At 43.2% G+C, this 72,089-nt stretch overlaps 1 protein-coding gene across 1 annotated transcript; it reads right to left on the reverse strand.

The window, feature by feature from the left end:
* Positions 1-24,939: 24,939 nt before the first annotated feature.
* On the reverse strand, positions 24,940-29,703 carry LOC120999275 (myc target protein 1 homolog). The gene is made up of 2 exons (XM_040430146.1): positions 29,583-29,703; positions 24,940-25,539 (listed from the first exon to the last, which is right to left on the reverse strand). The coding sequence occupies exons 1-2, from the start codon at positions 29,701-29,703 to the stop codon at positions 25,010-25,012; spliced, it is 651 nt and encodes a 216-aa protein (XP_040286080.1). The 3' UTR covers positions 24,940-25,009.
* Between the last annotated feature and the right edge of the window lie 42,386 nt (positions 29,704-72,089).

Consider the following 72,089-nt stretch of genomic DNA (forward strand, 5'->3'; position numbering starts at 1 on the left):
CTATGGGGCCTGCGGCCATCGGCCCCATAGAAATGAATGGGAGTGGGGGCTGCGCATGCTCGGTACACTCCCATTCACTTCTGTGGGGAGCTGGTTGGTGGTGGCCAGACCGGAGTCCTCCAGCCACCACCTTGCGGGGCTCCGTTCTTGATATAGGTGCAAGTTCCAGCGGTGGGACCCATACCAATAAGGCAATGGGGGCATATCCTATAGATTGTCCATGATGAGACCCCTTTAACATATCTGAATAGAAATAGGGTGAAGCATTACGACGAAAAGGTTATATGGAGCACAGACGATATGAAAATTAGAGACAGGTGAAGTTAAAACTTGGAAGCAAGACAGGCTAGGCTTAGAGATGCCTTCTTCATTGAACACCTACATCAACAAAGAGTTTGTGGTGGACATGAAGATATGTAATGGTTCTGAAGGTCTTAAAATCTTGAATGGGGTTGTCTCACCTCAGACATTGCTGGCATATTGCTCTGAGACCCTCATCCATCTCTAGAACAGAGCCCCCAAAGTGAACGAGGGTGCATTGCGCATGTGCACCACCCTTCATTCATTTCTGTGACAGTTCTTAAAATAACCGAGTGCTGGCTTGGTTATTTCTAGCAGTCCCATAGAACTGAATGGGGGAACGCAGTGCACTCTCCATTCATTTCTATGAGACTTCTGAAATGGGACTCACTCTGCTATTTTTGGAACTCCCTCAGAAATTAATGGAGTGTGGCTGCTCATGCATGGTGCACTCTCATTCACTTTGGGGGCTCCTAGATGACATTGATGACATATCCAAGCGAGAGGTGACACAACCCCTTTAATAATTCAAGATATTTCTTTCACCTTGTTGCAGTAAAAGAATACAGCTACTTGTCTCATTGAATACTTTCTTCAATCCAATCCAAATCATAATCAACTTAATGCAGTACACCCCTTAACGCAGAACGCCGTGCATGTACGGCGGGGGATGCATTGCCAGAATGCATTCCGCCGTACATGCACGGCGGGATGATCGGATGGGCACCGATCACTGCAGGGGTCCGGCAGTTCCTGGTAGCTGCTGTGGCGGGGACCCGATGCGTGACAAGGCAGCCCGATGCAATGCAGAGGCTGCCCAATGCCCTGCACGGCATGGGGACCTGCCTTCTACGGGTGCCCAGGAGATCCAGCCTCAGGCTGGGTCTCCTAGGCAACCTGTTTGTGTACTACTCACTGTAGTACACGAACAGGAAATGCATTAAAATACAGATGTATTGTAATTCATTGCAGAGGGGATCAGAACCCCAAAAGTGGGACAGAAGTGGGACAGAAATGAAGTTTAAAAAAAAAAGTGTTTTGAATAAAAAAATTAAGTTTCAAGTTAAAAAAACAAAAAACACCCCTTTCTCCTGATTTTATAATAAAAAAAAATATATGAAAAACCAGACATATTAGGTATCGCCGCGTCCGTAACGACCGGCTCTATAAATATATTACATGATCCACCCCGTCTGATAGACATCATAAAAAATAAAAACTGTGTAAAAAAAAATGCAATTTTTGTCACCTTATAGAAACATAGAATGTGTCGGCAGATAAGAACCATTTGGCCCATCTAGTCTGCCCAATATACTAAATACTATGGATAGCCCCTGGCTTTATCTTATATGAAGGATGGCCTTATGCCTATCCCATGCATGCTTAAACTCCTCCACTGTATTTGCAGCTGCCAGTTCTGCATCCACTACTCTCTCAGTAAAGTAATACTTCCTGATATTACTTTTAAACCTTTGCCCCTCTAATTTAAAACTATGTCCTCTTGTAGCAGTTTTTCTTCTTTTAAATATTCTTTCCTCTTTTACCTTGTTGATTATATCACTAAAAGTGCAACACCAAGAAATCAAAAAGGCATATGCCCCCAAAAATAGTACCAATCTAATAGTCACCTCATCCTGCAAAAAATGAGCCCCTACATAGGACAATCGCCCAAAAAATAAAAAAAAACTATGGCTCTCAGTCTATGGAGACACTAAAACATGATTTTTTTGTTTCAAAAATGCTTTTATTGCGTTAAATATAAAAATATAAATAAGTATTCCTTTTAAGATATCACCGTGTCCGTAAAAACCTTCTCTATAAAAATACCACATGACCTAACCCCTCAGATGAACACCGTAAAAAAAAAAGGTGTCAAAAAAGCAATTTTTTGGTCACCTTACATCACAAAAAGTGTAATAGCAAGCAATCAAAATTGTACCAATCAAACCGTCATCTCATCCCGCAAAAAATGATACCCTACCTAAGAGAATCGCCCAAAAAATAAAAAACTATGGCTCTCAGACTATGGTGACACTAAAACATGATTATTTTTTTTGTTTAAAAAATGATATTAGTGTATAAAACTTGAAATAAATTTAAAAAAAAGTATACATATTACGTATCTCCGCGTCCGTATAAACCTTCTCTATAAAAATATCACATTATTTAACCCCTCAGGTGAACACAGTAAAAAAATAGTGTAAAAAAGCCATTTTGTCACCTTAAATCACAAAAAGTGTAATAGCTAGCAATCAAAAAGTCATATGCACCCCAAAATTGTACCAAACAAACCGTCATCTCATACTGAAAAAATGAGCCCTGACATTCGCCAAAAAAAATAAAAGTTACTTTCAGAATATGGAGACACTAAAAAAAAATTTTGTTCAAAAATGCTTTATTATGATGTAAAACTGAAACAAACAACAACAAAAAAGTCATAGTCATAGTCATATTTGGTATTGTCGCATCCGTAACAACATGTTCTATAAAAATAGCTCATGACCTGACCTGTCAGATGAATGTTGTAAATAACAAAAAATAAAAACAGTGGCAAAACTGCTATTTTTTTGTTACCTTGCCTCACAAAAAGTGTAATATAGAGCACCTGTACCCTGAAATAGTACCAACAAAACTGCCAGATTATCCCATAGTTTCCAAAATGGGGTCACTTTTTTGTAGTTTCTACTCTAGGGGTGCATCAGGGGGTCTTCAAATGTGACATAGCAAGTTAAAATTATCCCAGTGAAATCTGCCCTCCAAAAACCATGTGGCGTTCCTTTCATTCTGCGCCCTGCCGTATGGCCATACAGCATACAGCAGTTTTTGACCACATATGGGGTGTTTCTGTAAACTACAGAATCAGGGCAATAAATATTGAGTTTTGTTTGGATGTTAACCCTTGCTTTGTAACTGGAAAAAAAAAGGATTAAAATGGAAAATCTGGCAAAATAGTGAAATTCTGAAATTTCATCTCCATTTTCCATTAATTCTTGTGGAACACCTAAAGTGTTAACAAAGTTTGTAAAATCAATTTTGAATACATACCTTGATGGGTGTAGTTTCTAAAATGGGGTCACTTTTTTGTAGTTTCTACTCTAGGGGTGCATCAGGGTGGATTCAAATGGGACATGGTGTCAAAAAAGCAGTCCATCAAAATCTGCCTTCTAAAAACCATATGGCTTTCCTTTCCTTCTGCGCCATGCCGTGTGCCCGTACAGCAGTTTTTGACCACATATGGGCTGTTTCTGTAAGCTACAGAATCAGGGCAATAAATATTGAGTTTTGTTTGGCTGTTAACCTTTGCTTTGTTAGCAGGAAAAAATTATTAAAATGGAAAATCTGCCAAAAAAGTGAAATTCTAAAATTTCATCTCCATTTTCCATAAATTCTTGTGGAACATCTAAAGGGTTAACAAAGTTTGTAAAATCTGTTTTGAATACCTTGTGGGGTGTAGTTTCTAAAATGGGGTCATTTTTGGGTGGTTTCTTTTATGTAGGCCTCACAAAGTGACTTCAGAGACCTGAACTGGTCCTTAAAAAGTGGGTTTTGAAAATTTTCAGAAAAAAATCAAGATTTGCTTCTAAATTTATAAGCCTTCTAACGTCCCCAAAAAATAAAATGGCATTCACAAAATGATCCAAACATGAAGTAGACATATGGAGAATGTAAAGTAATAACAATTTTTGGAGGTATCACTATCTGTTTTAAAAGCAGAGAAATTTAAATTTGTAAAGTTGCGAATTTTTCCAAATTTTTGGTACATTTGGTATTTTTTATTAATTAAAAGAATTATTTTGATTCAAATTTAACACTGTCATGAAGTACAATATCAGAATGGCTTGGATAAGTAAAAGCGTTTTATAGTTATCACCACATAAAGTGACACATGTCAGATTTGCAAAAATCAGTCTAGTCCTCAAGGTGAAAAATGACCCGGTCCTTAAGGGGTTAAAAGTATTATTATTATTTTTTATTTACAGTCTGATCAGTTTCTTGTAAAATGGGAGTTCAGCTTTTGCTCTTTTACTGTCTCCATAGTCCCATTTAACGAGTACTGTCATTGTACAGTATGTTTGTAATGGAAACAAACCAAATCTTTCTTCATATCTTGCTCAGTGTTTTCTGATGCTTCCTCTTGGTGCTGTGATTCCAGGTGTGAGGATACAATCCGAGTCCTTCTTTTTTATCTATTAATACCCGCACACATAAATGAACCATGGACACCTATGACCATTGTCCTGGTTTACTGGTTTTATTCTTTTAGACCACTTTTACCAGGAACACTGTATACCAGGAACATTCCACAAGAACTGGTATTTTGGAGTTGCCCATCTACCCATCATATTTTATTCCATGAATGTCATGAATGGATTGAGTCAGCCCAAGTGGAAGGCACTGCTTGTGAAGAGCTCACTGCCCGTAGAAGGGAGTCCAGAGATTGACCCCTCTCTATGATGTCCATATTCCCTAATAGGGTATAAGACCAGTGGTTGTGTGGTATATGCTTTAACAGGCAAATGTGATTTTCATTTTAGTTTCAGGAAGGAATGTTTCCTGTTTTGAATTCGAATAAGGAAATGGTTACTTGGCATTCCTTGTGGGATACTTCTTGATGACTGAATGATAATTTATGCTGTACATTTAATAAAGAAAAATCTGAAATAGATATAGCAGTCTGTATTATTTGTGTTGTATAGCTACTTGTGGATATATAGATATGATAACCTGTACTTAATTGCATTCCAGAAGAAGAATTGCTTCACTCGGTCAAGTTATTTGTAAAAGCCCATTTTCTCAAACAAAATGAAAATGGACTTAATATTACAGCACACCTAATATGGAGAAGCTTCACATATTACCTGAAAAAGTTATGGCATGGCATTTAATAATTCTCCATTTTCTTACATACTTATAACACATGCGGTTCTTATTCAAGTTTTTGTACATGCTCCATTCGGTCCCCTAGTGGTGGCAGATGTCATTTTTAGAGATGAGCAAATTTCATTCGTTTGGTGGTTAAGTCAGAATTGCGTTATGAATTCCGTTGCCATGGACCATAACGCAATACTATGACGGAATGCATAATGGAATGCCTTTATAGGCATTCCGTTATTCATTCTGTCATAATAGAAGTCTATAGGCTGCAAAACAGATCCATCCCATTTCCGTTATGCAGGAGAGGACTCCCCTGCATAACGGAAACGGGATAGATCTATTTTGCAGCCCCCAGACGAAGGCACGCCAAAACGCGCATCGTGGTAGCACCATCCTGGTTGTGGGCACAGCGCTTTGGGTAAGTTCCATGCAACAGGTCCCAGGTTTTTCCATGCAAAAGGGGAGCATGTCATTTCATTCCCTGATATTATATTATTGTTATTTTGTATTTTGACTGGTGTCAACTATTATGGGTACCTGATATTTATTACTGCTATATCATTTATGTATGGGACATACCCGTATAAAATCTCTTACATAAGAGCTTATGACATATTAATATAGCTACCTTGTCCTCTGCCAGGATGGTGTGTTTCTCTCTGCTACCTTTCCTTTTAAAATGACATTGTCTTTTATACTTTGTGACTAATAAAATATGATACTCTTTATTCGTACTTTGTGAGTTCCATTATTTGTTTAGGTTTTGTTCATGCTCTAGGGGCTTGTACTTAGATTTTTCCATAGTTCCCCCCCCCCCCATTTAGCCACAATACATATTGATGTACCACTAGTAAAGTCTTGGCATGTGGGCCACTTTTGGTCTTTTTTAAGTATTTACTTATGACGGAATGAATAGCGGAATGCCTCTAAAGGAATTATGTTATGCATTCCGTCATAGAATTGTACTATGGCCCGTGATAACTGAATCCATAATGCAATTCTGCTTTTACCACCAAACAAAGTGTGAACAAATTTCAAAATATCAAACAAAAGGATTTTTTTGTGTGTTATTTCTAGTACCACTTAAGCAGCAGTCCCAGTAAAAGGGAGTAGGTCCAATCTCCCTACAGTATATTATAAAAGTCTATACATACAAGCTTGGGTCCGCTCTGAAAATTCACATGTAGAGAATGGATCAAAAGCACTGGTCTTTCAGCAGTTGTTTATCTCAGTCTTTGGCTCCAACCCCCACGATCTATGAACCGACCAGCATCCAGAGCTGATGTTATTCCGTCAAATTAAACATGAACATAGGGCAGACCCGCAAGACAGGATATTCGGAATAATTTATTGTACATTCAAATTTCTTCTTTCAGCCCAACCCGGGTTTCGCTCCTGCTTCATCTGGAGCGTCATAGTTTCATTTTCGTATGGGCGGTAATTATTGCTTCATCACACTAATCACGTGATTTACCAAAGCTTCCCACCCTAAATTAATCGGGTATTCCTTTCTTATAAGGGGTTCTCAGTTTGGTACTTACATTCCATTTTACTCACATAAAATATTAAAACAGCTTCATTTTATCTATAAAAAATTTAAATGATACACATTTCCTTATAATTTGCGTTCCATAAAATTATATAAAACATCTTTGCATTCCAGCAGTTATCCTGTATAACCTTCTTATCTGCTGCTACTCATGTAAATTCCCTAACTCACTCTATGCATGGGTATCGCTAATATCATAAAAAGAGGTAAAAAGGGGTATAAACTCCTTATGTTTTATTCTCCTACATATAAAACCAAAATCCAATCACCACCCTAATAATTACTATTCAGACCAAATAGACTATGCTTTGTATTAAGAGGGTACTGTATTCCTTCTAAGGGAGCGGTCTCTGCCTCCAGTGTTGCAGAAGCTTTCACCGCACCTAACCTATCAATAAGGTACCGTATTGCTTCTAATTGAGTGGTCCCTGTCTTCGGTATTGCAGAAGCTTTCACCACACCTAACCTGTCACAAGACTCCTTCCTTAGCCTGAAATGCTGCGATCCTGGGGACTTCATTCCTTCTCTCTCCACTCCCTTTATAGCTCTTTCTTGTACCTTGATTGATTTATGGTCTACAATTGGTATAGCAGCGATTTTTATAAATAAAAGCACAAAATAGGTCCGGACCACTAAAGCAAATATATGATGTGCTATATATTGGATGAATGGATATTCAGGACACTCTAAGCAATTAGTAAATAGTTAGTAGTACTTATCTTCTAAATAATTATTAAAATAAAAACAATGTAGCTCTGTAGCAGTAAGTCCATAAGTTCATAGATTAGTATATTCCTTCCATATTATTGTACTACACATTGAAAAACACATAAAAATATTTTTTTTATAAAAAATAGCATAAAAAATAAATATAAAGTGTGCAGAGACGTCTTGTTCAATTGGTATAATAGTTGTATAGATATTCAGATATCCAAGTGTGAAGCTCATATATTTGGTGTTAGGGAAAAGAAGGCAAGTCTCTCATTCAACACTTAATTGACAAGTTTTTATGTAGAATAAATTACGTATGTGTACATATATACATCTGAGTGACATATCTATGCAGCCCTGGGATATTTAGTGCCTGTCACCTTTATTATTGATGGTACTTTTTGAATATATACGGCGGAGGGTGCGCCGCAGACAGAGCACCCATATATTTATCTGAGAGGGTGAGCCACTATTGTAGTTTTTTACAGTTTTATAACCTTGCTTACCTATCTCAGAATTTTATTAAATCACTGAACATTGAAGGCACCATGCAGTTTCACATATTGTTAAAAATGGCCTTCACAGACAAATATATAAGCCCCAAACCTTTGTGGTCCTGTTAAAAAAAAATATGACTACTGCCATTGTTGGTATTCCTTAAGACAGGTTTCTTCATTCAGCTGTTGACCCTTTGAACAACCCAAACAGCCTGTGATGTAGGTTCTGAATGTTCACTATGGGAAAGGCTAAAAAGTTTAAAGGAATTTTCCAAGTGAATTCAGTAGGTGAATGTGAGTGTCACAGTGCAGAAAAAAAATATGGAGGTGCTGAGGTATTGTAACTAGTCTTGAGCAAATTCGCTAAAAAACTTTGTTAATAATGCTGTTTTCGTACAGCATTAAAATATATGGGCTCCATGTAGGCAATGTTGCTCAATATCTCAGTGAATGACTTCGGTATTCCTATCTGCATATATAAAAACATTTTAAAATAGGTATTTGAAGTCGGCTTCAGTACTGGCGGGTACCTCGGTACCAAAGCCAACTTCTGATTCCTATTTTAAAATGTGTTTAAATACATAAATAGGAATATCGAAGTCATTCACAGAAGTCTCGCTCGACTTGGGTCGAGACAAAGTTTGCCTACACGGAGCCCATGCATTTTAATACTGTACAGAAACAGCATTATCAATGAATTTTTTTAACAAATCGACTTTGGATCTATGATCCGAAGCTAGATTCGCTCAAGCCTAATTGTAACCTTTTTATTCTAAAAAGAGTTTAGAATGTGTAGTTGTGCTTCACAGATCAGGAAGTGATAGAACATGCTAGCTGTGGCGGAAATAACCTCGCCACTGGGTTTTGGAGGGGCCTGTTTGCCAGCCTTTTGCCTCAGGATTATGGCCCAACCTGTGGAACTGTTTTGGGCAGGAAAGCCATGCTTGCGGTCGGTCATATGTGACTTCCATGGAATTCGGGAACCCCTGTTCGGATCTGGGTGATTTCTGGATATGTTGTTTGCCAAGATCAGTGCTATCCAGGGATGTATAATTTATGGGGATATGTGGGGCTTTGCAGTATTTTCTGTGTTTTGGGGAAAAATGTGTGTTTTCTGCCTGTGAGTGATTAGGTTAGCCCATTGTGTTTTGTAATTGTATACAGGCAGAGCCCATTGTGTTTGTTAATTGTATCACAGGAAGAGGGGGGGGGTGTACAATTGCTGGGAGTGTTTCCATACTGTAAATGCATGTGATTGGCGGATGTTAAAACTGTCTCAGTCTTCCACAAGGTCCCCAGCGGAGTGTCCCTTGCTGGAAGACCTGCATAAAAGACTGACATGTAGCCGCATTAAAGAGTTTCTGTATTACCCTCAACATAGAGCCTTGTCTCATGTGTGTGGGGAAAAGGCTGCATCTACACTGGGGAATTCTTTATGCTGTATGCTTCCCTTTTTATAATCCCTGAGCTCTTATAAGAGCTTGTTCCTGCATCGCTCTCTGAAGGAAGAGAGGTTCACCCACTGGAACCTGGAAGCCTTGTCGTAGGTCCAGGGTGGGTAGAAGATGGCGAGATCACAACCAAGCTGCTGCGGTTCGTGGGTTCGGCAGTGCTTATGGTGTCAAGTGGTGCTTGGAGCCTTCGGGAAGCACTAGGAGTATCCATCACGGAGGTACCCAGTCGGGTACCAGGAGATTTATTACAGTGGTGGCAACAGTGGGATGGCATCCTAGTGCGAGGAGAAGCAGTTCAGAGACACCGTTCGTGGAGTTACAAAATTGAGGGCAACGCTTGTCCCTGTACAGCATCCCGACACGAAGAGGAGGAACTGATCGATCAGGATACAGTCCAGAAAGGCATCTGGTATGAGGCCCTGGAGGGTGTACAGCGTCAGCACGGTGAGAGACTCCACAGCAAGGACCAGCGATGGCAGATGCGAATGGCCCTACGGATGACCCTCCTGGAAGAGCAGCCCCTGGAGGAGTGGGTGAAGGAGCTTGAGCTCCGGGTGCAACAGGAGCTGTGGCTGGAGAATGCCTACCAGGCGTTCTGGTGGTATACCGCTTGGCATACACCCTGGACGGCGGAGCACAACAACCTGGAAGGGTATGATTACGATGGCCCTGGCCTTTTGTGGGAGGTTTTCACAGAACCAGAGTTTGGGAGCACTACATAGACCTGATTTTATGACATCTAGGGAGGGTATGCAAGATTGGGCTGACCCCAACGAGGGGACACCAGACTTGGAATATTTAATGACACTGGAGTGGGGGCTGGAGCAGGACTACCGGCATCTGCTCCACGTAAATGAGAATACCCTGCAGGAGAGTTGGATGGCAGTCCCAGACTAAAAGCTCTGCAGCGGGGAAGACCCGGCTGAGGTATCCCCCACTTCATTACCAGCTACAGAGGTAGGGGACCTGATAGACGGGTTCTGGGGGGAACTCCATATGGCAGGTGGAGATGGGACCGAGGTCTCTCCACTGGCCCTACAGGGATGCTGGGCGATCGGCCCAGATCCCCAATGGCAGCCGGAGTTTCAGGGAGTAGGTACAGTCGGTACTGCTCCCCAGCGGCAGTATGTTTTGCAGGGAGAGGAGAGCATCGTCTCCCTTCCCCAGCGGCAGTGTACCTTGCAGGGAGAGGAGAGCGTCTCCCTTCCCCATCATCAGTGTACCTTGCAGGGAGAGGAGACAACCGGTCTCTCTCCCCAACCACAGGGGGACAGCACCCCTAACTCCGATGATGCAGATGGGACTGCGGTCTCTGCACCAGACCCAAAGGGGTGCTGGACGGCCGGTACAGATCCCCAACCAACCCCGCAGGAATGCCAGGAGGAGGAGGTAAGTGATTCCTCCTCTCCACAGCAGATCCGCAACCAGGTCCTGGGGGTAGGATTCCCTGACCACATCCCAGCGGAAGAGCTGGAATCTGGGCAGATCGCAGTCAGCCTCTGCCCTCCCCTTTCCTCTTGTCCAAAGCCTGACTAACCATAGGCTACCCCAGCAGAAGCGCTGGCATCCGGGCAGAGCGACGCTGGCCTCTGCCCTACCTGTCCCTTTGTTACCGGGCAGGACTGCTCACCAGTTTGCCCAGCTGAAGCGCTGGCACCAGGGCAGAGTACCGCTGATCCCTGCCCACAAAGCAACCTCCACTCCCAGCCAGAGAGCAACACAGAGACCGGGAGTACCAGTTACCCACACAACCTTGGTGGACTCACTGGACAGAGATAGGCTACCAAATTCAACAGGTCCAGTATTTGGTTGTGGGTGGGCTGCCAGACTAACTCAGACTGGCGTGAGGTCAGGTACCTGGTTAGTCTTCCCTGGAGGGGGAGATTTGTGGCGGAAATAACCTTGCCACTGGCTTTTGGAGGGGCCTGTTTGCAAGCCTTTTGTCCCAGGATTATGGACCATATACTAAACTTTGAAGGAGAAGGTAGACCGGCCACACAGCCTAAATCTGTGGAACTGTTTTGGGCAAGAAAACCATGCTTGCGGTCGGTCAAATGTGGCTTCCATGGAATTCAGGAACCCCTGCTCGGATCTGGGTGATTTCTGGATATGTTGTTCGCCCAGATCAGAGCTATCCAGGGATGTATAATTTATGGGGATACGTGGGGCTTTGCAGTGTTTTCTGTGTTTTGGGGAAAAATTTGTGTTTTCTGCCTGTGAGTGGTTAAGTTAGCCCACTGTGTTTGGTAATTATACCACAGGCAGAGCCCATTGCATTTTTTTATTGTATCACAGACAGAGTCCATTGTGTTTGTTAATTGTATCACAGGCACAGGGGGGGTTGTGTACAGTTGCTGGGAGTGTTTCCATACTGTAATTGCATGTGATTGGCTAATGTAAAAACTGTCTCAGTCTTCCACAAGGTCCCCAGGGGAGTGTCCCTTACTGGATGACCTGCATAAAAGGCTGACATGTAGCCCTGTGCTGTTCCAGCCTTTATTCTTGTATTCATTCTACAATTGTTTGTGTTTGCATTATATTATTATTTACTATGTTGTGTAACGCTGCCACCCTGTGGTTATTCTTATAATACCATTTATAATGTGTTATGTAATTTCCATTGCATTGCTCTCCTCCCTCTTTTGTGACATCACATCCTCTGTAAGGTCCTTCGTACTTCCTCTTTGTCGCAGACCTTCAACCTGGTGAGAGCTATTCTTTTTGACCTCTAATATCCTCCCTGTATACCTTCATTTCCCTGCATTTGTTTTCAAGGCAAATCAATAAATGATCAAAGCTTCACCATTGTATTCTCCTCACTGGATCATCACATGCAACTGGTGCCTATATCTGGAGATATTAGTGAGTTCAGCTATCTACCATTGCTTGTACAGGGGCTATCACTCACAACCAATCAGGGGATAATCTCTAACGTACATCTGTGGCAGAATAGTCAAAAAGAAGCTTAATCTACAGTCTTGCATGTCTACACACAGTCTGCCAGCGAGCTTAGAGCTGTACGCCATCTTACACGCACGTGGCTGCATAAGCACAGTGCACAAGCTGGAATACCCTCTTAAAGAGACAGTACCGCTTAAATAGGAACAACATGTCCACAAGAGGCTTAGTGGATCTCTCAGTAACTGAACATACAGAAAGTCACCCTGCTCCCAAAAACTCAGATATGCAGGAAGCAGAGTCCATGTTAACTGAAGAACAAGCAGTACGATCTAAACGTGTTATCAAGCCAACACAAAAGATTAGAGAGAACTTTGAGACGACCAAAGAAGAGTTCAGTGACAATTTAAACGATTTATGGCAGAGAACTGAACACTATATAGCAGCTCTTTTATGATATAACAACGACCCAACAAAGTTAACCACAACGTTGAATCGCTTAACTAACTCCTATGTCCACTATCAACGACTCTCTGCTAAGTACATCACTTTCCTGAGCGACTCTGATTTTGACGAAGCCTCAGAGGAGCTGAGTGAGAGAAAGAATCTCCTTGAAGAGAAGGATGCCCTAGTACAAGATGCTAAGAGCAAGGCAGAACTCCGCATCGCACATTTACAGGAGGCGAGATCCCATCGATCAACTTCAAGTAAACATACCCTTTCATCTTCCAAAACCTCTCGTTCCGGAAGGTCAGCCTTGCATGACAAGCTTATAGAAGTCCGGGCAGAAGCAGAGGAAGCTAGCGTAAGAAGTTCCTTTGCTAAGAAGGAGGCGGAGATTACGAAGAAGAAAGCAGAAATGGAGGCTAAGATAGCAGAAATGGAGGCTGAGACAGAAGCCCAGCTAAAGATCCTCCAGACAGAAAGGGAAGAAGCAGCTACCTTAGCTAAACTAAAGGTCCTCGAGCAAGCATTAGGCCAAGGTACCGGCCCAGACTGTTTCGTTCCAGAAGAAGAGGAAGACCCAGCCGACCGCACTGCCAGGTATGTTCTAAGGCAACCATTGCCTACTCCTCCTGCTAAATCGCATGCACCAACGCCACTTCTAGCTCACCAACTGGGCGAACCTACAGAGTACCAGAAATCATCACAGCCCAGTAATAAGGTAATATCTAGCACCAAGCAGGCTGATCATCCAGAGACTAAACCGCAGCTTAATCCTTATGCCACATCATTCCATCCTGATCAATCTCAACCTTATCTGCCAGAGCCCCCACATGCTCTAGAGACACCACAATGCAATACCGCAATATGGAATGGGAGATCAGACATGTCAGACTTTGCCAGATACATGATGCGCAGGGAGCTGATTAACATCAGTCTCTCAAGGTTTGATGACCGTGCCGAAAACTACAGGGCCTGGAAATCGACCTTTAAAGCAGTAATCGGTGACATAAACCTCACCGCCATGGAGGAACTTGACTTGCTCATCAAATGGTTAGGCCCAGAATCTGCAGAACGCATAAAGACATTAAGAGTGGTTCATGCAGGCCACTCAGAGGAAGGTCTCGCTGCAGCATGGGGGAGACTTGAACAGACCTATGGCAGTCCAGAAGCTATAGAAAGTGCCTTATTCAGGAGACTTCAAGCCTTCCCAAGGATAACTGGCAAAGACAATCTTAAACTCCAGGATCTGAGCGACCTACTAAAAGAACTTGAATTGGCAAAAATGGACCCACGTCTGCCAGGACTGAGTTACCTTGATACCGCACATGGCGTCAATCCAATAGTGTCGAAACTACCACATGGCATGCAAGAGAAATGGGCAGACCAGGGCTCCAGATATAAGAGAGAACACAATGTGTCTTTTCCCTCTTTCTCTTATTTTACCAGATTCATCAGTGACCAAGCTCGGAAGAAGAATGACCCCAGCTTTGACTTCACTGAATCCACTCTACCTGCTTCATCCTCATGTTCAAGGTATGACAACACCACAAATAAACGTAGAGACTTAAGGGGGACAGTATCCGTTAGGAAAACCAATGTTCCACTCATGTCAACCTGCACTACTAGGAAGGAATACCCTGTCCTCAAAGAAAAGGACCCTAACCACATGTGCCCCATCCATAAAAGACCTCATCCTTTAAAGGAGTGTCGTGGGCTCAGGGCAAAGACCTTGCAAGAACGCAGAGAGATACTCAAAGAGCTTGGAGTGTGTTACAAGTGTTGTGCCTTATCTAATCATATGGCGAAAGACTGTAAGGTTATTATCAAGTGTGCAGAATGCAACAGTGACAAGCACGTTACAGCAATGCATCCTACCTTGCCTTCAGACAACGCACCATCTCAAGCTGCAACCAATGCCGTCGCACTTCATGGCGGGGAGCCACCGGCTCAAGAATTAGCTACAACTACTATTTCCTCTTCCTGTATGGCGATATGTGGCAAGGAGGCTGATTCTAAGTGCTGTGCAAAGGTGTGTTTGGTCAACGTCTACCCAGAAGGGCAATCTGAAAGAGCCATCAGAATGTACGCAATTATTGATGAACAAAGCAATAGGTCTCTGGCAAAACCTAAATTCTTTGAGATTTTCGGCATAGCAGGAGAAGCAACACCATATACACTCAACACTTGTTCTGGTCGTGTAGAGACTTATGGCAGAAGAGCCACTGGATACCTTATCTCCTCCATAAAAGGGAACGTTCATATACCCTTGCCAACGTTAATTGAATGCGACCAAATACCAGATGAAAGAGATGAAATCCTACTCCAGAAGCTGCATATCATCATTCCCACTTGAAACATCTAGCTAGTGAGATCCTCCCTATGGACATGAATGCTGACATCCTACTTCTGCTCGGGAGAGACATTCTGAGGGTCCACAAGGTACGTGAACAATGCAACGGTCCTGATAATGCCCCATATGCACAGAGACTCGATTTAGGCTGGGTAATCGTGGGCGATGTATGTATAAATAAAAGCCACAAACCATCTCAAGTGAACTCCTTCAGAACCTTTGTGCTCAACAGTGGTCGCACATCTCATTTTAAGCCATGTGTTCATCATTATGAGGTGAAGGAAAGGCTTTCTAACCTCTTAAAGACACCAGACATCATTCCTACCAGTTATGACAACTTAGGAAAAACTGTGTTTTGTACAACACCAGACTACGACAAACTGGCCTTGTCCATGGATGACAAAGAGTTTATTAAAATAATGGACGATGAATTCTTCAAAGATGCATCTAACCACTGGGTTGCACCTTTACCTTTCCGTGCTGTAAGAGCCAGACTCCCTGACAACCGGGAACAAGCACTCTCCAGATTCATCTCCTTGCAACGTACGTTAAAAAACAAACCAGAAATGAAAAGTCATTTTGTGGCCTTCATGGAAAAAATATTTTGCAATGATCATGCAGAGCTGGCTCCACCCTTACAAGAGCATGAAGAATGCTGGTACCTTCCATCCTTTGGGGTATATCACCCACGGAAGCCAAACCAAATTAGAGTGGTATTCGATTCAAGTGCCAAACATAACGGCGTATCTCTGAACGACGTCCTTCTCACCGGTCCAAACCTGACCAATAATCTGGTGGGAGTGCTCATGAGATTCAGAAAGGAGCCAGTTGCCATTACTGCTGACATTGAACAAATGTTCCATTGCTTTATCGTGCGGCAAGATCATAGAAACTACCTCAGGTTTCTTTGGCATAGAGACAATGACACCAGCAAAGAAATGGTTGAATGCCGCATGAAGGTGCACGTGTTTGGTAACAGTCCTTCACCTGCTGTTGCTACATATGGCCTACGTAGGGCTGCCTTAGATGGTGAGTCAGAATTTGGGGAACATGCCAGAAACTTTGTCGTCAGAGACTTCTATGTGGACGACGCACTCAAATCCTTCCCTACAGCGGAGGAGGCCATAGATCTGCTCAAAAGGACACAAGATTGCGCCACCAGACCGGCATCTGGAAGAGTCTCTGCAACTTCTTCTTGGTTGACAGGTCCAGAGTTTCTGCTGAACCAGAATGAAGAAACTCCTATCCAAGACGTCTTCAGTCTCCAGGACCCTCATGAAGATCCAGAGATTCGGCCTGAAGTTAGTACCTTCATCACCAAGTCTGAAAGGAGCGCTGGCTTGGGCTGTCATCGCTTTGAACGCTTCTCTAGATGGTCAAGACTCATTCACATCATTGCAAGGTTAGTCCACATTGTTCACTGTTTTCATGCTGAGAAGCATAACACTGACTGTCGCAGTTGGCACCTGTGCCATAAACCTCTAACGGCAGAAGACATTATTCTAAGTGAATTGCTTGTGATACGTAACGTACAGCAGAGTGCCTTTAAAATGGAACTGAAATGTATACATGACAAGCAAGATATACCAAAAGGCAGCCCCATTGTCAACTTGAAACCAGTAATTGATGATCGTGGCATGCTGAGAGTTGGTGGTCGCCTAAACAAGGCTAAGCTAGAGATTGCAGAAATGAATCCCCTCATTATTCCTGCCAAACACCACGTTACTACACTGTTGATACGGCATTATCACGAAAGAGTCCAGCATCAAGGCCTACATTTCACTGAGGGCGCTTTAAGAGCCGCAGGTCTTTGGATAGTGGGAGCAAAAAGACAGGTTGCTCATATTATTCACCATTGCATTAACTGTCGCAAGGCGAGAGGAAAATTACAACATCAACAAATGTCTGATTTGCCAGTTGATAGGACAAGCACCGAACCACCGTTCACTTATGTTGGTCTGGACGTCTTTGGGCCATGGACAGTCACTGCACATAAGACCAGAGGTGGTCATGCAGAAAGCAAACGATGGGCAGTGTTGTTTACATGCTTAAGTGTACGTGCTATACACATTGAAGCAATAGAATCCATGGACGCTTCTAGCTTCATCAATGCTTTAAGACGATTCCTCGCCATCAGAGGACCAGTAAAGCAAATAAGATCTGACTGTGGAACCAACTTCATAGGAGCCTGTCGAGAGTTGCAAATTGACTCTAAACCAGTTCAAGACTACTTAGCCAATAATGGTTGTACATGGATCTTTAACCCCCCGCATGCCTCTCATATGGGCGGTTCATGGGAAAGAATGATAGGCATCACCCGCAAAATATTGGACTGTATGCTGATGGACTCAAACTTCTCAAGGCTCACCCATGAGACTTTGACTACCTTCCTGGCTGAGGTATCCGCTATTGTCAACTCAAGACCTCTTGTACCTGTATCTATGGATCCAGAATCCCCTGCTATTCTCACTCCAGCAACTCTTCTCACTCAGAAGTTTGGATCTGTTCCTAATCCACCTGAAGAGTCTTCTTCTAGTAACATATATCTGAAACAGTGGAAGCACGTTCAACATCTGGCCAACTGTTTCTGGAGCAGGTGGAAAAAAGAGTACTTAACGCTTCTGCAAGCACGTAGAAAGTGGCAACAGGTCAAGCCAAACTTACAGATAGGAGATCTTGTACTCATGAAAGACCAGAACGTGGAAAGAAACTCTTGGCCCATGGGACTCATCTCAAAGGTCTTCATCAGTGAAGATGGCAAAGCTCGCAAGGTGGAAGTGACCATCGCAAAACAAGGCCATCCCAAATCCTTTATCAGGCCTGCATCTGAGATTGTTCTCCTCTTACCCGTAGAGGAATGATTTTTTACTTGAGGAACTTTATTCCTGGCAACCAGAAGACTCAAGGCGTTGGACTGTTCCAGTTCACCATTTCCAATATGTTCTCTTTGTTTGTTTTTTGTCTTTCAGGTTCCAACATTTCATGGACATTTTGTAGTTGCATATATAGTGAAATCCAAGGATTTCAGACGGGGAGTGTGCTGTTCCAGCCTTTATTCTTGTATTCATTCTACAATTGTTTGTGTTTGCATTATATTATTATTTACTATGTTGTGTAACGCTGCCACCCTGTGGTTATTCTTATAATACCATTTATAATGTGTTATGTAATTTCCATTGCATTGCTCTCCTCCCTCTTTTGTGACATCACATCCTCTGTAAGGTTCTTCGTACTTCCTCTTTGTCGCAGACCTTCAACCTGGTGAGAGCTATTCTTTTTGACCTCTAATATCCTCCCTGTATACCTTCATTTCCCTGCATTTGTTTTCAAGGCAAATCAATAAATGATCAAAGCTTCACCATTGTATTCTCCTCACTGGATCATCACATGCAACTGGTGCCTATATCTGGAGATATTAGTGAGTTCAGCTATCTACCATTGCTTGTACAGGGGCTATCACTCACAACCAATCAGGGGATAATCTCTAACGTACATCTGTGGCAGAATAAGCCCCATTAAAGAGTTTCTGAGCCTCGTCTCATGTGTGTGGGGGAAAAGGCTGCATCTACACTGGAGAATGCTATACGCTGTATACTCCCCTGGCTATAATCCCTGAGCTCTTTTAAGAACTTGTTCCTGCTTCACTCTCTGAAGGAAGAGAGGTTCACCCACTGGAACCTGGAAGCCTTGTTGTAGGTCCAGGGTGGGTAGAAGATGGCGAGATCCCAACCAAGCTGCGGCGGTTCGTGGGTTTGCAGTGCTTACGGTGTCAAGTGGAGTGCTTGGAGCCCTCGGGAAGCACTAGGAGCATTCATCAACGGAGGTACCCAGTCGGGGTGCCAGGAGATCCGTTACACTAGCCCTTTAATTAGACATGTGCAAATTGATTCAGCACAAATCAAATTTGTTATGAATTTATCAAAAGATATCTGAAACTTTTGGAACTAATCCCTCATGAATAGCTGGGCACCACTTTATACTTCAGAAGACAGAGAAGAAGGCATCTGGCACCAAAAGGGATAACTATTGCACCTTTTTTTTTATTCAAAAAAAAGTCCAACAGTACAGTGTGTTTTTAAACAGGCTTTTTCTTTCCACAACTACCTTACGTTCACCCATAGCTATATACACTCACCTAAAGAATTATTAGGAACACCATACTAATATGGTGTTGGACCCCCTTTTGCCTTCAGAACTGCCTTAATTCCACGTGGCATTGATTCAACAAGGTGCTGATAGCATTCTTTAGAAATGTTGGCCCATATTGATAGGATAGCATCTTGCAGTTGATGGAGATTTGAGGGATGCACATCCAGGGCACGAAGCTCCCATTCCACCACATCCCAAAGATGCTCTATTGGGTTGAGATCTGGTGACTGTGGGGGCCATTTTAGTACAGTGAACTCATTGTCATGTTCAAGAAACCAATTTGAAATGATTCGAGCTTTGTGACATGGTGCATTATCCTGCTGGAAGTAGCCATCAGAGGATGGATACATGTTCTCATTCTGTTTACGCCAAATTCGGACTCTACCATTTGAATGTCTCAACAGAAATCGAGACTCATCAGACCAGGCAACATTTTTCCAGTCTTCAACAGTCCAATTTTGGTGAGCTCGTTCAAATTGTAGCCTCTTTTTCCTATTTGTAGTGGAGATGAGTGGTACCCGGTGGGGTCTTCTGCTGTTGTAGCCCATCCGCCTCAAGGTTGTGCGTGTTGTGGCTTCACAAATGCTTTGTTGCATACCTCGGTTGTAACGAGTGGTTATTTCAGTCAACGTTGCTCTTCTATCAGCTTGAATCAGTCGGCCCATTCTCCTCTGACCTCTAGCATCCACAAGGCATTTTTGCCCACAGGACTGCCGCATACTGGATGTTTTTCCCTTTTCACACCATTCTTTGTAAACCCTAGAAATGGTTGTGCGTGAAAATCCCAGTAACTGAGCAGATTGTGAAATACTCAGACCGGCCCGTCTGGCACCAACAACCATGCCACGCTCAAAATTGCTTAAATCACCTTTCTTTCCCATTCTGACATTCAGTTTGGAGTTCAGGAGATTGTCTTCACCAGGACCACACCCCTAAATGCATTGAAGCAACTGCCATGTGATTGGTTGACTGGATAATTGCATTAATGAGAAATAGAACAGGTGTTCCTAATAATTCTTTAGGTGAGTGTATATTTCTGTCATTTTGACATTACTAAGGGTGTCTTGGCTTTAAAGATCTTGCCTATGGATCAGAAATCACCCTTTGTGGGTAGGTGGGAGGAGGACATCTATTCACAAACACTTTTATCTAAATGGCATACCTGTTGCACCACTGTTAGTAAAGGCAGCTGACAGGTGACTCTGGTGGAGACATCTCTCAAAGTTTTATAAGTTTGGTGCTAGAATGCCTCAACAATATTCAGTCTTACCAGTTTCTTTCAAGGGCTGCGATACAGTTGGATCAATGTACCCTATCTGGTGGGCCTGACCCATTGTGAACACCCTCTTATTATCCATTCGTTCCATCATCTCTGATATTTTTGGGTACCTCCTGTTATACTATAAGATACTCGCAGTTTATCTTTTAGGGGACAAACCCTTTGGCATAACAGTACTACAATTCATTGTTTCAGCTGCAGGTGTACATATTGCAGCTAAATGGCAAACCCCAAACATTTTAATTTCTGAAGTTAAGCACAGGATAGATAAAATCGCAATTTTTGCGAAATTTGTGGCAATTCAGGGTGATACTGTTTATAATTACCTAAAAGTGTGTCAACTGTAGCTGTCCTCCTCCCATATGACTTACTACACATTTCTTCAGGTTGGACCTCCTTTCTGGTCGAACTTTCCTTGTTCTGTCTTACCCTTATTGCTAAGCCCCAGCTTAATTTCCATTGTGCACAATTCACTATAAGGGTACAGTCATGATACAGTCATGTTGCGGCCATGCTGCGGTCAAGAACCGCGTGGCTAAATAACCCACAGCTGCCTTTTATTTAACTAATGAAGGCTGCACTTTATAGTTGGCCTTCATTGTCAATGACTGCAGCACGGCCACAACCCAACCATATTATAGATGCTCCATGTGGCCATACCCTAACTGTGGATTAGTTGATGTATTTTGATGTTATACTGCATTCATGTTTCCTTTTATTGATTGTTTAATCCTGTACTAAATTAATACTCATTAATGTCATTTTTTCCTTATTCGTGCCCCCCTGCTTGGGGCTGTATCCTATTCGCACATCATACATGATCCTGAATTCTTTATTTTGTTTGTTCATCAATAAAACATTTGAAACCAAAAGATCTTGAAGAAGTTTGTACTGTTTTGAATCAGATCTAATTTATAGGAAACCAATTTATTCAACCCGAAACAAATTTTGTGAAATTCACTCATCTCTACCTTCAATATATTTCCGTGTTTTCAAAATGAGTATATTGTTGTAAAAGGAAACTTGATTGATTTAGGAAAGTTTTCTGCATTTTTATTACAAATGACTAAATTAATTACAGCACTGCTTACAATATTTACACATTTCCTCTAGAAATTATAAGAACCACTTTGCAAAACATGGTAGAAGACATACTTGATTGTTACATTGTACTTCATAAGAAAATAGTAGAGCAATGCATTCTATATAAATGCGATATTAGATACAAAAAAAATAAATAGAATAAAAAAGTTTTTCATGCAAGATTTTTTTTAAGGATCAAAAGCTAAATTAAAATTTTAATATTGTATTGCATATTGTTTCCAGTAATACGGTTTTTCATAGCTACAGATGTCATACATAGATTATACTTCCAAAGCTAACTTAAGACTGCCCTATTCATATAGTGATAGCGTGCCATGTAGCAAGAAAGGCATGGCAAAGCCACACACAGTTTACCCTTAAATTTCCACAGTTTTGTAATGCATTTTTGGTCATATGGATTGTACAGGTGAGACACATTAAGCTGCAGAGCCAGATTGCAAAACCAAGGTAGATGATACTGCTATGTGTACTGGCAGCCTAGTGGGTATTGAAAATCAATGGTTCTATGGGGTAAAATTAACATGTCATTCTGGGCACTTACACTTTTATGGAGCATATGTGGCTGGTATTCTAGGAGAATATATGGCATGCACTTATAATGACATTTAAAAAAAAAAGTTGCGCTATGTAACTATTCCTAACCAAGTTGTAAGTCCATCCATTGTTTCAACCTTCTTCTACTCTTGGAAGTAAAGATGTTGTTCTTTCTTTTTGTAGGGAATGAGGGTATGTATGGTTGGTTCACTCTATTTTGCAAACCAACCACAATTGTTCTGTATGGACCACACCATAAGCCCATTTTTTTGGTGGTTGACAAATAGCCACAGGTTGTAACACATTAAGTCTCCATTCCATACTTTTGGTCTAGATGCCGAAAAGGGAACATCATATTTTGAATTTGTATTTCCCATTTAATTTTATAAGAAAATAATGATAGCCTAAGGGTACAGTCCCATGTTGTGACTGATATGTAGATGCACGGAAACACTATAAGCCTCAAGGGCTCATTACCTCACTTGACCCAGATCAATGTAAAGCACTAAAATTTAACTTTTATTAATATATTTATTTTTAAAAAACTGCTATGAATAATCTGCTGCACTGGCAGAGTTACCACCCTCAATCTCTAAAGAAAGGCATCCCAATGGGCCAATACATCAGAGCCAGGAGAAATTACACTGAGGATTCTAGCTTCAGTCGTGAGTGTGATAATCTTTACCACAGATTTAGAGCAAGGGGCTACCCCAAAAAGGTCCTACACAGGGCCTATGCACGTGTAGGACACATTATGCAGTGCACCTAAGGTTTTAACCTCCAAAATTATCAGATGTATTGGCACATATGATGCCCGGAATCATCAAGTATACCAAATCCTAAATTAATACTGGCATGTATTTCAGGCAGATAACGATCTGAGAGATGTTATCACTACACGACCCAGCATTACACATCGGAGGGGGAAAAACCTCTGACATATTAGTCCATAGCCTCTATCAATTAGAACCAAAAAAAACAACCTGATTAAAATCAAAGGTGGTGGGTGCCTTCCCTTGTGACCGATGTACTTTTTGTCCCTTCCTGAAAAAGACTAAGATTTTCACAAACCCCCTGGACAAGAAACAATATCAAATCAGAGAGTTTATAAACTGTATATTTCTTCCTTGATAATGTTGAGCACACCCTATATTTGGTTTCTGTGACAGAGCGTTAATTATGTATAACGAAACTCAGTTATTTGAAGTGCATGTGATATACCTCACAATACAATGTGCTTTGCTCTATGAATTAAAATCCACAAGGATCACCTTAGGGTCACCATAGGGCAGTGCATTGGGTAGTGCACCATCCTTCACTTATTTCAAAGTCCGGGCGCATCCCCATGCCGCGCAGAGCATGCGCAGCATTGCAGTTGGCTCCCGGTTCTAAGTCCGTGCGCATCCCGACACCGCATAGAGCATGCGCAGAACAGTGCTTGGCTCTTGGATTCTTCTAAGTCCATGCGCATCTCGATGCTGCGCCGAGCATGCGCTGTACAGTACTTGGCTCCCGGATGTCTCTAAGTCGGTGCGCAGCGCCCCTGCGCCCAGCACCTGACTCGGGCACCACCTCCGCTGCACTTTGATTAGCCATACGGCGATATGGGAGGGATTTCAAGCACGGTAAGTTGTGCCTATAACCCGACTCACCTTTTCACAGATGATGTTGGGGTACTTTCATTGGCTTATTTTCCTATTCATCAACAATAGTACCTCTTATATATCTCATTGGCGGCAAGCGCCTTCAATTCTGCCCGTTACCCCTGAGGAAGCCAGGTCACCAGCGAAACATGTAGGGGGGCAGACTTAGGTTTTAAAATCTCTTCCACTGCTGCAGCTTTAGCGTATAGGTTGTCGGATTGCAATTTCAGCTAGCACTATTGAGTCAGTTCCTCTGCCGCTATCTCATGGGTCAGTCAGATAGTCTAACAACAATGAGCAATTCTTAGTGTGTGTCAACTACCTAGATATATCAGTTAGCTAGCTAGCCGCCAATACAGGCAGCATTAGCGAATGCACTTTGAGGTGATAGCTAATCATCTAGGTAGCTAATCTGGAACCAGCGAGTAAAGCCTCAGCTCTTTACATGTGTCAGTGCAGTAACTGACCAACAGGCCAGGAGAGTGACCATTGCTGCAGTGTGTAGGACAGAGTGCACATCTCCACCACAAGCAGCATACGTTCATCAGATGCTGTTTGCAGTGAACAGGACGTTTTAAATACTTTTCTAGGCTCACGTTTTTTAAAAATAAATATATCAATAAAAGTTACATTTTAGTGCTTTACATTGATCTGGGTCATGTGAGGAAATGAGCCCTTGAGGCTTATAGTGGTTCCGTGTATAAGTATACCTCTACCCAAATCAGGTCCCTTGCGTTATTATTATGATATGTAGATGCAGTGCAGCTGAAAACCATGTGGGTGTGGAACATATATAAGTCCAGCAGTTTCCAAATAATAATGGCCCTTGCATCACTATTTCCAATCAACTATCAATTCAAAATGAATTTTTAAACAGGTGTTGACCACATGCCTCCCGCATCTCACGTTTTCCATGATTGAAAGGTATACAAAATACAATATTAAATGTAAAGCTTTTGCTGTGCAATGCAAATGGTTATCTGAAGAAAGCAAACCATTCCAACAAGCAGTTGCCAGCGGCATACTGTTGATTCAATGTCAATATTTACGTAGCTGTTCTACACTGCACAATTAAAAAGTGAGTCAAATGCCGACCCAACATTGATGACGTTTGTAGCAACCTAATTTTTCTTGTACAGTTTGTAGATGTTTTTTTTTTTGCCTTGAACTTTTAGTGTAATGAACTGTGTGAGTGTTTTTTACAACAATCCAACAATTTTCAAGGGTCAGGAAAAGCTTTAATGATACTTTCATAGGCTGGAGGTGGTGTGTGAGTTGCGAGACCAAGACGTAGGCTATTGCTAGACCAGTGAAAGTCAGGACGTCCAAAGTTGCCAGTGGTGTTAATTGTTGGCGATGTGCTGTTGGCACGAGGTAGAGTAACAAGTTGACTTTCAGCTTCAACCGCTAGAGGAGCAGATTGTAAAAATGGATGAAAAGTGGATGCTCTGAAGCTAGGTTTTCTTGTAAATGGATCAGGCTGCTCTTGTGAAGTCTGCCGTTGAAAAGTCAGGCTGGCTAGGCTGAGGTTGCTCCTACGTTCACAGCTACTGTTACGATAAAACCCAGATCTATTCGATGCCTGGTTTTGAGAAGAAGTTCTGGGACGGCGACTTGATGAGCTCGTCATTCTTGGGGAAATAGCTGCACTGGCACGCCGGCGGGACAAGCATGTGATTAGAACCCATATCAAACCTCCAATTATCAGTCCAATTGCAATGGAGACTGTAAATGATATTATTACTCCACCTGTTAAGAAATAAAAGAATATTATTACAAATATAAACTCAAGTAAAGTTATAGAAATTAACATCCCATGAACATGGTGGGATTGGTTTATATACCCTATCAGGCATCATATGATAGAGGGTCTAACACTCTGATGTCACGCCCATCATACACATTGCCTTTCTGCTGCTCAGTTCATTTCAAGTGAATGGACTGAGCTGCAGTACCGAGCGTGACCACTATACAAAGGAAGGTGCTGTGCTTTGTAGTCAATGAAGAGGCCACAGCAATCTGATATTGATGACCTATCCTTGAGGATAGGTCATCAATATTTGGGTCCTGGAAAAACCTTTTATGGTGTTGTGCAATATCACTGCAGAATTATTTGTATAACACAATGTATTTTAATCAATAACCCAATTTTTTATCTGTCAGAAAAACTGTCAAATTTATTGTTATATGATCAGCATATATAAAAGACAGGAAAATTCTACTGACCATTATCCGATTTTTTATTAACATTGCCCAGTCATGGAAGAATAAACAGTTTGAAAATTCCTGAGTACATTCCAATCATCCCCCCATTGTAACTGTCCTTATATTAATCAATACATTAGGCCACATTCAATTGTGGCAGACTTGTTGCGGCAGCTGCACCAGAAATCTGCAATCAATGGCAGCACAATGCTAGTTAATAGAGTTTTCAAAGCCTCATTTACAGGAAGAAGAAAATATCCAGTTGGATTTTAGCATGTCTATCATGTAGAGCATTTCCACGGATTTCACCTTTTGCATTGTAATGCTTTTCACTCATTTCACTATAACTAAGCTGAGTATTATCTACCTGGTAAGGGGGAACTAAGTCTCCTTAGGGAGAGAGCACCTTAATGTAATGTCATACCTGTGCTGTGTGCTTTGTCCCCTTCAGCCGATAGTCCCTCATTTATGGGGAGAATCTTTCACTATCATTGATCAGCTGTTTCAAGAGACCGCGGTGCTCCAGTGAGTGTCACGGCCTGTTCCTAGGCCAGTGACATCATGTTCATCGGTCACGTGGCCTAAGCGCAGCTTGGACGGTGCTGTGCTTGGTAAACTGCAGGGAGACAGTAGCCTCCTTAAACAGCTGATCAGCAGGAGTCCTGAGTGTCGGACCCCCAGTGATCTGATATTGATGACCTATCCAGACAATAGGTCATCAATATCAAACTCTTGGAAACCCCCTTTAAATATTCCTAACACATGACCAGTGATGGCCAGTTCACAGTGTTCGCCGACGAACACATGCGATCTGCCATCTTCACTCCCAAGTCCGGCGATGCAGAGGTAAGTCCTTACCTGTGCCTGTGCCGCGAGCCGCTCTGAAACAGATGCGGTCACCGGGAGCAGGCAGTTGCAAGAACAGCCCGATGAAGGCTGTTCTCGGAACTGCCTGCTCCCGGTGACCGCATGTGTTTCAGAGCAGCTCGCGGCGCAGGCACAGGTAAGGACTTACCTCTGCATCGCCGGACTTGGGAATAAAGATGGCAGATCGTATGTGTTCGTCGGCGAACACTGCGAACTGGCCATCACTGCACATGACTACTCATACTTTTCCACTTTGTCATATATCTTAAAGTCAGGTCAATGGCTGTGTTTGGTAAGAGAATAAAATGCTGTTGAGTGACAAATGGCTTTTGTACAGTCGTGGCCAAAAGTTTGGAGAATTACATAAATATTGGAAATTGGAAAAGTTTCTGCTTAAGTTTTTATAATAGCAATTTGCATGTACTCCAGAATGTTATGAAGAGTGATCAGATGAATTGCATAGTCCTTCTTTGCCATGAAAATTAACTTAATTCCAAAAAAAACTTTCCACTGCATTTCATTGCTGTCATTAAAGGACCTGCTGAGATCATTTCAGTAATCGTCTTGTTAACTCAGGTGAGAATGTTGACAAGCACAAGGCTGGAGATCATTATGTCAGGCTGATTGGGTTAAAATGGCAGACTTGACATGTTAAAAGGATGGTGATGCTTGAAATCATTGTTCTTCCATTGTTAACCATGGTGACCTGCAAAGAAACGCGTGCAGCCATCATTGCGTTGCATAAAAATGGCTTCACAGGCAAGGATATTGTGGCTACTAAGATTGCACCTCAATCAACAATTTATAGGATCATCAAGAACTTCAAGGAAAGAGGTTCAATTCTTGTTAAGAAGGCTTCAGGGCGTCCAAGAAAGTCCAGCAAGCGCCAGGATCGTCTCCTAAAGAGAATTCAGCTGCGGGATCGGAGTGCCACCAGTGCAGAGCTTGCTCAGGAATGGCAGCAGGCAGGTGTGAGTGCATCTGCACGCACAGTGAGGCGAAGACTTTTGGAAGATGGCCTGGTGTCAAGAAGGGCAGCAAAGAAGCCACTTCTCTCCAAAGAAAACATCATGGACAGATGGATCTTCTGCAGAAATTATGGTGAATGGACTGCTGAGGACTGGGGCAAAGTCATATTCTCCAATGAAGCCTCTTTCCGATTGTTTGGGGCATCTGGAAAAAGGCTTGTCCGGAGAAGAAAAGGTGAGCGCTACCATCAGTCCTGTGTCATGCCAACAGTAAAGCATCCTGAGACCATTCATGTGTGGGGTTGCTTCTCATCCAAGGGAGTGGGCTCACTCACAATTTTGCCCAAAAACACAGCCATGAATAAAGAATGGTACCAAAACACCCTCCAACAGCAACTTCTTCCAACAATCCAACAACAGTTTGGTGAAGAACAATGCATTTTCCAGCACGATGGAGCACCGTGCCATAAGGCAAAAGTGATAACTAAGTGGCTCGGGGACCAAAATGTTGACATTTTGGGTCCATGGCCTGGAAACTCCCCAGATCTTAATCCCATTGAGAACTTCTGGTCAATCCTCAAGAGGCGGGTGGACAAACAAAAACCCACTAATTCTGACAAACTCCAAGAAGTGATTATGAAAGAATGGGTTGCTATCAGTCAGGAATTGGCCCAGAAGTTGATTGAGAGCATGCCCAGTCGAATTGCAGAGGTCCTGACTCTTTGCATAAATGTCATGTAATTGTCGATAAAAGCCTTTGAAACGTATGAAGTGCGTGTAATTATATTTTTCTACATCACAGAAACAACTGAAACAAAGATCTAAAAGCAGTTTAGCAGCAAACTTTGTGAAAACTAATATTTTTGTCATTCTTAAAACTTTTGGCCACGACTGTAGACTTGAAGGAGACATGCTAAACAGGACGTCTTATGAGAAACAACCATTGTGAAGTGAAAAATGTTGGATATCTGTGTAGTAAAGAACATTATCAAAGAATATGGACACTTGTAAAACATTTTACGTGTGCTTTTGTACAACTGCAAAAAAAAGAGGGTCAGTCAGCACATCCCAATATGCAGGTGCACGCTGCCATGGCTAGAAACATACAGGGGGAAAAAGGACAATGCAGCAGCACTGTGCAAACACAAATAAAGTACAATAATGCCATTATTTTGCAACTTTGAGATTGTTGGCAAATACATTTTCGTACAAAATTATTTGGGCCCGTCTGTCAAACGTCAAGGTGATCTCTGTAAGACGGGAACCTAACACTAAATGCTACCTGTTATGTGCCATAATGGCCACCATTAAATTCAAGGAGTGGCGGTTCCACATGCATGCTGTGTCCACTCTGCTTTTTACCACTTTTGGTGCCATAACAGCCTCCATTAAATGCAGGGATGCAGGTATCAACACGCATGCTTAGCCCACTCACTTCTATAATTATGGCATTATTGTACTTTATTTGGTTTGCAGAGTGCTGTTGCATTGTCTTTTTTTCTTTGTGTTTCTAGCCATGGCAGCGTGCACCTGCACATTGGGATGTGCTGACTGACCCACTTTTTTTGCAGTTGTACTGGAGCTGGAGGGGTGGCTGACTCCTGTTGGTCTTGCACTCCTGACCCGCCTGTCTGCCCTATAGGCTGATTTTATTAGAGTAAGTATAAAGCTGTAGCCTGCTCTCATTGTATTTATTAAAAGCCATCTGGCACCAGGAGAAGTATAGAGTGGGCTCAGTATGCATGTTGGTACCTGCATCCCTAGATTTAATGGAGGGCGTTATGGCACCAAAAATGGTAAAGCGCAGAGTGAAGCGCAGAGTGAACCCAGCATGCATGCGGAAACTGAACTCCCTGAATTTTATGGTGGCCATTATGGCACATAACAGGTAGAATGTGCCATCTGGCACCAGGAAAAGTATAGAGTGGGCTCAGTATACATGTTGGTACCTGCATCCCTGGATTTAATGGAGGGCGTTATGGCACCAAAAATGGTAAAGCACAGAGTGAACCCAGCATGCATGCGGAAACTGAACTCCCTGAATTTTATGGTGGCCATTATGGCACATAACAGGTAGAATGTGCCATCTGTTAGGTTCCCGTCTTACAGAGATCGCCTTGACGTTTGGCAGATGGGCCCAAATAATTTTGTACAAAATGTATTTGCCAAGAATCTCAACATTGCATAATAAGCATAGCATTAGCACCAGAATGTTTTCTATAATTATGGCATTATTGTACTTTATTTGTGTTTGCAGAGTGCTGCGGCATTGTCTTTTTTCTGAGGTGTGCTTTTGCCGTGGCTTGAGGAAGAGAGAGATAACCTAATCTCTCTTAAATCATGTCTACTAGCAGCTTCCTTAGGGATATATCCAGAATAGCAAACCTGCCACTTTGTTCCCCATTTCAGCCGCACATCTCCTCGTGTAAAGAGGGGATGTTGCGTCCAATAATACTGCAAACAAAACTGGCCACATAAACAATTTGATTGTTCTTCTGGCTGTTCATTTAGGCAATTATCTGCCTGTGTGACAAATCTTAAACAGGTCAATTCGCACACATTCAATTGTCAATTCGCACACATTCCCAGGTAGAAATCTGCCTAGTTAAGAACTTTGATTTCTTCCTTCTCTCTTCTATTTCCACATGGCAGACAACTGAAAGATGTTAGCCAAGTGGAGGTGATTAATAGCAATTGTTTTCAATTGAAGATAGTTGGGGCAGACATTTTTCCTCACAGTAAGGGCTCATTCACACGACTGTTGGCGGGTCCACAATACACGGGTCACCGGCCATGTGCATTCCGCATCACGGATGCAGACCCATTTACTTGAATGGGTCCACAAATTCGGAGATGCGGTGCAGAATGGAACGAATGGGTTCCGTTCCGTGCCTCCGCACCGCAAAAAGATAGAACTTGCTCTATCTTTTTGTGGAACGGATGGATCGCGGACCACATTCAAGTGAATAGGATCGCGATCCGCATGCGGCAGCCCCACGGCCGGTGCCCTTGCATTGTGGACTGCAATTTGCGGTCCACAGCATGGGCAAGGAGGGGCAACTATCGTGTGAACAAGCCCTTAGACATAGAGTTGTGAGAAGGAATGGTGTTTAGCTGATATTCATGGGCACATACAGTATGGAAGAATTACTTATGTATTTGTTGCGAATTCAGACAGGGCTGCTTTAACCACTTATGCAGTTGATAAGTGTAATGTTGTGGCCATCATTAATATACAACTGTCTCAGATCCGGCGGGACGGTTGGGAGGCCACAGCATGTCCTGAATTTAACTATATCTGTGTATCTGGAACCGCCACCAGCAAACCCTAACTCTGCTACGTATCTTCCTTCACCACTCTGGTTAGTACGATAGTTAGGTCTAAGGCTACCCCTAGGTGTTCACAAAAGCTTGTGATGAGACCAATTGGATTTTGCTGCTAGGGTCCCAGTTTACATCTGCAGAGTAAGGCAGCAAAAAACATGCGCAAGCACATAGGTAGCAGACCTATCAGATGCCAAGGAGTAGCAGGAGAGTAGAACAAGCCAAACAGTAAATCAGGAAAATCAATAGAAGCCTAGTCAGTAAACAAGGGGTATATCCTGAAACAAGCTGAGATCAATATACACAATGGTCCACAGAAATGAAGCACAAAGAACAAACTGGAGCCAAGAATCAAAGAATCACAGGCACTAACAAGCAGTAAGTGCCTAACCTAAATCCTCCATCTAGCTCTGGGGTTGGATGCCAAGCCAGGGACCTGAATGGCCTTGCATCTAGACTCACTAATTGGTTAATCAGCTGAAGCTTGGCTGGTCAGCATGGCAACCGTCCCGGAACAACCGTGCACTGAAACGTAAGTAAGTAGGTTTCTCATATTTTGTGTCAATTTCAATGATTAGTGTTTCTTTACAGATCAGCAACCTTTTCTCTAAGATTTACATTCACATGGGATCTTTTTGGATATTTTCTCTCACATTTTTGGGAGCTAATTTATTTATTACAGCTTTACAAATAGTTTTGTCTATTTTGAAGAATTTTAATTTTTTATAGAGTACTGGTCTTCACTGCCAATGCCAATGATGGCATTTGTGTGACTGAAAACCAAGGGATGACCTAACAGTGGCACATTTTTGTTTTCAGTGCACTTTTCATTTGTATTTTCCCTTAGGTCAGTGTTATCCAATACATTCCAGAACTGTAAGGGTTACATAGCATCATAAATCAATAAAATGCTATGCGACCCCCGTCAGTCCTGGGAGGTCAAGACGGGTGCTCTCGTTGACACATGCTTTGAGTCCAATGCGTGGAACTCACTCATGTGAAAGGGGCCTTAATGAGGTAAGACAACCCCTTTAAGTGCAAGGAGATATAATAGCATACATAAACATAGCATAGTGTTCCCAGTGAACAGTTACAGAGCTACATTTTAACTTAAAGGGAACCTGTCACCAGTTTTATGGTGTCCTAACTAAGGGCAACATAAATAAGTGACTGATTCTCTTAGCAAAATGCTGGGTCACTTTCTTTAAAGGGAACCTGTCACCTGGATTTTGTGTATAGAGCTGAGGACGTGGGTTGCTAGATGGCCGCTAGCACATCCGCAATACCCAGTCCCCATAGCTCTGTGTGCTTTTATTGTGTAAAAAAACGATTTGATACATATGCAAATTAACCTGAGATGAGTCCTGTCCCTGACTCATCTCACGTACAGGACTCATCTCAGGTTAATTTGCATATGTATCAAATCAGTTTTTTTACACAATAAAAGCACACAGAGCTATGGGGACTCGGTATTGCGGATGTGCTAGCGGCCATCTAGCAACCCATGTGCTCAGCTCTATACACAAAATCCCGGTGATAGGTTCCCTTTAATTGACCCAGTCAATCTGCCAACATCTTGTATTGAAAAGCTCCAGCTGATAATGATGAGTCCTGAATATTCATGAGCTCCTGACTCTCCCCGCCTACCTGCTGCTGAATGACAGTTTTTCTCCATATGAATCAGCAGCAGGTGGGCAGGGGAGTGGCTATAGCTGTTAATTAAATAAATGCTGGACTCAATGACATCACGCTGGACTCAAATCAGCTCATTAGCGTGCGGCATGAGGCATCTTTGTGTGTATATTATGAGGTAACTATCTGTCACACCAGTAAGTGAATACATCTAAGGTACTTTTTAGTAGTTAATGATTGTATATAATTAGTTAGATTATAATCAAATATCTACATGACAGGTTCCCTTTAAAGTAGAATTCCCGGGTGAAAAAATATATTCTCTTACCTGCTAGAAAGGTATATGATGTAATCTGTAGTGAAGGTAATTTTCTTACCAGTATCTGTATTTGTGAGTTATCCCCTCCTTTCTGCTTCTCGCCTGTGTCATGTGACCAGCAATCAGACTTTCCAAATAACACAGCATCTTATGTGTGGGCAGTTTCTCTATGTATTCTTATGGGAGCCTCAATGTCAGTCTCATAGGAATGAAGAGAACTGACTTCCTGTCTGTGTTAGTTGGAGATCAGACACAGCTAAGAATCAGAAGGGAGGGGATAACTCACAAATACAGTCACTGATGAGAAGATTACATTCACTACAGATTACATCAAGTACCTTTCTAACAGGTCGGAGAATAAAAATGTTTGCGGGAGTTGTTCTTTAAGTGGCATTGCTGTGGCATCAAGGTCAATGGTAACACAGTTAGGATACATGTTTTTCTTGTTAGATGTCAAGGCTGCTTTTAACTATTTTACATGATCCTTTATTTAAACATATTTTATGGGTAGGAGAATCCCTTTAAATGTAGTTGTTAGTACTAACCATCAATAAAATCTCTCTACTTTCGATCAATCAATATTCATATGTCCTGGACATTTGATGAACATGCATGTGCACAGCTCTTTACAGTTAGTAAGCAGTTTCAGAGCCGTGCCTTCTAGCAAGCTGTGATCTTCACATGACCAGCACATTAAAAAGAAAAATCTAGCAAGCAGAGATAGAAGATGTCAGCATATGCTACTATATAGGCATACAGTGACATATGTCACACATAAACTTCCATATAAAAACATATGCCACTTGGTAAACATTTTGCCTCCACATAAAAATGTGTAGTTGACGATACTTTTCTATGAATTACAAAAATAGGTGATGTATACCTGCCCAAAAGGAAACTCTTGGCCTCCATTAGATGAATAGGGCCTTAAGGGTATGTTTGATATACTGTATGCACTAGGAGCTTTGCCAGAATATTTTTCACAAAATGTGATGTGAACAGATCCCTATATTGTTCTCCTAAAGTACAAGACTTTAGTTTTTATAATGCTCATTTGCAGCATTGTACAGGAACTACCTGAAGAATAATTGTAACTGCATCCTTTTATATTACGTTATGTAAGCTGATTGTTAATTTGGTTAGTCCCATTTGAGAATGCATAATTATTTTTTAACTGTGTTAAAAGTAGCATACACCAGTCAGACCACAAAGCAAGATCAAATTTCACTTCATCCTGTTTTATTAAAATGATTTGCAGATACAAACACTAGGATGGAATTATGTATACTTCATACTTATAAGTTTTTTATATTTACCATCCACCATAGATGCTTCATTTTTTTATCCAAAGATCTGTGCTGACTATTTTCTTAATACATCTCTTACGTAGCAGGTGTGGACCCACTGTGTCCTTTGAACAGTTTTGGCTTGGGGCTACTCCCAAGGACCCCTTGGTATTCACCCCTTTAGGCCTCTTTAACACTTGCGTTGTCCGGGTCCGTCGTGTACTCCATTTGCCGGAGGTGCCCGCCGGATCCGTAACACCGCAAGTGAACTGAAAGCATTTGAAGACGGATCCGTCTTCAAAATGCTTTCAGTGTTACTATGGCACCCAGGACGCTATTAAAGTCCTGGCTGCCATAGTAGTAGTGGGGAGCAGGGGAGCAGTAAACTTACCGTTCGTGCGGCTCCCGGGGCGCTCCAGAATGACGTCAGAGCGCCCCATGCGCATGGATGACGTGATCCATGCGACACGTCATCCATGAGCGTGGGGCGCCCTGACGTCACTCTGAAGCGCCCCGGGAGCCGCACGGACGGTAACTATACTGCTCCCCCGCTCCCCACTACACTTTACCATGGCAAACAGGACTTTAGCGTCCTGGCAGCCATGGTAACCATTCAGAAAAAGCTAAACGTCGTATCCGGTAATGCGCCGAAACGACGTTTAGCTTAAGGCCGGATCCGGATTAATGCCTTTCAATGGGCATTAATTCCGGATCCGGCCTTGCGGCAAGTGTTCAGGATTTTTGACCGGAGCAAAAAGCGCAGCATGCTGCGGTATTTTCTCCGGCCAAAAAACGTTCCGTTCCGGAACTGAAGACATCCTGATGCATCCTGAACGGATTTATCTCCATTCAGAATGCATGGGGATAATCCTGATCAGGATTCTTCCGGCATAGAGCCCCAACGACGGAACTCTATGCCGGAACACAAGAATGCAAGTGTGAAAGAGCCATTACAGACATTTTGAACTTTGCTGCAGGGGAACCACCAGATCACTACCTCTTGGGGCAGTCTCTGTTTGAGTAACTGCTGACCCACGGGGGGTGGAGAGGGATCAGAACAGAACACTGAGGGATCAGACAAAACTGTAGTCAGAGACAGGCCAATGTCAGGGCAGGCAGAGTACGTGAAACCTAGTGAACAGTCCAAGGTCAGGGCAAGCAGCTCATGGCCAATATGGAGATCGGGCAGAAGTCGAAACAGGCAACAAGAGTCAAAATCCAGAAAACAGACAGTAGTCAGTACACTGGCAAATGAACATAAACAGCACATCTTTGCAGGAACTAGAAAACTGGAACCTATTGCTCAGGCACTTTCCCAAAAATAGACAGCCAAAGGCTGGTGAAAATTAGGGTGCACTTTGATGGCACTTTGTGAGCCGGAGGGAGTTTGCGCACCCTACAAACAGAGCAATAGAGGTCTAGCCAGCAAGAAGCAGGATGCAGCCTATGTGGAGGGACAAAGCAACTCTGACAGCAAGGTCCACTGGAAAGAAGGGGAGAGAGGCTGGCAGGTCTACGCTGCCAGAACCCAAAGTAACAGAGCAGGAGGGAAGCTGGTCTCTGAACAGATGGTGATTAAATGCAGGCACTTACTATTTACTGTTTTATTATTAAGTTCAATGTAGCAAGCTTCTGAGCTCCCTCTAGTGGCAGCTCTAAGAAACCAGCATGTATATCAGTCATCTGTGTAGAGGATTTTGAGTTCCATTTTTCCTCAACACCATAAACATACATTAAATGGGTTGTCTGGTTTCAAGAGAAAACTGGTCAACTCAGGGGGTCAACCTGTAATAAAGAATAAGTGATTATTTACCAGACAGATCGTGCACTGCAGCTCTGGTTCTCCCTTCAAGGGTCTGTTTTCCCGGCAGTGACATAACATTGACAACGTGTGACTACTGCACCCAATCACTGACCTCTTTAGTGCACCGACAGAGGCCAGAGAAATCTGACCTTAAAGGGGTATTCCAGTTATAACCTCTGAGACGCCCACTGATCATGAGAACTGGAGCCATGTGCCCCCCCACCCCAGAGTGGTGTTACTATTCTTTCACTCTGCTACTGTCTTTTATTGCTAACACCAATGTCATTCTGTGCATTTATTTCCAGGTCCTTCTTAAGTGTGCATTGATTTTACTATCTTGAAATTGTTATGTTCATGTAATGTGTCTGGTTCACCAGCAGGTGCCAGGGTATATGGCAGAGCTATCCTTAGATGGAATGGAACTCACCATTCCATTCTCCCCCCTACATGAGGGATGATGATGTCTCTAGCTTTTCTGAGGCACATGCCTAGAAAGATCTTTTTCAGGTAGGTGTAGTAATTTATGTAGTGAAAAGTATTGCATAACTACAGTACATAATAGTTTTTTAGATTAAAGGGGCTGTCTTGGACAAGCCCTAAAATGCTATATTTACCCTATTCTCCAAAGCTATTCTCTGCTGCACTGGTACAGTTTTCTTGCTGCTGTGTGCTTTTCAAACGGCAGAAGTGCCAGTATATAGCATGTGACCATTGTAGTCACTCTCCTCAGCGGTTTCAGGTATGTGACATGCACAGTGGCCAAACAGTATTTTGAACATCACCGCTGCAGCCAATCATTGTCCTCAGCAGTAGACCATTGAGGACAGTGACTTTCTGTAGCAGTTATTTGCTGTATTATGGCACATCACCACTGCTGTTTGTAAAGCACACAGTGGTCAGAGAACCAGACCAGCACCAAAGAGAACTGTGCTTTAGGGCTTGTCCGAGACAATACAATTAACAGGAAATTTCAATAATACATTTGCAAAAGCAGAAAAGATTTCAGAACTTGAAACTATTTGTTTGCATTCTTACATTTTATAAAGTAACAAAGCACAAGGTTAAAAATTTAAATGTAGCCCTGGTTGTAAAGTCTATCCATCCCTGCAAACTTGTCTGTCAAATATTTGTGAAATTTGCAGCAGATACTGGTATCACAGCAAGAAGCTTTAATCTGTTCAGTATATAGGGAAATCTTGAAATATATGCAGCCTGTGGAAACAAGGGTGCCAACAAAGGTACCACCTGAGAAGGAAAACTATAGTGCTTCTTACCATCACACTGCATGTATTAGACTCTTTTGAAGTTTACTTAAATATTACTTTAATATAAATATATTCCCAAATAACTTTAATTAGCACAGAACCTGTCTTAATTACACATAAGGGCGAGTTACTTCACAACACTGAGCTAAAGAGCTGCCTCATCCTCCTCTCTACTCTACTTGTCAGGGATTATGATCCTGAATACAGCTGATAAGATCTTCAGCTGAATCTCTGTAGGAATGGAGTTCATGAGGAGACAGATGTACAGAGTGGACGGTTAGGACAGACTGTGGTAATGTGGGGCCGTGTAATGTAGCTGACTGCATACAAGTGTGGCTGGTAATTAGCCACACTCCCACCCTCCTCTTTGTACTTCATGTCTCCTCATAAACTTCATTCCTACAGAGATTAAGCTGAAGATCTTATCAGCTGTATTCAGGACCATAAACACTGACAAGCAGAGCAGAGAGGAGGATGAGGCAGCTCTGTAGCTCAGTGTTCTAAAGTAACTTGCTATCATTTGAAGCCATTTTATTTGATGATTGCTTTTTAGACAAAATTAGCCATTATAACTAATGAAAGGTATTTGGGAATGAATTCATAATTAAGTAATATTTAAGTATTTTCAGTAATGTTTTATTATTAATTTCTGGAGAACCCTATTAACTTCACAATTGTAATGCACTAGTGTTGATCCAGCATGCTCGGCCGAACACCTGTTCAGCTCGATCATCTCGATGCTCGGCACATGGCGGTACTCGGCCGAGTACCGCATGTGCTCGAGCACCATGCTCGAGTCTCCTCCCCGCACATTTCAATAAACATGCAGATACGTACTGCCCTCACTGTAATGCCAGTAGCCATGTTGGCTACTGTCATTACAGTGATTGGCTGGCCGGAACGCATCATCGGGTGCTATATAGCACCCGCGATGACGCATGTTCGGCTCATTCCTAGTCAGGGAGAGCTGACCATAGGAAGGGTCATAGAGTGTAGGGAGTGTAATTGAATATTTTATTTGTACAAAAATGGTTCAGAGACCCAAAAGTCCTTGTAAGGACTATTGTGTGTGACAGCAGCAATATATGTTTGTAGCGCAACCTGCGTTAAATTGCTCAGTGTTAGGGAGAGCTGTGCATAGGAAGGGACAGACAGTGTAGGGAGTGTAATAGGAAGATTTTTATACAAAAAACTGTTCAGAGACCCAAAAGTCCTTTTAAGGACTATTGTGTCTGACAGCAACAATATACATTTTTAGCGATAAATACCGTGTAATAGGCCACTGCGGACAGTTAAATTATTTGTGCCACATCTCCCGTGAAAAGTGTGCAAATCCCTAAAATATCAGTGACATCCAGTATACTTTTTCTGTAGACACTGCGAACAGTGACATTACCTGTTGTACCTGTCCTGTATAATGTTTCCTCATCACAAATACCTTTGTAAATTTTTTTGCGCATACACTTCCAAATCCTACGCTACTGTACGTGTGACATACTTTCAAGCATATATCACATTTAAAATGAAGAAGGCGAGCAGTAAAGGACGGGGAAGTGTCCGTGATGCTGATGGTGCACACAGAGGCCGTGGCCCTGGGCGCTGAGACACTGTGCCTGCTGCCAGAGCACAAGAAAAACAATCATCCACGATACCTAGCTTCATGTCCCAGTTTGCAGGGCGGCGCAGGACAACACTTGCGAAGTCAGCCCAGTGCGAGCAGGTCGTCGGTTGGATTGCAGCACATAATGCTTCCAGTTGGTTTAGCACCACCCTGTCTTCTACCAAGTCCAGTCTCAGTAGCCAGGAGTCTGGTCAACACAATCCTCACCCTGATCCTCCTTCCTCCCATCATGTACAGTCTGGCCAAACAAGTGATCCCACACTCGGATATTCCGAGGACCTCTTTTCATCGCCATTACTTGATTTGGCCCTCTCACCAAGCACGCTTGAAGAGGGACATGAGACCTTGTGCCCTGATTCCCAACCTCTTGAGCATCCACAGTCACAAGAACATGACGGTGGGGAACGGCAATTAGTGTTTAATAAGGTGGATGATGTTGAGACACAGTTGCCAATGAGTGAACCGCAATTACTGTCTCAAGGTTAATGAAGAGGATAAGACACAGTTGTCAATCACTGAGGTTGTGGTTAGGTCAACAAATCAGGAGGATGATCAGAGTGAGGAAGTGGAAGAGGAGGTGGTGGACGATGCCTGGGAAGGTGGAAAGCCAAGCGAGGACAGCAGTACAGAGGGGGAGGGATCTGCAGCGCTGCAAGAGGCTGGAAGAGGCAGTGGGGTGACAAAAGGGAGAAGGCGGGCCACATCAAACAGGCCAGCAACTGTTCCACGGAGCACACCCTTGCGGAAATCTCCCTTGCCAAGGGGTAGATGTTCCGCAATACGGCGCTTTTTTGAGAAAAGTGCGGACAACAAAAGAATAGTAGCTTGCAACCTGTGCCATACGAAAATGAGCAGGGGTGTGAACACTAGCAACCTCAACACCACCAGCATGATCCGCCACATGGCATCCAAGCACCGTAATAAGTGGGGCGAACGCCTGGGTCCACAATCTGTGTCTGTGGGTCACACCACTGCCTCCTCTTCCCCTATGTTACGTGCTGGCCATTCCCCTGTCAGAGGCGCAGGCCCGGATGCCTCCCGCCCTGCACCTGGACCTTTGCAAGCATCATCAGCGACCACATCCACGTCCGTGTCCCAGTGCAGCGTCCAAATGTCCTTACCCAGGCCTTTAAACACAAGCTAAAATACCCAGCCACCCACCCACAGGCCATAGCACTAAATGCACAGCTTTCCAAATTACTGGCCCTGGAAATGTTGCCATTTAGACGTTACGCAGTCCCCAGCCGCCACTATTTTTCAAGGTGTGCCGTGCCCGCTTTACACCAATATGTGTCCCGTAACATCACACGTGCCCTGACCAATGCAGTTACTGGGAAGGTCTTCTCAGCGCGAATTGGACAATGAAGAGGAGGAGGAGGAGCAGGAGACGGTTCAGGGGGTAGTACCCATGGAAGTTTAATTCCATCTGTTCAGCATGGGTGGGCAGAAGAGGAGGAAGAGGATGAGGAGATTGAGAGTGATCCTCCTGACGATGACAGCGAAGTCTTGCCTGTTGGTACTCTGACACACATGGCTGACTTCACTTTAGGCTGCCTTTCCTGCGACCCGCGCGTTATACGCATTTTAGACAACATGGATTACTGCTTGTTCACCCTTCTTGACCCACGCTAAAAAGAGAACTTCTCATCTCTCATTCCTATAGTGGAGAGGACGAGCAAAACGGTGCAATACCAGAAGGTCCTTGTTGAAAAATTGCTCCAAACATTTCCATCTGCCAACGCTGGCGGCAGAGTCCGCAGTTCCTTGGCCAACCGAGGAGGGGAGACAAGGGGAACACATAGCAGTTCCAACAGAGGCAGGGCAACACTCTCCAGAGCCTTGGACAGTTTCATGACACCCCGCCAGTACTCTCACCCTGATGCACGGCCTAGTGTCACAAGGAGGGAAAAATTTTGGAAGATGGTGAAGGAGTACATAGCAGACCGTGTCAGAGTCCTCTATGATCCCTCACTGCCTTTCAACTACTAGGTGTTGAAGCTGGACATGTGGCACAAACTGGCGCTCTACGCCTTGGAGGTGCTGGCCTGCCCTGCCGCCAGCGTTTTGTCTGAGTGGGTATTTAGTGCTGCTAGTGGCATTATAGCAGATAAGTGTATCAACCTGTCAACTGAAAATGCTGACAGGTTTACTCTTATAAAAATGAACAAGGCCTGGATTGACCATGACTTCTCGACTCCACCAGAGGAAAGCTGATGAACATAAAGGCACTTTAAATGTGTTGTTTATAATGTACTGAATACACTGTATTCCCATGCACCCCTTCCACCACAAACAAGGGTATATGGTTTAATATTCCTTTTCTCATCCTCCTTCTCCTCTTCCATCATATCAACACATGCTTATTCGTCGCATATAATGCCCTCACATATATACCCTCCGCATATAATGTTTTACAGGGTCAGCTCACCAGCAGGCCCTCGCCTACAATGTTTTACAGGGTCAGCTTACCAGCAGGCCCTCGCATATAATTTTTTTAGAGGGTCAGCTCACCAGCAGGCCCTCGCATATGATGTTTTACAGGGTCAGCTCACCAGCAGGCCCTCGCATATAATGTTTTACACGGTCAGCTCACCAGCAGGCCCTCGCATATAATTTTTTAGAGGGTCAGCTCACCAGCAGGCCCTCGCATATAATGTTTTACAGGGTCAGCTCACCAGCAGGCCCTCGCATATAATTTTTTATAGGGTCAGCTCACCAGCAGGCCCTCGTATAAAATGTTTTACAGGGTCAGCTCACCAGCAGGCCTTCACCTACAATCTTTTACAGGGTCAAATCATCTGAAGGCCCTCGCATATAATGTTTTAGAGGGTCAGCTCACCTGCAGGCCCTCACCTACAACCTTTTAGAGGGTCAGCTCACCAGCAGGCCCGCACCTAAAAAATTTTACAGGGTCAGCTCACCAGCAGGCCCACACCTAAAATCTTTTACAGGGTCAGCTCACCAGCAGGCCCTCGCATATTATTTTTTACAGGGTCAGCTCACCAGCAGGCTTTCACCTACAGTCTTTTACAGGGTCAGCTCACCATCTGTTCTGCGTGGGTGGGCAGAAGAGGATGAGGAGATTGAGAATGATCCTCCTGATGATGACAGCGAAGTCTTGCCTTTTGGTACTCTGGCACACATGGATGACTTCACGTTAGGCTGCCTTTCCCGCGACCCGCAAATTATATGCATTTTAGACAACACGGATTACTGGTTGTTCACCCTTCTCGACCCCTGCTACATATAGAACTTCTCATCTCTCATTCCTGTGGTGGAGAGGACGAGCAAAATGGTGTAATACCAGAAGATCCTTGTTGAAAAATTGCTCCAAAACTTTCCATCTGACAACGCTGGCGGCAGAGTCCGTAATTCCTTGACCAACCGAGGAGGGGAGACAAGGGGAACACATAGCAGTTCCAACAGAGGCAGGGCAACACTCTCCAGAGCCTTGGACAGTTTCATGACACCCCGCCAGTACTCTCACCCTGATGCGCGGCCTAGTGTCACAAGGAGGGAAAAATTTTGGAAGATGGTGAAGGAGTACATAGCAGACCGTGTCAGCGTCCTCTATGAGCTGACCCTCTAAAAGGTTGTAGGTGAGTGCCTTTCAACTACTAGATGTCGAAGCTGGACATGTGGCACGAACTGGCGCTCTACACCTTGGAGGTGCTGGCCTGCCCTGCCGCCAGTGTTTTGTCTGAGTGGGTATTTAGTGCTGCTAGTGGCATTATAACAGATAAGTGTATCAACCTGTCAACTGAAAATGCTGACAGGTTTACTCTTATAAAAATGAACAAGGCCTGGATTGACCATGACTTCTCGACTCCACCAGAGGAAAGCTGATGAACATAAAGGCACTTTAAATGTGTTGTTTATAATGTACTGAATACACTGTATTCCCATGCACCCCTTCCACCACAAACAAGGGTATATGGTTTAATATTCCTTTTCTCATCCTCCTTCTCCTCTTCCATCATATCAACACATGCTTATTCGTCGCATATAATGCCCTCACATATATACCCTCCGCATATAATGTTTTACAGGGTCAGCTCACCAGCAGGCCCTCGCCTACAATGTTTTACAGGGTCAGCTTACCAGCAGGCCCTCGCATATAATTTTTTTAGAGGGTCAGCTCACCAGCAGGCCCTCGCATATGATGTTTTACAGGGTCAGCTCACCAGCAGGCCCTCGCATATAATGTTTTACACGGTCAGCTCACCAGCAGGCCCTCGCATATAATTTTTTAGAGGGTCAGCTCACCAGCAGGCCCTCGCATATAATGTTTTACAGGGTCAGCTCACCAGCAGGCCCTCGCATATAATTTTTTACACGGTCAGCTCACCAGCAGGCCCTCGCATATAATTTTTTAGAGGGTCAGCTCACCAGCAGGCCCTCGCATATAATGTTTTACAGGGTCAGCTCACCAGCAGGCCCTCGTATAAAATGTTTTACAGGGTCAGCTCACCAGCAGGCCTTCACCTACAATCTTTTACAGGGTCAAATCATCTGAAGGCCCTCGCATATAATGTTTTAGAGGGTCAGCTCACCTGCAGGCCCTCACCTACAACCTTTTAGAGGGTCAGCTCACCAGCAGGCCCGCACCTAAAAAATTTTACAGGGTCAGCTCACCAGCAGGCCCACACCTAAAATCTTTTACAGGGTCAGCTCACCAGCAGGCCCTCGCATATTATTTTTTACAGGGTCAGCTCACCAGCAGGCTTTCACCTACAGTCTTTTACAGGGTCAGCTCACCATCTGTTCTGCGTGGGTGGGCAGAAGAGGATGAGGAGATTGAGAATGATCCTCCTGATGATGACAGCGAAGTCTTGCCTTTTGGTACTCTGGCACACATGGATGACTTCACGTTAGGCTGCCTTTCCCGCGACCCGCAAATTATATGCATTTTAGACAACACGGATTACTGGTTGTTCACCCTTCTCGACCCCTGCTACATATAGAACTTCTCATCTCTCATTCCTGTGGTGGAGAGGACGAGCAAAATGGTGTAATACCAGAAGATCCTTGTTGAAAAATTGCTCCAAAACTTTCCATCTGACAACGCTGGCGGCAGAGTCCGTAATTCCTTGACCAACCGAGAAGGGGAGACAAGGGGAACACATAGCAGTTCCAACAGAGGCAGGGCAACACTCTCCAGAGCCTTGGACAGTTTCATGACACCCCGCCAGTACTCTCACCCTGATGCGCGGCCTAGTGTCACAAGGAGGGAAAAATTTTGGAAGATGGTGAAGGAGTACATAGCAGACCGTGTCAGCGTCCTCTATGAGCTGACCCTCTAAAAGGTTGTAGGTGAGTGCCTTTCAACTACTAGATGTCGAAGCTGGACATGTGGCACGAACTGGCGCTCTACACCTTGGAGGTGCTGGCCTGCCCTGCCGCCAGTGTTTTGTCTGAGTGGGTATTTAGTGCTGCTAGTGGCATTATAACAGATAAGTGTATCAACCTGTCAACTGAAAATGCTGACAGGTTTACTCTTATAAAAATGAACAAGGCCTGGATTGACCATGACTTCTCGACTCCACCAGAGGAAAGCTGATGAATAGGATTGAGCGAACCCGAACTGTAAAGTTCTGGATCATACAGAACTTTAGGATTTTTGGACCCCGGACCCAAACCTGAACATTTCAGTAAAAGTTTGGATTCGGGTTCGGTGTTCGGCGATTTATTGGTGCTTTTTGAAGGGCTGCCTACTAATTGCTGTGATTGGCCAGTGCAGCATGTGACCCAGCCTCTATATAAGCTGGAGTCACATAGTGCTGCACGTCACTCTGCTGTTAGTAGTGTAGGGAGAGGATGCTGATGCTGCGAGGGAGAGAATAGGAAAGAAAGTTTAATCAGTACTACAATTGAACTCAGCGATCTACATAGAACTTTTATTCGTCTGTTAGTTAGGTGGGCGGTGGCGGCCATTTTATGCAAGCTCAGTGGACCAGCACTGCATATGTGCTTTTGTGACATTGAAATCCAAGCTTGAAATACTGCAATAATAATCTGGGTTTAAAAAAAACACAAATTTTTGGCAATATCCTACATCTGGTGCCTTTGCAGCATTAGTCAGTGTGCAATTTAAGCTAGAAATACAGAGCTATAATTTTCTGGGTTTTAAAAAAACACCCTTTTTGGGCAAAATACTCAATTTTACAGCCCTTGCTGCATCTGTACGTGTGAAATTCAAGCGTTATATACTGCTGTCATATTCTGTTATTAAAAAAACACCCTTTTTGAGAAAAGTACTTAATATTACAGCCTTTTCTGCATCTGTTATTGTTAAAACATGCTTTAAATACTTCAATAATTTTCTGGTTTTTAACTCCTTAAGGACACAGCCTTATTTCACCTTAAGGACCAGGCAATTTTTTGCTAATCTGACCAGTGTCACTTTAAGTGGTGATAATTTTAAAACGCTTTGACTTATCCAGGCCATTCTGAGATTGTTTTTTCGTCACTTATTGCACTTTATGACACTGGTAAAATGGAGTCAAAAAAATCATTTTTATTTATATAAAAAATACCAAATTTGCCACAAATTTGCAAATTTCCAAGTTTCAATTTCTCTATTTCTATAATACATATTAATACCTACAAAAATAGTTATTACTTTACATTTCCCATATGTCTACTTCATGTTAGGATCATTTTGGGAATTACATTTTTTTGGGGGGGAACGCTACAAAGCTTAGAAGTTTAGAAGTAAATCTTGAAATTTCTCAGAAATTTTCAAAAAGCAACTTTTTAAGGACCAGTTCAGGTCTGAAGTCTCTTTGTGAGGCTTACATAATAGAAACCACCCAAAAATGAGCCCATTCTGAAAAACTACACCCCTCAAGGTATTCAAAACTGATTTTACAAATGTCGTTAACCCTTTAGGTGTTCCACAAGAATTAATGGAAAATAGAGATACAATTTCAAAATGTCACTTTTTTGGCAGATTTTCCATTTTAATATTTTTTTTCCAGATACAAAGCAAGTGTTAACAGCCAAACAAAACTCAATATTTATGGCCCCGATTCTGTAGTTTACAAAAAACACCCCATATGTGGTCGTAAACTGCTTTATGACCAAACGGCAGGGCGCAGAAGGAAAGGAATGCCATACGGTTTTTGGAAGGCAGATTTTGCTGGACTGTTTTTTTTTACACCATGTCCCATTTGAAGCCCCCCTGATGCACCCCTAGAGTAGAAACTCCATAAAAGTGACCCCATCTAAGAAACTACACCCCTTAAGGTATTCAAAACTGATTTTAAAAATGTCGTTAACCCTTTAGGTGTTCCACAAGAGTTATTGGCAGATGGAGATGAAATTTAAAAATTAAAATTTTTGGGCAAATTTTGCATTTTAATAAATTTTTTCCAGTTACAAAGCAAGGGTTAACAGCCAAACAAAACTCACTATTTATGGCCCTGATTCTGTAGTTTACAGAAACACCCCATATGTGATCGTAACTGCTGTACGGGCACACGGCAGGGTGCAGAAGGAAAGGAATGCCATATGGTTTTTGGAAGGCAGATTTTGCTGGACAGTTTTTTTGACACCATGTCCCATTTGAAGCCCCCCTGATGCACTCCTAGAGTAGAAACTCCAAAAAAGTGACCCCATTTTTGAAACTACGGGACAGGGTGGAAGTTTTGTTGGTACTAGTTTAGGGTACATATGATTTTTGGTTGCTCTATATTACACTTTTTGCGAGGCAAGGTAACAAGAAATAGCTGTTTTGGCAACGTTTTTTTTTTATTATTTACAACATTTATCTGATAGGTTAGATCATGTGGAATTTTTATAGAGCAGCAGATTGTCACGGACTGTCACGGACGAGGCGATACCTAATATGTATACTATTTTTTTATTTATGTAAGTTTTACACAATGATTTCATTTTTGAAAAAAATTAAAAATTATGTATTAGTGACTCCATAGTCTGAGAGCCATAGTTTTTTCAGTTTTTGAACAATTATCTTAGGTAGGGTCAAATTTTTTGCGGGATGAGATGTCGGTTTGATTGGCACTATTTTGGGGTGCATATGACTTTTTGATCGCTTGCTATTACACTTTTTGTGATGTAAGGTGACAGAAAATAGCTTTAGATACTGCTGAGCTATTCAGGTATTTAAAAAAAACACCCATTTTGGGCAAAATACTTAATTTGCAGCTTTGTCTGCATCGGTCAGTGTGAAATTCAAGCGTTATATACTGCTGTCATATTCTATTATTAAAAAAACACCTTTTTTGGCCAAAGTACTTAATAATGCAGTCTTTGCTGCATCTGTTATTGTTAAAACAAGCTTGAAATACTTTAATAATTTTCTGGGTTTTAAAAAACACCCATTTTTGGCAATACCCTCCATCTGGGACCTCTGCCACAGTAGTCAGTGTGCAATTTAAGCTAGAAATACAGCTATTATTTTCTGGGTTTTAAAAAACACTCTTTTTGGGCAAAATACTCAATATTACAGCCCTTGCTGCATCTGTACGTGTAAAATTCAAGCTTTATATACTGCTGTCATATTCTGTTTATTAAAAAAAATAACTTTTTGGGCGAAGTAATTGATATTGCAGCCTTTGCTGCATCTGTTATTGTTAAAACAAGCTTTACATACTTCAATGATTTTCTGGGTTTTAAAAAAACACCCATTTAGGGCAAAATACTTAATTTGCGGCCTTGTCTGCATCTGTACGTGTGAGATACACGCGTTAGATACTGTTGTTCTATTCTGTTATTAAAAAAACACTAATTTTGGGCAAGATCCTAAATTTGAGAAATATGAGGAGAGCGTCAAATAAGGGACGTGGCCCCGGTCGTGGTGCTGCTGGTGGAGCTCCTGTTGCAGGGAGAGGACGTGGTCGATCTGTGCCACCTAAACGCACAAGTGAAACACCTTCCTCAGGTGTGAGTAGGCAACAGAACCTTCAGCGGTATTTGGTCGGACCTAATGCAGCTCTACAAATTGTGAGGCCAGAACAAGTACAGGCGATAGTAGATTGTGTTGCTGACAGTGCCCCCAGTTCCTTTACATTGTCTCCCACCCAGTCTCCTGCGGAAAGATCAGAGTTGGCACCTGTAGCCGATGTCCCCTTGCAAATCGGCCAAGCAGTCTGAGCCCCAAGTTATGCAGCAGTCTCTTCTGCTTTTTGATGACTCTGTTAGCAGGGCTTCCCAGGGCCATCCACCTAGCCTTGGCCCAGAAGTGGAAGAGATTGAGTGCACCGATGCCCAACCACTTATGTGGTGGAAGATGATGTGGAGGACGATGAGGTCCTCGACCCCACAGGAAATCAAGGTCATGCGAGTGACCTGTGTAGTTCGGAGGAAGAGGCGGTGGTCGCACAGAGCCACCAGCACAGCAGAAGAGGGAGCAGGGTGCAAAAGCGGAGCAGCCGTCCCCTAGACAGTACGCCTGCTACTGTCCACCGCAGCAAGGTACAGAGCACACCAAACCCAGCTCCAAGGAGTTCCCTGGCGTGGCAGTTCTTCAGACAAGGTGCTGACGGCAAGACACGAGTGGTTTCACGCTGTGCAATCAGAGCCTGAAGCAAGGCATAAACGTTCTCAACCTGAGCACACCCTGCATGACCAGGCATCTGAGTGCAAAGCACGAGCTGCAGTGGAGTAGACACCTCAAAAAAGAAGAAAGGTTACGGCAACTCCTACTTCCTTTTCTGCTGCAGTCCCGGCCTCTTCATCCCCCTCTGGAGTGACAGTGCTACCTGCCACCCCGCAAACAGAGGATCTACCAGCAACACCACCATCTAGGTCACCAAGCATCTCCACAATGTCCCACAGAAGCGTTCAGCTCTCCATCTCCCAAACACTAGAGCGGAAGAGGAAGTATCCCCCTACCCACCCGCGATCCCTGGCCCTGAATGCCAGCATTTCAAAATTACTGACCTTTGAAATGCTGTCATTCCGTCTGGTGGAGACGGAGAGTTTTAAAAGCCTTATGGCGGTGGCTGTCCCACAGTACGTGCCCAGCTGCCACTACTTTTCCAGGCGAGCCATCCCTTCCCTGCACAACCAAGTGGGGGACAAAATCAGGTGTGCACTGCGCAACGCCATCTGTGGCAAGTGTACCTCACTATGGATACGTGGACCAGTAAGCACGGTCAGGGACGTTATATCTCCATAACAGCACACTGGGTAAATGCAGTGGCGGCTAGGCCTGAGGCGGATAGCAGTTTGGTGCATGTCCTTCCACCATCGAGTGCAGGGTGCATCAGTTTGCCTCCTGGTGCTTTCTCCTCCTACTCCGCTTCCTCATCCTCTACCGCCTCCTCATCCGGTCAGCGTAACACTTTCACCACCAACTTCAGCACAGCCAGTGGTAAACGACAGCAGGCAGTTTTAAAACTTATCTGTTTGGGGGACAAACTCCACACCGCACAGGAGCTGTGGACGGGCCTTGAACATCAGACCGATGAGTGGTTGGTGCCAGTCAGCCTCAAGCCCGGCCTGGTGGTGTGCAATAATGGGCAAAATCTCGTAGCAGCTCTGGGACTAGCCGGTTTGACGCACATCCCTTGCCTGGCGCATGTGCTGAATTTGGTGGTGCAGATATTCCTTAAAAATTACCCCTATATGTCAGATCTGCTGCATAAACTGCGGGCCGTCTATGCGCGCTTTTGGCGTTCTCACCCTGCTGCTGCTCATCTGTCAGCGCTGCAGCGTTACTTCGGCCTTCCCTCTCACCGCCTCATATGCGACGTGCCCACAAGGTGGAACTCCACCTTGCACATGCTGGCCAGACTGTGCGAGCAGCAGCAGGCGATAGTGGAGTTTCAGCTGCAGCACGCACGGGTGAGTCGCTCTGCGGAACAGCACCACTTCACCACCAATGACTGGGCCTCCATGCGAGACCTGTGTTCCTTGTTGTGCTGTTTCGAGTACTCCACCAACATGGCCAGTGCTGATAACGCCGTTCTCAGCGTTACTATCCCACTTCTATGCCTCCTTGAAAAAATTCTGCTGGCGATGATGGAAGAGTATGTGGCACAGGAAGAGGAGGAGGAAGAGGAATTATTTCATAGGGTTTCCGGCCAGTCATTCACAAGTGGTTCCGAGGGTGGGTTCCTGCACCCACAAACGCCAGGTACACAATTGTCCAGCCAGGGCACAGTTCTGGAGGATAACATGGTGGAGGATGAGGAGGAGGAAATGGAGGAGGAGAAACCATGTTCACAGCAGGGTGGCACCCAGACCAGCTCACGGCCATCACTGGTGCGTGGCTGGGGGGATACAGAGGACACAGACGATACACCTCCCAGAGAGGACAGCTTTTCGTTGCCTCTGGGCAGCCTGGCACACATGAGCGATAACATGCTGCAGTGTCTCCGCAACGACCGCTGAGTTGCCCACATTCTAACTTGTACTGATTACTGGGTGGCCACACTGCTGAATCCCCGTTACAAGGACAACGTACCGTCCTTAATTCCCTCACTGGAGCGTTATCGTAAGATGCGCGAGTACAAGCGCACGTTGGTAGACGCGCTGCTGGTGGCATTCCCACCTGACAGCAGGGGCACAGTGGAAGCACAAGGCGAAGGCAGAGGAGGAGTAAGAGGTCGCCAGCGCAGCTGGGGTACCGCCAGCACCTCAGAAGGCAGTTTTAGCATGGCCAAAATATGGAAAAGCTTTGTCAGCACACCACAACAACCAGCACCACCAGCTGATATGAAACGTCTTAACAGGAGGCAGCATTTCAGCAACATGGTGGAGCACTATGTGTGCATACGCCTACACGAACTAAATGACGGGTCTGCTTCCTTCAACTTCTGGGTCTCCAAATTGGGCACATGGCCTGAGCTTGCCCTTTACGCCTTGGAGGTGCTGGCCTGCACTGCAGCCAGTGTATTACCGCGTTATCACAGAAAAGCGCAGCTGCCTGTCCACAGCCAATGTGGACAAGCTCATGTTCATTAAAATGAACCAGGCATGGATCCCACAGGACTTGTCCGTACCTTGTGCAGAATAGACATGTATACCGGCCTTACCCAGCCATTGTTATACTACAGCGCAATTGCTAATTCTTGCATTTTGGATATTTCACACTATTTTGGAGTGTACCCTAATTTAAAAAAAATAAAATTTAAATTAAAACCAAAAACCAATGTTGGCTACCTCGTCCTCGTCCACCGCCGCTTCCACCTACACCGCTACATCCACCGCCTCCTCAAACTCCTACTCCATATGGACCTTCACTTCATAAATCAAATTTTTTATTTTTTTTTACGTATTTTATTTTATTTTATGTCATTTCACTAATTTGTTACATTTTCAGGTAAAATTCACAAATTTTTGGGTGTGATATACCATTGCTATACCTAGAAGACAGGTAAAAAAAATTCACTAATTTGTCTGTTACATTTTCGGGTGAAATTCACCAATTTTTGGGAGTGATATACCATTGCTATACCTAGTAGACAGGTAAAAAAAAATCACTAATTTGTCTGTTACATTTTCGGGTGAAATTCACCAATTGTTGGGTGTGATATACCGCTGCTCTACCTAGTTGACAGCTTAATAAATTTCACTAATTTTTCTGTAACATTTTCGGGTGACATTCAACAATTTTTGGCTGTGATAGACCTCTGCTCTACCTACTAGACAGGTTAATAAATTTCACTAATTTTTCTATTACATTCTTGGGTGACATTTTACAATTTTTGCCGTGAATAAACCCCTGCTCTGCAGGGACCGAAATTTTTGAAAATAATCTGTTCCATTGGTGGGTGACATTAAACCATTTCTGGTGATGAAAAATCCCTGCTCTGCATAGGTGACAGGGACTTAAATTTCTAAAATGCATCTTTAATTGGCCCTTTCATTCGATCCTTCTGCTTTAATAACTTGTCCCACATTTCCGCTCCATCCCATTGCAGCCATTGACCTCCCTTGGATGAGGTCTCCCTTTCTCACGCTCCCTCTCCGGCGTGGAACCCTGATTTGCTGATAACCGTGATCAACATGGTAGGCTCAGAAAAGAACATCGAAAGTTGATAGAGAAGATATCCAAATGGATCGTGGACGTCACAGGGACGTGTGATCAGGCAGACGTTATCTAGAGTCAACAAAGCGGCAGCAGGGTCTCTCCTGGCTAACGTTTCCAAATCCTAAATACCCCAGTGACATTCCCTATAATTTTTTTATTAATCATTCCAAAAACAGGGCATCTTAAGAGTCCTTTATTGTTATTTTTCATCACTAAATCCCCGATTCGGGAGTGGGTAATTGCCACGCGCCCCCTCCTTTCCTTCAATTCTTCCGTTTTAATAGCTTCTCCCACATTTCCACTCGATCATAATTAAATTTCATCCATTGATCTCCTTTGGATGTTTTCTCTCTTTCTCATGCTCTCTCTCCGGCGTGGAACCCTGATTCGCCTCTAACCGTGATCAACTTGGTAGGCACAGAAAAGAACATCACGCGGACGTGCGACATGGTGGGGCAGTATGTTTGCACACGCCTACACGAACTGACTGATGGGTCTGCCCCTGCAACTTCTGGGTCTCCAAATTGGGCACATGGCCTGAGCTTGCCCTTTACGCCTTGGAGGTGCTGGCCTGTCCTGCAGCCAGTGTATTGGCTGAACGTGTGTTTAGCACGACTGGAGGTGGTTATCACAGGTTATATTTTCCAATATTTTGGGGTGTACCCTAATTTAAAAATATATAAATAAATTTTAAACCAAAAAGCAGTGTAAGCTACCTCCTCCTCCTTCACCACAGCTTCCACCTACACAGCCACATCCACTGCCTCCTCAACCTCCTACTCCATATAGACCTCATCCTCCTATTTCAAGATTTATTTATTTATTTTTTACGTATTTTATGTTATTTAAAGTTATTTGCCTATCCACATTTGTTTGCAGAGCACTTGCGATGCTCTTAACCACATTTTGCTGGCATTTGCAGCTCTCTATCCCTTTCCATTAAATTTTTAGAGCCATTTTAGTGCTCAAAAGTTCGGGTCCCCATTGACTTCAATGGGGTTTGGGGTCAAATTCGGGTCCCGAACTCGAACTTTTTTGTGAAGTTCGGCCGAACCCCTCGAACCCGAACATCCAGGTGTCCGCTCAACTGTACTGATGAACATAAAGGCACTTTAAATGTGTTGTTTATAATGTACTGAATACACTGTATTCCCATGCACCCCTTCCACCACAAACAAGAGTATATGGTTGAATCTTCCATTTCTCATCCTCCTTCTCTTCCATCATATCAACATCAATATGCTTATTCGTCGCATATAATGCCCTCGCATATATGCCCTTCGCATATAATGTTTTACAGGGTCAGCTCACCAGCAGGCCCTCACCTACAATGTTTTACATGGTCAGCTCACCAGCAGGCCCTTGCATATAATTTTTTAGAGGGTCAGCTCACCAGCAGGCCTTGCATATAATGTTTTACAGGGTCAGCTCACCAGCAGGCCCTCGCATATAATGTTTTACAGGGTCAGCTCACCAGCAGGCCCTCGCATATAATTTTTTAGAGGGTCAGCTTACCAGCAGGCTCTTGCATATAATGTTTTACAGGGTCAGCTCACCAGCAGGCCTTCACCTACAATCTTTTACAGGGTCAGCTCACCAGCAGGCCCGCACCTAAAATCTTTTACAGGGTCAGCTTGCCAGCAGGTCCGCACCTCAAATCTTTTATACGATCAGCTCACCTGAAGGCCCACACCTCAAATCTTTTACAGGGTCAGCTCACCTGAAGGCCCTCGCATATAATGATTAAGAGGGTCAGCTCACCTGCAGGCCCTCACCTACAACCTTTTAGAGGGTCAGCTCACCAGCAGGCCCGCACCTAAAATCTTTTACAGGGTACGCTCACCAGCAGGCCCGCACCTCAAATCTTTTACAGGGTCAGCTCACCTGCAGGCCCTCACCTACAACCTTTTTGAGGGTCAGCTCACCAGCAGGGCCGCACCTAAAAAAATGTCAGGGTCAGCTCACCAGCAGGCCCGCAACTAAAATCTTTTACAGTGTCAGCTCACCAGCAGGCCCGCACCTAAAATCTTTTACAGGGTCAGCTCACCTGCAGGCCCTCACCTAATTATACCTAATAGGTAATTTGCTTGAATGCTGCCTTGTTTGGATGTGGTAGCTGTTTTTCAGGCTCCCTCTCCGGAATCTAACCATTATTCCCCCGTTACCCGTGGTCACCATGGTTTGCATCCGAATGGATCGTCGCCGTCATGGGGACGTGAGATCGGCCCCAGGTTATCTAGAGTCACCAAACCGAAAGCAGGCCCTCGCCCATAATGTTTTAGATGGTCAAATCAGCAGGCCCTTGGTCCAAATGTTTTTGAGGGTCACCAGCAGGCCTTCACCTACATTCTTTTACAGGGTCAGCTCACCTTCAGGCCCTCACCTAATTATACCTAATAGGTAATTTGCACGCATGCTGCCTTGCTTGGATGTGGTAGCAGTAGCTGTTTCTCAGGCTCCCTCTCCAGAATTGAACCATCATTCCCCCGTTACCCATGGTCTACATGGTTTGGGCTGAAAATAACATTTAAAGTTGATAGGGCAGACATCCGAATGGATCGTCGCCATCACGGGGATGTACGATCGGCCCCAGGTTATCTAGAGTCACCAAAGCGGCAGCATGCCCTCACCCATAATGTTTTAGATGGTCAGATCAGCAGGCCCTTGCTCCAAATGTTTTTGAGGGTCACCAGCAGGCCTTCACCTACAATCTTTTACAGGGTCAGCTCACTTGCAGGCCCTCACCTACTTATACCTAATAGGTAATTTGCGCGCATGCTGCCTTTTTTGGATGTGGTAGCAGTAGCTGTTTCTCAGGCTATCTCTCCGGAATCGAAGCATGATTTCCACGTTACCCATGATCTACATGGTTTGGGCTTAAAATAACATTGAAAGTTGATAGGGCAGACATCCAAATGGATCGTCACCGTCACGGGGACGTGCGATCGGCCCTAGGTTATCTAGTCACCAAAGTGGCAGCAGGCCCTCGCCCATAATGTTTTAGATGGTCAGATAAGGCAGGCCCTTGCTCCAAATGTTTTTGAGGGTCACCAGCAGGCCATCAATCATAATTTTTCAAGGCTGTGTAGGATGCCCTCCTTTATGTGTAACAAAGGGTGTATTGGAGTGCCGGTTCCTTGTAATTTTTGGCAGCCCTTTCACTTAGTGCATAGGCTTTATGAGTAATATTTAGGATTCTCACTACCTGAAAAATTGTACCACAATGTGAATGAGGTGCTCCTTTATGTGATATACAGGTTGTATCGGAGTGCCTCTTCCTTGTAATGTTTGGCAGCACTTGCACTTTATATACAAATAAATATACAGGAAAGAATGTTTCCTAACAATTTTTCCTCTAAAATCGATTTTATTTTTGGTTTGGTGCATATTATTGTCAGTCTGTAAAAGATTCATACAGACATCCTCCCCATGCTGTTCCTGAACCATTTAGGTGGTGCTTCCATCATTTTCTGACCTTTAGCTATGAACCAGGCACCCTCCCCTCTTCAGAGCAGGAGGTGCCTGGTTTAATGCTCGGGTTCTCCCATCGACTTCCATTATACTCTACCGAGCACCCGAGCATCCCGATGTGTTCGGCCAGAGCATCCAAGCACTTTGGTGCTCGATCAACACTACAATGCATTAAATGTGCTTCTCTGCAGTCTATTTGCCTTAGAAACGTAAAGGGGTTATTTAAAAATGTGTTTTTCCCAGAAACAACGCAACCCTTGTAACATAGAAATATAGGGGGTCATTTATCAACCAACATACAGTGCCTTGCAAAAGTATTTACCCACCTTGATTTTTTTAGTATTTTTTTACATTACAGCCTTAAGTTCAATGTTTTGTTAATCTGAATTTTATGTGATGGATCAGAACACAATAGTCTAAGTTGGGTAATGGGAAATGAGAAAAATATGTACATAAAACTATTGTTTAGAAATAGAAAACAGAAAATTGGCATGTGCGTATGGATTCACCCCCTTTGTTAGTAAGCCCATAAAAAGCTCTGGTGCAACCAATTACCTTCAGTAGTCACATAATTAGTGAAATGATGTCCACCTGTGTGCAATCTAAGTGTCACATGATCTGTCATTACATATACACACCTTTTTTGAAAGGCCTCAGAGGTTGCAACACCTAAGCAAGAGGCATCACTAACCAAACACTGCCATGAAGACCAAAGAACTCTCCAAACAAGTAAGGGACAATGTTGTTGTGAAGTACAAGTCAGGGTTAGGTTATAAAAAAATATCCAAATCTTTAATGATCCCCAGGAGCACCATCAAATCTATCATAACCAAATGGAAAGAACATGGCACAATAGCAAACCTGCCAAGAGACCACCACCCACCAAAACTCACGGACTGGGCAAGGAGGGCATTAATCCGAGAGTCAGCACAAAGACCTAAGGTAACCCTGGAGGAGCTGCAGAGGTCCACAGCAGAGACTGGAGTATCTGTACATAGGACGACAAAAAGCCGTACGCTCCATAGAGTTAGGCTTTATGGCAGAGTGGCCAGAAGAAAACCATTACTTTCAGCTAAAAACTAAAAGGCACGTTGTGAGTTTGCAAAAAGGTTTTGGGAGACTCCCAAAATGTATGGAGGAAGGTGCTCTGGTCTGATGAGACTAAAATTTAACTTTTCGGCCATCAAAGAAAACGCTATGTATGGCGCAAACCCAACACGACACATCACTCAAAGAACACCATCCCCACAGTGAAACATGGTGGTGGCAGCATCATGCTGTGGGGATGTTTTTCAGCAGCCGGGACTGGGAAACTGGTCAGAGTTGAGGGAAAGATGGATGGTGCTAAATAGAGGGATATTCTTGAGCAGAACCTGTACCACTCTGTGCGTGATTTGAGGCTAGGATGGAGGTTTACCTTCCAGAAAGACAATGACCCCAAACACACTGCTAAAGCAACACTTGAGTGGTTTAAGAGGAAACATGTAAAATGTGTTGGAATGGCCTAGTCAAAGCCCAGATCTCAATCCAATAAAAAATCTGTGGTCAGACTTAAAGATTGCTGTTCACAAGCGCAAACCATCCAACTTGAAGGAGCTGGAGCAGTTTTGCAAGGAGGAATGGGCAAAAATCCCAGTGGTAAGATGTGGCAAGCTCATAGAGACTTATCCAAAGTGACTCGGAGCTGTGATTGCTGCAAAATGTGGCTCTACAAAGTATTGACTTTAGGGGGGTGAATAGTTATGCACATTGACTTTTTCTGATATTTTGTCCTATTTGTTGTTTGCTTCACAATAAAAAAAAATAAACATATTCAAAGTTGTGGGCATGTTCTGTAAATTAAATAATGCAAATCCTCAAACAATCCATGTTAATTCCAAGTTGTGAGGCACTAAAATACGAAAAAAAAAGTCAAGGGGGGGTGAATATTTTTGCAAGGCACTGTATGCCACTTTTGGCATATATTAGACACAGATTTTGTTGCAAAGGTGTGGGTGCAGCAAATTCTGCAAGTTTTCCTATTTTTACGCCGCTCACGCCAGGGCCGAGAAAAGTAGGTGTTGGCATGTAAGAGGGCAGGCTAGCAGGCCTGTCTCAATTATCATTTTCTACTCCAGTTTCTTTCATAGAAAATGGCTTAAATATATGTTTAAGCTTGTTGTACGCTGCTGGAACATGTGCCTACGTTATGTAGAGGCTGGCACCTTTGCATAACTTAGGCGTATCCACCTCCACCGCAGGGGTATTAGGACCAGTGTATAAATTGCCGGTCTTAATAAATAACCTCAATAGTTTTTAAGGCTGATCCAGAGGAAGGCAAAACAAAACCAATGTAATGACAATTTTCCCCATCATAGGAAAAAAAATCCTTCCTGACTCCAATCTGGAAATCAAAATAACTCTCTGGATCAACAACCGATCTCCAGAATTCTAATAACTAATATTGGTAATATTATTACGCTCAAGAAATGTATCCACCTCCTCTGGCAGAGAGTCCCATAGTCTCACTGCTGTTACAGTAAAGAATCCCCTTCTATGTGGTTGTAAAAACCTTTTTTCCTCCAGACGAGGAGCATGCCCTCTTGTTACTGTTAAGGTCCTTAGATGGCTCACAGCTTGCTTCTGGAAAATGTAATAAACCAGCACCACTTAATAAAAAGAGAGTAGAGGTGCTATAAATTTGTTAAACACAATCCATACCAGACTCAAAGCAAATTAAATAACCATGCACAACCAAATATATGAATACTTTCAAGAAATTAGTACAATAACCCACAGACCACTTATATAGGAGATAAAACCGATACATTCCAGGGGACCATTATTAATACTAATGTTCCCTCTGCACTACTCACCCCTTTTAAAGGACATCTGTCATCAGGAACATGGTTATTACACTGGCTGACTTTAGACATGTCCTAAAGCCAGCTGAAGCTAGCAGACTTTGTCCCTTCTTTCCATGTGCCTCTGTGTTTGTGAAAAATGAACTTTTATATTATGCAAATGAGCCTCTAAGAGCAATGGGGTGTTGCACCTACTCCTACAGGCTTGGTTCTCCTTCCTCTGGTTGCGCCCTCATCATGTTGATTGAGTGTTCACATCATCCTGCCTGACCCTGTCAATCAATATGATGAGAGTGTGGCCAGAGGAGGAAGAACAGAGCCTCTAGGAGTAAGGGCAACACCCCCATTGCTCTTTGAGGCTCATTAGCATATTATAAAACTTTATTTTTCACAAACACAGAGGCACATAGAAAGAAGGGACAAAGACTGTTAGCATAAGCTGGCATTAGGACATGTCTAAAGTCAGCCAGTTTAATAACCATGTTCCTGATGACAGAAGCCATTTAACCTCTTAAGGACAGAGGGCGTACAGCGCTCGGCGGGCGGTGATCGGAACTGGGTGCCTGCTGAAATCAATCAGCAGGCACCCTGGGACAATGCCAAGGGGGGTCCAGTGACCCCCCTGTATCGGCAATGGCTGCAAACCGCAGGTCAATTCAGACCTGCAGTTTGCAGTGCATTCGGAAGTTTCTGATCCCCGCGATCCGTGAGCACGGGGATCAGAAACTTCAAAATGACCTACATTTTAATTTTTAAACCCCCCCCCCTGCAGCCCTCATTGTTATCTGCCGGCGGGCTGTGCAGGGGGGAGGTGTGGGCAGTGCTGGGGGGCGGGCAATAAAATACAGTACAGTACACTAAAAATACAGTACAGTACACTATATAGTGTACTGTACTGTATTATACAGACATCAGACCCACTGGATCTTCAAGAATCAAGTGGGTCTGGGTCAAAAAAAATGTAAAAAAAATTTGAAAAAAATGTAAAAATAAAAAAACACATTTATCACTGATTAAAAATTTAAAAAAATGTAATGCACTACATATATTAGGTATCACCGCATCCGGAATAACCTACTCTATAAAAATATCACATGACCTAAACCCTCAGGTGAATACCGTAAAAAAAAAAAAAAAAAGTGTTTTTGTCACCGTACATCACAAAAAGTGTAATTGCAAGCGATCAAAAAATCATACGCACCCAAAAATAGTGCCAATCAAACCGTCATCTCATCCCGCAAAAATCATACCCTACGCAAGATAATCGCCCAAAAACTGAAAAAACTATGGCTCTCGGACTATGGAGACACTAAAACTTGATTTTTTTTGTTTCAAAAATGAAATAATTGTGTAAAACGTACATAAATAAAAAAAAAGGAGACATATTAGGTATCACCGTGTCCGTAATAACCTGCTCTATAAAATTAACACATGATCTAACCTGTCAGATGAATGTTGTAAATAACAAAAAATTAAAACGGTGCCAAAACAGCTATTTCTTGTTACCTTGCCTCACAAAAAGTGTAATATAGAGCAACCAAAAATCATATGTACTCTAAAATAGTGCCAACAAACTGCCACCCTATCCCGTAGTTTCCAAAATGAGGTCACTTTTTTGGAGTTTCTACTCAGGGAGGCTTCAAATGGGACATGGTGTCAAAAAACTAGTCCAGCAAAATCTGCCTTCCAAAAACCGTATGTCATTCCTTTCCTTCTGCGCCCTGCCGTGTGCCCGTACAGCAGTTTATGACCACATATGGGGTGTTTCTGTAAACTAAAGAATCAGGGCCATAAATATTGAGTTTTATTTGGCTGTTAACCCTTGCTTTGTTACTGGAAAAATTTTATTAAAATCTCAGAATGGCCTGGAAAAGTAAAAGCGTTTTAAAGTTATTCACACATAAATTGACACTGGTCAGATTTGCAAACAATGGCCTGGTCCTCAAGGTGAAAATGAGCCCGGTCCTTAAGGGGTTAAGGTGTACAGAGTTGGGCTAGTCTATATAGTATATATATTCTATTGGTTCTATCTTTAGACTAAGATCTATTGTTTCGAGCTGTGCACAGACTTCAGAGCATGGCAGCATTCAGTTTTGTTTCTTATAGGCTCTATTGCCAGATGCTTCCCTTCAACAACAGCTAATTCATGTCTCCTTCTTGATATACATTCAATTGTGCGTAGACCGATAAAAATATCTCTAGATAAGTAAAGATTAATTGCACCTCACTGGAAAAATGATAAACAAAATTAACTTTTGACTTTTGCTGTCTAGAGTGATCTCATTATTAGGATGTTCAAGTTACCCTGATGAATGAAATTTGTTTCTTATTTGACCTTACGTCACTGATATTTAAGGTTACAATCACTAAAGCCTTTAGAAAAAGAACCGTCCACCCCACAGGACACATATTCTTAAATATAGTGAAATGGTTTTTTATAGTGAAATTTTTAATTTTTTATTTTTTATTAAAAGAATTGGATTTTATCCTGACATGCGGAAACCTTTTTGTCGACTCTTGACCCTTCTTTTTTGCCATTGCCATAGAGCCTTGTCACAAATCATACACCAGAATACAGTTGGGGTGCCACTTACACTACGGTTATATTCACATTTATTTAAGAAATTTAAGCAGTTGAAAATAAGGGTTTCTACCACCAGAAATACTGTTATGTAGCTGACTGACATTAGCGATGCGCTAATGTCAGCACTACATAACAGTATGTTTTTTACATTTCTCCCTGCAGCCGTTCTGATAAAATAACCACTTTTATAATATGCTAATGAGCCTCTAGGTGCTATGTGGGCATAAAATCAGCACCTAGAGGCTCCGTCTACTCACCCTTTATCCCGCCCAGGTCCCCTGTTCTGCCCACCCCGCTACTCTTGATTGATGTCACGGTTCGCAGCATCGCTCACGAAATCCTGCGCCGTTCACTTCTGTATTCTGTGCAGGCGCAGTGAGTGAATGATAAGCTCCTGGTGCCGGATTCCTCACTGCGTCGACTACGTCACAGTGAGGAAGCCGGCATCAGGAGAGCGGCCTTCACTCACTGCACCTGCGGCGAATACAGAAGTGAACGGCGCAGGCGTGGGATTTCGTGAGCGATGCTGCGAACCGTGACATCAATCAAGAGGAGCGGGGCGGGCAGAACAGGGAACCTGGGCAGGATAAAGGGTGAGTGGATGGAGCCTCTAGGTGCTGATTTTACGCCCACATAGCACCTAGAGGCTCATTAGCATATTATAAAAGTGGTTATTTTATCAGAACGGCTGCATTGACAAATGTAAAAAAACACACTGTTATGTAGTGCTGACATTAGCGCATCGCTAATGTCAGTCGGCTACATAACAGTATTTCTGTGATACAGTCGTTCTGGAGGCAAGCACTTTGATTTCTGTAAGCCCCATTCAGAAGAATATACAGTATATGGTACAGAAGTCAGCATGTACACAGACTAGTGATGGCAGATTCGGATTTGTCTGTTTACAGCCCAATCAATGAATCTGGGTTTGGATTTGTTCCGCAATACGGTTCAGCATGTTCCGCTAGTTACAGTAATGGCGGGACTCCCATAGTCTTGCATTACTAGCGACCATGTTCACTCGGCCACAGCAGGGCAAATATGGTATAACTTACATACTGCGATCGGGAACTCATAATATTTACTGGAAACAGAAAAAAGATTTGGATTAAGAGAGTCAGTCAGATGGCTAGTAAATGGGGCTGAGCTAATCCGAACTTTACAGTTTCAGGTTCGGTATTCGGGTGGTGTAGGAATTCCATTATGGATTACATTATAACGGAATTCATAGGCGGAATGAAAAATGGAAGCCCTTAACCACTTCAGCCCCCAGTGCTTAAACACCCTGAAAGACCAGGCCACTTTTTACACTTCTGACCTACACTACTTTCACCGTTTATTGCTCGGTCATGCAACTTACCACCCAAATGAATTTTACCTCCTTTTCTTCTCACTAATAGAGCTTTCATTTGGTGGTATTTCATTGCTGCTGACATTTTTACTTTTTTTGTTATTAATTGAAATTTAACGATTTTTTTGCAAAAAAATGACATTTTTCACTTTCAGTTGTAAAATTTTGCAAAAAAAACGAGATCCATATAGAAATTTTGCTCTAAATTTATAGTTCTACATGTCTTTGATAAAAAAAAAATGTTTGGGTAAAAAAAAAATGGTTTGGGTAAAAGTTATAGCGTTTACAAACTATGGTACAAAAATGTGAATTTCCGCTTTTTGAAGCAGCTCTGACTTTCTGAGCACCTGTCATGTTTCCTGAGGTTCTACAATGGCCAGACAGTACAAACACCCCACAAATGACCCCATTTCGGAAAGTACACAGCCTAAGGTATTCGCTGATGGGCATAGTGAGTTCATAGAACTTTTTATTTTTTGTCACAAGTTAGCGGAAAATGATGATTTTTTTTTTTTTTTTTCTTACAAAGTCTCATATTCCACTAACTTGTGACAAAAAATAAAAACTTCTATGAACTCACTATGCCCATCACGAAATACCTTGGGGTCTCTTCTTTCCAAAATGGGGTCACTTGTGGGGTAGTTATACTGCCCTGGCATTCTAGGGGCCCAAATGTGTGGTAAGGAGTTTGAAATCAAATTCTGTAAAAAATGACCTGTGAAATCCGAAAGGTGCTCTTTGGAATATGGGCCCCTTTGCCCACCTAGGCTGCAAAAAAGTGTCACACATCTGGTATCTCTGTATTCAGGAGAAGTTGAGGAATGTGTTTTGGGGTGTCTTTTTACATATACCCATGCTGGGTGAGATAAATATCTTGGTCAAATGCCAACTTTGTATAAAAAAATGGGAAAAGTTGTCTTTTGCCAAGATATTTCTCTCACCCAGCATGGGTATATGTAAAATGACACCCCAAAACACATTCCCCACCTTCTCCTGAGTACGGCAATACCAGATGTGTGACACTTTTTTGCAGCCTAGGTGGGCAAAGGGGCCCATATTCCAAAGAGCACCTTTCGGATTTCACAGGTCATTTTTTACAGAATTTGATTTCAAACTCCTTACCACACATTTGGGCCCCTAGAATGCCAGGGCAGTATAACTACCCCACAAGTGACCCCATTCTGGAAAGAAGACACCCCAAGGTATTCCGTGAGGGGCATGGCAAGTTCCTAGAATTTTTTATTTTTTGTCACAAGTTAGTGGAAAATGATGATTTTTTTTTTTTTTTCATACAAAGTCTCATATTCCACTAACTTGTGACAAAAAATAAAAACTTCCATGAACTCACTATGCCCATCAGCGAATACCTTGGGGTCTCTTCTTTCCAAAATGGGGTCACTTGTGGGGTAGTTATACTGCCCTGGCATTCTAGGGGCCCAAATGTGTGGTAAGGAGTTTGAAATCAAATTCTGTAAAAAATGACCTGTGAAATCCGAAAGGTGCTCTTTGGAATATGGGCGCCTTTGCCCACCTAGGCTGCAAAAAAGTGTCACACATCTGGTATTGCCGTACTCAGGAGAAGGTGGGGAATGTGTTTTGGGGTGTCATTTTACATATACCCATGCTGGGTGAGAGAAATATCTTGGTCAAATGCCAACTTTGTATAAAAAAATGGGAAAAGTTGTCTTTTGCCAAGATATTTCTCTCACCCAGCATGGGTATATGTAAAATGACACCCCAAAACACATTCCCCACCTTCTCCTGAGTACGGAGATACCAGATGTGTGACACTTTTTTGCAGCCTAGGTGGGCAAAGGCGCCCATATTCCAAAGAGCACCTTTCGGATTTCACAGGTCATTTTTTACAGAATTTGATTTCAAACTCCTTACCACACATTTGGGCCCCTAGAATGCCAGGGCAGTATAACTACCCCACAAGTGACCCCATTTTGGAAAGAAGAGACCCCAAGGTATTCGCTGATGGGCATAGTGAGTTCATGGAAGTTTTTATTTTTTGTCACAAGTTAGTGGAATATGAGACTTTGTATGAAAAAAAAAAAAAAAAAATCAACATTTTCCACTAACTTGTGACAAAAAATAAAAAATTCTAGGAACTCGCCATGCCCCTCACGGAATACCTTGGGGTGTCTTCTTTCCAAAATGGGGTCACTTGTGGGGTAGTTATACTGCCCTGGCATTTTCCAGGGGCCCTAATGTGTGGTAAGTAGGTAAATGACCTGTGAAATCCTAAAGGTGCTCTTTGGAATATGGGCCCCTTTGCCCACCTAGGCTGCAAAAAAGTGTCACACATGTGGTATCGCCGTATTCAGGAGAAGTTGGGGAATGTGTTTTGGGGTGTCATTTTACATATACCCTTGCTGGGTGAGAGAAATATCTTGGCAAAAGACAACTTTTCCCATTTTTTTTTACAAAGTTGGGATTTGACCAAGATATTTCTCTCACCCAGCATGGGTATATGTAAAATGACACCCCAAAACACATTCCCCAACTTCTCCTGAGTACGGCGATACCAGATGTGTGACACTTTTTTGCAGCCTAGATGCGCAAAGGTGCCCAAATTCCTTTTAGGAGGGCATTTTTAGACATTTGGATACCAGACTTCTTCTCACGCTTTGGGGCCCCTAGAATGCCAGGGCAGTATAAATACCCCACATGTGACCCCATTTTGGAAAGAAGACACCCCAAGGTATTCAATGAGGGGCATGGCGAGTTCATAGAAAAAAAAAATTTTGGCACAAGTTAGCGGAAATTGATATTTTTAATTTTTTTCTCACAAAGTCTCCCGTTCCGCTAACTTGGGACAAAAATTTCAATCTTTCATGGACTCAATATGCCCTTCATGGAATACCTTGGGGTGTCTTCTTTCCGAAATGGGGTCACATGTGGGGTATTTATACTGCCCTGGCATTCTAGGGGCCCTAAAGCGTGAGAAGAAGTCTGGAATATAAATGTCTAAAAAATTTTACGCATTTGGTTTCCGTGAGGGGTATGGTGAGTTCATGTGAGATTTTATTTTTTGACACAAGTTAGTGGAATATGAGACTTTGTAAGAAAAAAAAAAAAAAATTCCGCTAACTTGGGCCAAAAAAATGTCTGAATGGAGCCTTACAGAGGGTGATCAATGACAGGGGGGTGATCAATGACAGGGGGGGTGATCAATGACAGGGGGTTGATCAATGACAGGGGGGTGATCAGGGAGTCTATATGGGGTGATAACCACAGTCATTGATCACGCCCGTGTAAGGCTTCATTCAGACGTCCGTATGCGTTTTGCGGATCCGATCCATCTATCAGTGCATCCGTAAAAATCATGCGGACATCTGAATGGAGCTTTACAGGGGGGTAATCAATGACAGGGGGGTAATCAGGGAGTCTATATGGGGTGATCACCACAGTCATTGATCACGCCCCTGTAAGGCTTCATTCAGACGTCCGGATGCGTTTTGCGGATCCGATCCATCTATCAGTGGATCCGTAAAAATCATGCGGACGTCTGAATGGAGCTTTACAGGGGGGTAATCAATGACAGGGGGGTAATCAATGACAGGGGGGTGATCAGGGAGTCTATATGGGGTAATCACCACAGTCATTGATCACGCCCCTGTAAGGCTTCATTCAGACGTCCGGATGCGTTTTGCGGATCCGATCCATCTATCAGTGCATCCGTAAAAATCATGCGGACATCTGAATGGAGCTTTACAGGGGTTTGATCAATGACAGGGGTGTAATCAATGACAGGGGGGTGATCAGGGAGTCTATATGGGGTGATAACCACAGTCATTGATCACGCCCCTGTAAGGCTTCATTCAGACGTCCGTATGCGTTTTGCGGATCCGATCCATCTATCAGTGCATCCGTAAAAATCATGCGGACATCTGAATGGAGCTTTACAGGGGGGTAATCAATGACAGGGGGGTGATCACCACAGTCATTGATCATGCCCCTGTAAGGCTTCATTCAGACGTCCGGATGCGTTTTGCGGATCAGATCCATCTATCAGTGCATCCATAAAAATCATGCGGACATCTGAATGGAGCTTTACAGGGGGGTGATCAGGGAGTCTATATGGGGTGATCACCACAGTCATTGATCATGCCCCTGTAAGGCTTCATTCAGACGTCCGGATGCGTTTTGCGGATCGGATCCATCTATCAGTGCATCCGTAAAAATCATGCGGACATCTGAATGGAGCTTTACAGGGGGGTGATCAGGGAGTCTATATGGGGTGATCACCACAGTCATTGATCATGCCCCTGTAAGGCTTCATTCAGACATCCGGATGCGTTTTGCGGATCCGATCCATCTATCAGTGCATCCGTAAAAATCATGCGGACATCTGAATGGAGCTTTACAGGGGGGTGATCAGGGAGTCTATATGGGGTGATCACCACAGTCATTGATCATGCCCTTGTAAGCTTCATTCAGACGTCCGGATGCGTTTTGCGGATCCGATCCATCTATCAGTGGATCCGTAAAAATCATGCGGACGTCTGAATGGAGCTTTACAGGGGGGTAATCAATGACAGGGGGGTAATCAATGACAGGGGGGTGATCAGGGAGTCTATTTGGGGTGATCACCACAGTCATTGATCACGCCCCTGTAAGGCTTCATTCAGACGTCCGGATGCGTTTTGCGGATCCGATCCATCTATCAGTGGATCCGTAAAAATCATGCGGACGTCTGAATGGAGCTTTACAGGGGGTTGATCAATGACAGGGGGGTAATCAATGACAGGGGGGTGATCAGGGAGTCTATATGGGGTGATCAGGGGCTAATAAGGGGTTAATAAGTGACGGGGGGGGGTGTAGTGTAGTGTAGTGGTGCTTGGTGCTACTTTACTGAGCTACCTGTGTCCTCTGGTGGTTGATCCAAACAAAGGGGACCACCAGAGGACCAGGTAGCAGGTATATTAGACGCTGTTATCAAAACAGCGTCTTATATACCTGTTAGGGGTTAAAAAAAACACATCTCCAGCCTGCCAGCGAACGATCGCCGCTGGCAGGCTGGAGATCAACTCTCTTACCTTCCGTTCCTGTGAGCGCGCGCGCCTGTGTGCGCGCGTTCACAGGAAATCTCGCGTCTCGCGAGATGACGCATATATGCGTGACTCTGCGCAGGGCTGCCACCTCCGGAACGCGATCCTGCGTTAGGCGGTCCGGAGGTGGTTAAGAGGCATTCCGTTTTGATCCATCATAATAGAGGTCTATGGCCAAACATAACGGATCCGTTTGGTTTCCGCTATGCAGGACTTTGTTTTCCGTCCTGCATAACGGAAACCAGACGGATCTGTTATGCTTGGGCATTGACTTCTATTATGAAGGATCAAAACGGAATACCTCTTAAAGGCTTCCGTTTTTAATTCCGTCTACGAATTCAGTTATATTCCGGAATCCATAACCGAATTCCTACACCACCCGAACACCGAACCTGTAAAGTTTGGGTTCCCTCATCCATACTAGTAAAACTTCTTCCATAGAAAATACCACAAGTCCAGTTGCTCTGACTTTTTCTACTAATTAGTGTTGAGTGAACCCGTGTAAAGTTTGGGTCTGTACCGAACTTTACGATTTTTGGTACCCGGACCCGTCCCTGAACTTTGCTGGAAAAGTTTGGGTTCGAGTTCGGTGTTTGGTCATTTAATAAATCTTGCTGAAAGGCTGCAGTGCAGCCAATCAACAAGCTTTTAAGCTGTGTGCCCTTAGAAGCCTTCACAGCCATGCATACTAATGGCATGGCTGTGATTGGCCAGTGCACCATGTGACCCAGCCTCTAAATAAGCTGGATCACATGTAGCACCGCCCATCAGCTCTCAGTAGTGAAGGGACAGAAAGCAGGCAGCTGAAGTGAGAGACAGTGTTAGTGCAATACACCATCTTTGCACCCCTGACACAGAAAGATAATCATAAATCTGTCTGTTAATTCTGTGGGTGACCTACAGCGATTTTTTTCGTGGGTGCAATGCAACATTGTACTTTGCACCCATGACACACAAATATAATAGTTAATCCATCTGTTAGTTAGGTGCACGTCATATACCCATTTATTGTGTGAAGTACACCTACAGTACATACGTGACAGGGAAAATAATATAGTTAATTTGTCTGTTAGTTAGGTGCACATCATATACACATTTATTGCGTGAAGTACACCTGCACGGCATACGTGACAGGAAAAATTGATATAGTTAATCCGTCTGTTATTTAGGTGCACGTCATATACCCATTTACTGCGTAAAGTACATCTGCACTGCATACGTGACAGGAAAATTGATATAGTTAATCCGTCTGTTAGTTAGGTGCACGTCATATACCCATTTATTGTGTGAGGTACACCTGCAATGCATACATGACAGGGAAATTAATATAGTTAATCCGTCTGTTAGTTAGGTACACGTCATATACACATTTATTGCGTGAAGTACACCTGCACTGCATACGTGACAGGGAAAATAATATAGTTAATCCGTCTGTTATTTAGGTGCACGTCATATACCCATTTATTGCGTGAAGTACACTTGCACTGCATTAGTGACAGGGAAATTGATATAGTTAATCCATCTGTTAGTTAGGTGCACGTCATATACCCATTTATTGTGTGAGGTACACCTGCACTGCATACGTGACAGGGAAATTGATATAGTTAATCCATCTGTTAGTTAGGTGCACGTCATATACCCATTTACTGCGTTAAGGACACCTGCACTGCATACGTGACAGGGAAATTAATATAGTTAATCCGTCTGTTAGTTAGGTGCACGTCATATACCCATTTATTGTGTGAGGTACACCTGCACTGCATACGTGACAGGGAAATTGATATGGTTAATCCGTCTGTTAGTTAGGTGCACGTCATATACCCATTTTGTTCGTGAAGTACACCAGCACTGCATACGTGACAGGGAAATTAATATGGTTAATCCGTCTGTTAGTTAGGTGCACGTCATATACCCATTTAGTACGTGAAGTACACCTGCAGTGAATATGTGACAGGGAAATTGATATAGTTAATCCATCTGTTAGTTAGGTGCACGTCATATACCCATTTATTGCGTGAAGTACACCTGCACTGCATACGTGACAGGGAAATTGATATAGTTAATCCATCTGTTATTTAGGTACACGTCATATACCGATTTTTTGCGTGAAGTACACCTGCACTACATACGTGACAGGGAAATTGATATAGTTAATCTGTCTGTTAGTTAGGTGCACGTCATATACCCATTTATTGTGTGAGGTACACCTGCACTGCATACGTGACAGGGAAATTGATATAGCTAATCCGTCTGTTAGTTAGGTGCATGTCATATACCCATTTATTGCGAGAAGTACACCTGCACAGCATACGTGACAGAAAAATGTATAAAGTTAATCCGTCTGTTAGTTAGGTGCACATCATATACACATTTATTGTGTGAAGTACACCTGCACGGCATACGTGACAGGAAAAATTGATATAGTTAATCCGTCTGTTATTTAGGTGCACGTCATATACCCATTTATTGCGTGAAGTACATCTGCACTGCATACGTGACAGGGAAATTGTTATAGTTAATCCGTCTGTTATTTAGGTGCACGTCATATACCCATTTATTGCGTGAAGTACAGCTGCAGTGAATATGTGACAGGGAAAAAGATATAATGAATCCGTCTGTTAGTTAGGTGCACGTCATATACCCATTTAGTGCGTGAAGTACACCTGCAGTACATACATGACAGGGGAATTAATATAGTTAATCCATCTGTTAGTTAGGTGTACATCATATACCCATTTATTGCGTGAAGTACACCTGCACTGCATACGTGACAGAAAAATTTATATAGTTAATCCGTCTGTTATTTAGGTGCACGTCATTTACCCATTTACTGCGTGAAGTACACCTGCACTGCATACGTGACAGGGAAATTGATATAGTTAATCCACCTGTTAGTTAGGTGCACGTCATTTACCCATTTACTGCGTGAAGTACACCTGCACTGCATACGTGACAGGGAAATTGATATAGTTAATCCACCTGTTAGTTAGGTGCACGTCATATACCCATTTAGTGCTTGAAGTACAGCTGCAGTGATTACGTGACAGGGAAATAGATATAATTAATCCGTCTGTTATTTAGGTGCACATCATATACCCATTTATTGCGTGAAGTACACCTGCACTGCATACGTGACAGGGAAAATAATATAGTTAATCCGTCTGTTAGTTAGGTGCACGTCATATACCCATTTATTGCATGACGTACACCTGCACTGCATATGTGACAGGGAAATTGGTATAGTTAATCCGTCTGTTAGTTAGGTCCACGTAATTTACCCATTTATTGCGTGAGGTACACCTGCACTGCGTAAGTGACAGGGAAAATAATATAGTTAATCTATCTGTTAGTTAGGTGCATGTCATATGCCCATTTATTGCGTGAAATACACCTGCACTGCATATGTGACAGGGAAATTGATATAGCTAATCCGTCTGTTATTTAGGTGCACGTCATATACCCATTAACTGCGAGAAGTACCCCTGCACTGCATACGTGACAGGGAAAATAATATGGCTAATCCATCTGTTAGTTAGGTACACGTCATATACCCATTTATTGCGTGAAGTAAACCTGCACTGCATACGTGACAGAAAAATGTATATAGTTAATCCGTCTGTTAGTTAGGTGCACGTCATATACCCATTTATTGCGTGAAGTACACCTGCACTGCATATGTGACAGGGAAATTGATATAGTTAATCCGTCTGCTAGTTAGGTGCACGTCATATACCCATTTATTGCGTGAAGTACACCTGCACTGCATACGTGACAGAAAAATGTATATAGTTAATCCATCTGTTAGTTAGGTGCACGTCATATACCCATTTATTGCGTGAAATTCACCTGCACTGCATACGTGACAGGGAAATTGATATAGTTAATCCGTCTGCTAGTTAGGTGCACGTCATATACCCATTTATTGCGTGAAGTACACCTGCACTGCATATGTGACAAGGAAATTGATATAGTTTATCCGTCTGTTAGTTAGGTGCACGTCATATACCGATTTATTGCGTGAAGTACACCTGCACTGCATATGTGACAGGGAAATTGATATAGTTAATCCGTCTGCTAGTTAGGTGCACGTCATATACCCATTTATTGCGTGAAGTACACCTGCACTGCATATGTGACAAGGAAATTGATATAGTTTATCCGTCTGTTAGTTAGGTGCACGTCATATACCCATTTAGTACGTGAAGTACAGCTGCAGTGAATACGTGACAGGGAAATAGATATAATTAATCCGTCTGTTAGTTAGGTGCACGTCATATACCCATTTAGTGCGTGAAGTACACCTGCAGTGCATATGTGACAGGGAAATTAATATAGTTAATCCATCTGTTAGTTAGGTGTACGTCATATACCCATTTACTGCGTGAAGTACACCTGCACTGCATACGTGACAGAAAAATGTATATAGTTAATCTGTCTGTTAGTTAGGTGCACGTCATATACCTATTTATGGCGTGAAGTACACCTGCACTGCATACATGACAGGGAAAATAATATAGTTAATCCGTCTGTTATTTAGGTGCACGTCATATACCCATTTATTGCGTGAAGTACACCTGCTCTGCATACGTGACAGGGAAATTTATATAGTTAATCCGTCTGTTAGTTAGATGCATGTCAAATACCCATTTATTGCGTAAAGTACACCTGCACTTCATACGTGACAGAAAAATTTATAAAG

The sequence above is a fragment of the Bufo bufo genome, chromosome 4, assembly GCF_905171765.1.
Source record: "Bufo bufo chromosome 4, aBufBuf1.1, whole genome shotgun sequence".
In the NCBI taxonomy this organism is placed as follows: domain Eukaryota; kingdom Metazoa; phylum Chordata; class Amphibia; order Anura; family Bufonidae; genus Bufo; species Bufo bufo.

What these genes read in the sequence shown, in the direction of transcription:
- LOC120999275 (XM_040430146.1), bottom strand. Translation starts at nt 29,703, where the DNA reads ATGGCCACCATAAAATTCAGGGAGTTCAGTTTCCGCATGCATGCTGGG. An exon ending in CATTAAATCTAGGGATGCAG is followed by an intron (nt 25,540 to 29,582) that starts GTACCAACATGC and finishes ATTTCTTAACAG; the next exon opens with GTGGAGTAATAATATCATTT.